The sequence below is a fragment of the Cupressus sempervirens genome, chromosome 1, assembly GCF_028749045.1.
Source record: "Cupressus sempervirens isolate cs-2001-9-10 chromosome 1, ASM2874904v1, whole genome shotgun sequence".
NCBI lineage: Eukaryota > Viridiplantae > Streptophyta > Pinopsida > Cupressales > Cupressaceae > Cupressus > Cupressus sempervirens.
The window spans coordinates 23,030,188-23,102,276 of NC_143118.1; the positions used below are offsets into that span (position 1 = coordinate 23,030,188).

At 35.0% G+C, this 72,089-nt stretch overlaps 1 long non-coding RNA gene across 1 annotated transcript; it reads left to right on the top strand.

Moving 5' to 3' along the window:
- Positions 1-17,307: 17,307 nt before the first annotated feature.
- LOC149575977 (uncharacterized) lies at positions 17,308-17,871 on the top strand. The gene is made up of 2 exons (XR_016360707.1): positions 17,308-17,391; positions 17,491-17,871. It is a non-coding gene; the product is annotated as an uncharacterized LOC149575977 (long non-coding RNA).
- Positions 17,872-72,089: the final 54,218 nt, after the last annotated feature.

Here is a 72,089-nt window from a genome sequence, read left to right on the forward strand (position 1 = left end):
ACCTATCATCACCATCATCCACCATCTTAGTAAGATCATGAAGTGTTGCATCCAAGTTTGCACACTGAGGGAGTACATCCCAAATTTTGGCTGCCCCATCCAAGTATTCATCATCCTTATGTGACAAAAGATGCAAGCTGGTATGAATGTAGACCAAGTCCTCAGCTTTCTTTGACCCCAATTGGTTGCATTTCACTGAATGGATATAAGAGTATGTAGCCCAATTCCTTTCAGCAGCATAAGAATTCACAACTCACATTGTGTTCACAAAATTAATTTTTTAACATACAAACGAAAAGCAAATGACAATATGATAGATGTTAAACACTAGATTGTAGAATACAAGTTGTATTCTAAAAACAAAAATCAAAACTTACTTGTGAGATGATTTTGATTGCAAGATGTTGTAGATGTTGGTATGGCTGATCATACATGTACCACCATGTGATTGCTCCCATTTCATTTTGGTCCTTAATTGGAAATGGAGTAAGTGTTGCTCCGAAAGCAAATAGTTAAACTCTAGCCTCACCTTTTCATGCATCTCATCATCTTCGAAGATTCTTGCAAAAGCTTTGGAGCACCCATTAGCAAACTCTTCATCACCATATGGTGCAATTCTATCTGGCATTGAAAGTATCGCCTCACTATAATACCTGAGAGATAAAGCATATGCAAGGGGGTGCAATGGGGTAGTCATCTTCTCCCAATGATGAAGAATTACTGCTTCTGCTTTAATGCATAAGGCTTAACATTCTGTAGGGTCACTCTCATGTGCTTGTATAGAATGTTTTACCATCTCAATCATGGTGTCCATGCCATTGTACACATCTGCCAAGCAAGGTGTATCTGTATCGGCAAAGCGAAGCATAGTCATGATGGGCTCGGTGATATCTAGTACGTATTGCACACGAGTCCACCAATAATCATCCAAGATCATACCCCTAATCTTTAGGGCTCTTTCTGTATTTGAAGCCTTCCACATACCCCATTGAGGACAAATGACTATTTGGCTCAAAGCGTCTTGCACCTTAAGAAGTCGTCTCATAACAATAGTATGAGATGCAAAACGGGTCTTAACAACCTAAGCAAGTGAACAATATGTCAATTGACAATAAAAGTGTAAATATTAACTAAATTGCAAATCCATGAAATTTAATAATTACAAAAAATTAATTTACCTTCAGCAACTCCAATTTTGAGTACGTTCTAAAAATGGATTGTGATTTTTTTCCAAACATTTGTGTGTCCTCTCCCTTTTTGTATATTTGCTTCACCTAATCTATTTGAGTGCCAATCTCTTGCATGATCAAGTTGAGGGAGTGTATAGTGCATGGTGTCCAAAAAATATGGTTATACCGACCCTCAACCAAAGCACCAACTCCCCTACAATTTTTGGCACTGTTTGTAACAACTTGGACCATATTCTCACTACCCACCATATCTATGGCCTTAATGAAAATATTAGAGATGAATTTTGAATCCTTCACCTCCATCTAACAATCAATTGCCTTTAGAAACATTTCCCGTTTGGGGGACACTGCAATCACATTAATTAATGACTTGTTTCTTGTATCTTCCCAACCATCAAACATAATTGTCACACCCAAAATTTTCCAAGCACTTCTAATGGGTTGAAGTTCTTTCTCTATAGAAACTCTCTCCTTTTGCAAGAGTATGGTACACACGTTTTCATACCCAGGACTTGTGTAATCATTTGGTGCTTCTTTGATGACTCTTTCCATTTCCTTCCAATGTGGTGATCTTACCAGGTTGAACGCAAGGCCATTAGCATAGAGGCAACGTGCAATGGCTTCATTAGCGTGGTCTCTTGCCTTCATTTTAAATGTAGAGTGCAATGGGCCTCTTTTTTGGGCTGATGCACTATTTTCTACTTCTTCCTCCTCTCCCAGTACAAGTACTTGCATGAATGAACGTTTGGAGGATACAATTGGTTCCGGTTCAATGGGTGATTGCATTTTGTTCATTTTTGAGGAAGGAGGTTGATAATAACTTTTTTTTGATCTTTTAACCAAACGATCGACAACTTCTTGTTCTTTTATGAACGAAGCTATCTGTGCATCAAACAACCCCTTCCCCTCTGCACCTTTGCATATTCCAAAAGCTCTACGAACTGGGCCCATAAAATGAAGTTTTACTCGGGAATAAGAGCTATTAAAAGGCTTTCTTTTGTTACTTTGATAATAACTACAACTCCAACTATAGGAGCCACCACTTGAAACCTGTGATATTCTTGTTGCATGTCTTCATAGAGGAGACCTTAAATTAATTTTGAAATTATCCCCTCCTTCCCCTGCCATTGAACTCTGACCTTGCCCTCCCTCCCACTGAACTTTGACTACTAGTGGCCCTAACTACTGGTGGCAACCATTCTTGCACAATACAATGTAGTTTCTTTCTATAATAAGAAATTAAATAAATTTAAATAAATAAAAAAACTATGAATATCAATTATCAAGCATACAAGTAAAAAACAATGATACAAAACCATTCGAATAGATACCTAAACTTGTTTCTAAATTTCTTTAGAAAAAATAAATTGAAACAAACATGGAAGATTTCTTCACAAACTTCCAAAGATTCATCAAAATCTCAAAAAATTTCATTGAGACACTCAAGAATAGGATAAAATGCTTACCTCTTTGTGTTTTAATGAACTTGTGGAAGTCAACTCTCGCCCTACGATGATTCCTCTTTGAAAATATAATTAAGTTGCCTTCAAAAGGCCAAAATGGAAGCCAAATGAGAAGAGCAAACCCAGCTGCAACAAAATGATAGTTGAATGGTTGAAAGGCCTCTATTAGGGCCGTTTTAGGGTTTGGCAAATAAAATGTTATTAAAGTGCTAAAACGTACATGTTTTAATTTTCTTGTAAAAGTGAAAAGTCATTGTTTTTTTGTTTTTCTGGGCTGACGCACGTGGATGTGACTGGAATTTCCCGGATGCCACCCACAGGCATCCAAATGTGGACGGAAGCCTACAATGCCTACATTGGTATCCTAGGTTACAACCACAAATAATTTTCAATCAAGGCTAGTGGAGTGGAAGCTCGATTTTTCGGATAATACAAGATTATTAGAGAGATTTGATAGCTTTGGAATTGGAATTGTCTGGAAATATTAGAATCCACAATATATTTCATGTTTCCATCGAAGGCAAATTTATTTTTGAAACTTGAAATCTTCCTTGCTATGCGGGAGAAAAGATTATAGAATAAGACTTCCGAGCTATGGGGAAGAAAAGATAAAATAATAAGACTCCCAAATTATTGGTTCAGTGGAGAAAGGCATGCCTATAGAAGATGCTACATGGGAAAGAGAAGATCATCAATTGTCTGAATTTGAGATTGCTCGAGGATAAGCAATATTGGGAAGGGCAGACTGTCATGGCCCCGCAATAACCTAAAGTAAAAACAAATATTTAAATTGATAATGAAGATATATTTATTCCACCCAAAAAACTGTTACTCTCCTCCAGTGAAGGTGGTGATGGTAGTTCATCGTCTACAGCAGACCATGGATATTGATGATACATTTTTGTCAAGCAGCAGTACGCAATCGATTATGTATTAAGAATATTACTAGTTGTGTTGTGAATAGATGTTAGAGATAGTCATAGTTAAGAGCAACCACCTAATTAAGACAAGCGATCAAGGCCAACAATTAGTTGGAAACAGTCACAGTACATTCGGGAGAAGGTATACCATATGTTGGTTGACAAATTTATCCTTCAAAATGAATGATACAGAAAGACTCAGAATGCCCTAACAGAAGAACAAACTCAACCAACAGTTGGAAAGACTATCATGGAATTGCTAGCTTTCCTCTGAATCGAGAGCTACAGCTCCCTCCTAAAAGATATTCAACGAATTAGTTACTGATTATTTCTTTAACTAGAAGACACGAAGGCAACTGACATTCATTCATCAATATGAAATGAATGTGATTACATGAAAGATTCAGAGAAAAATAAACAAATGATCAACAGATCACATATTCAATCTTCCCTATTACAGAGAAATCAAAAGGGAATTTAATATCTCTATCTGCAAAACATGTATACATAAACCAACAGATTCACATTGCAAACATCTACTTGACAAGATGATACAGGATAATATTAAAAAACATGAAAGAAACAACCAACTGATTTATTTCAATCAGAGAAGTAAATATCTGGACCAAAACATCTAGGATACAAACTTCTCTTTAATTTTCAATACACAACAAAAATGATCCTTGGATCACTTTTAACCCTGCCATTAAAATCTAGCTGCAGAAAACACAAATATAATTCCCCTTTCTCTCTGTTACAATCAGAACTTCGAAAACCATCTTCTCTTCCCTGTAGCCTACAGACTTTCGAGAAAGAAGCAACCTTTTCTGGCCCATCTTTTTCAATAAACAGATTCCCCTGGAAAACATTATTCAGTTTTGCAACTGAATCTTGAAAAGGTCCCTCTTCATTGGTTTCTCACTTTTCCCTATTTTAAAATATCTGACCCTTATGTTTACCTTTGCTGTAAGGAAATATCATTTTATTTTTACCAATTTCTTTACTATTGACAAAAAAGTCTGCACCCTTGCTTGAGGTATGACCCTCAAGCGACCTTGTGTAACATGGAAACAACCTTCAAATGTGCGACTTGCGCTCTGAGGCTGAATCTTCGGAGAAGGCTGGCTTCCTTACTATTATGCACCTAAACTAAAACTGGGAAGGAAAAGGGAGAAGGAGAACTGAAAGAGAATGTAGAAAGGGAAAGGGGGTGATGCTCCGAGATAGAAGTGTGGTCATAGCTCTGCCTATGACTGCACTACACAACAATGAAAATCCGGAATACTCTAGTCTTGACTCTATTCTATGTCAAAGGAACCACATGCAGGTTTGGAACTGATTGAAGTTCTGAAAGGAAAGATATTTCACTATGCAACAATTACTAATAGACTTAACACAACATATGAATCAAGAAAACAGAAAGGAACTATTCACTACAAGGCAAATACATGCACTAGAGAGCAGAATGGTAAGAATAGGTAAGAAAATGACAAGTTTTATTAATGGAAGGAAAAGTTGCAGTTACAATAATAGTGCACAAGGCTGCTGTCATGAACCAGAGAAGAACAGAGAAGAACTCAGAAAAAGTATTTACAACTTGTCTTTATAGAGCAGGCATAACTCGGATCTAAACTATGGAGTTCAAACCCCAACCTAAGTGGAGTTGAATTGCAGAGAGCAATAAATGAATATCAGAGTAAAATCTGATCTTAAAATCAGCTTGCTGTAGTGAAGTGACAAGAAGGGCAAAACAAATGCACCCAGCCGTAAGAAATCAAATCCCATGAGATTTGATCATTACATTCAATAAAGAGGCATGGAGATGCAAAGGTGTTGTGCAAACAAGGCCTAAGAATGTAGTTCAGCATTAAAGAACAATCCTTGTAATGTGTCATGGCCGCAACAAATGAATTCACACCACTGTTAGAAAACGCGTGATGGGATAACATGCACTGTTAACCTGCAGCAAAATTGTAGAGTTAACCCGCGTGGAATAAATCTGATTTGCCCCAAAAAAGATGAATCCTCGATGTAGATCTTCATTCTGAAATAGACGGCCCAAATGCTGCAAGAAATCTCCTCAACAAGTGAATAAAACCCAACTGTAGATCAAGATCTTCATAACAAATGGATGGCTGAGATGCATACATAAATTTTAAAAGATGCGTCCAGATCTAAGGCAGCTATGCAAAAATACAAAAACCATTGGATCAAAAGCAACCCAACATAAGAAGAATTTGCCATGTGGCATGAATCAGTTGGTCAACACATTCCCAATTGCACGGTGGAGGAGGCAGCATGCGATTTCATGAAAGCAAAAGGGTAAGCCTTCCGAAATAGAAAATTTCGTTATTTTGGAAAGAGGAGCAAAGTCATTCTCTAAAATGGCGAAAATGGTTAACCCTGACAGAAAACGTGTGTTAACCCGCAACTTGACAAATGAGACGACCTAGTTCACTAGGTCAAAGAACACACTGAACTAGCTCGATTGATGAAGGAACCAAGTCAATTTGGTTCATGAAGAGACCGAGTTAACACAAAATGTTAACCCCAACCTAATTATGTGTTAACCCACAAAAAGAAAATAGTCCATTGAAGATATCCCTGATCGGTTATTGATGGTGGGTTGAATGGGAGGCAAAAATGGCTAACACTTACGTTAACTCTCCCGTGAACATAATTTTCACCTTTAATGAAAAGATTTAATCTCTTAATAGATATTAAAAATTGCTAATTTGGGTGAATATAGTTTCACTTGAGATCGCAAATATATATCCAGGTTTCCTGTCCAGTGAATTTCACCTTTCAGAACTTTGTGTAAATATTTTCAATTGAGTAGCAATACTCACTTGGCATATTGTTGGGCCTAGAGAGAACTATAATTTTTTAATTCTCAATACCATACTTCATGCAAAATGTTGCCTTTAATCCCCTTTACTTCTGGAAATGGATATAATTTTTAATTTTTTGATGTACCTTTGCCAATCAAGGGTAAATTTAGGAAAGTTGAACCCACTTTGTGTAAAGTTTCTGCTAATTCTTTGTTCTTTCAATCAAACTATTAGTTCAGTCTTGAATTGCTGAGAATGGTCTTCTAAATATTATGAATATTCAAATTGTTGAGGAATTTAACACTTATCTTAAATGTAGATCCAATACTCTACAATCGATCTTGATTGAATTAGAATATCTCTGATTTAGAATTCGTTGGATGTAAAATGCTTAGAGGAGCAGACTGCTGTAATTGTGTGTCCTATAAATTGCATTTACAACCTACTATATATCCTTTCTAAAGGGTATGTCCCTTAGAGGGACATAACCCTTCCTAAATGAGCACTAATCAAACTCCTTCCTAGTCTGCGATTCATGAAGATATAATTAATAGCACTTAACAAACTAATTGTTAGTTTGGTTAAACATTATAATCTTGTTTCCTAAGAAGTCGCTGGCCCTTAGAGTCATATATAAAATGCTAATTTAGAGATATATTATACTGAGAAGAACATTTATGGTCTGTACTATCAAACCTGTAGGTGATCAGGTTAACATTATTAACACTCCCTCTTAAACTGATAATCCTATAGAGAGATATTATATCTAGCAATACCAATACAGAAGAATTAATACTCTCTATCTGTTTGATTCTTCTTAGTATATGGTATCATAGAACACATGATACAAAGTCATATTACTAAACCTGTGGTATGACAAATCACTACTACTAGTGATATTATACAGGATAAATCTGAAGAGTAATCTCTTCATTTATCCAAATTGTGATTTCATAGAAACTAGTATCACAACAATATCCAGAGTTTAAGATCTATCAAAAAACAGGATAACCTCAGAGAAGAATAAAATTCTCCCTTTATCCAATTTGTGACTCATAAACATAGCAATGTCTACATCACAATATGATCTTGAACTCATCTAGATCTTACAGTAGAACTCTTATGTTTAACACATTATCTAAGAGATAGTCATCTGTCATAATGTTTTGTACAAGTGTCCATTATTTTTCAGAGATCATCACCTCTTAAAATAATGAATACAAATGGTGGAGCCATAACAGTCGATAGCTTGACAAAAATAAAATTATTTTATTAATAATCAAAAGAGTACAAATGGATTACAACTCAACCATACCAAGTCTCCTCTCGAAATGTTCTATCTTTACTCTAGATAGAGGTTTGGTGAGTATGTTTGCTGTCTGATTTGCAGTACAAATGTATTCCAATTTTACAGAATTCCTGTCTATCATATCTCTTACATAATGGTAAGAAATTTCAATATGTTAAACCTGTCATGGAAAACTGGATTCACTAAGAGTTTGATGGAACTCTGATTATCACAATGAATAATCGTAGGATTCATGGCTTGCCCAAGTAAATTAATAATCCTACAAGTAACTTCCTCAGCCAGACTGCTTCATGAGAGGCCATTGCTGTTGCAATGTATTCTGCTTCTATGGAGCTCTGAGCAACTAAAGACTGCTTTTTGCATATCCAAGATATTAGAGTTGATCCTAAATTGAAACAGCATCTTGTAGTGCTTTTCCCTTCTTTAACACTTCCACCCCAATCTGAATCGGTGAATCCATGCAAATCTAAAGAAACTTTCTCATATTTGAGTCCAAAATTAAGGGTGCCTTGTAAGTATCTCATAGTGTGTTTAATCGCAACTAGGTGAATCTCCTTTGGTTCACACATAAACTGATTTAAGGCATTAACTGCATAGCAAATATCTGGTCTTGTATTTACGAAGTACATAAGTGATCCAATCATCTGTATGTAGAGAGTAGAATCTATGGAAGGTGATTCTGCTGCTGCTTCTTTAAGTTTATGTAAATTAGTCTCCATTGCAGAAGACATAGACTTGCAATTCCGCATTCTAAATCTGTTCAAAATGTCTGATGTGTACTTCCCTTGATTAAGTATGATACTGTCAGAATACTGTCATACTTCTAATCCTAGGAAGTAATGGAGAAGCCCCAAGTCTTTCATCTCGAATTCTCTAGTTAGATCTTTCTTGCATTGATCTATAAGATGATCATCACCTTGATTAATAAATCATCAACATACAATATCAGAATTACCATATCATTTTTATCTCTTTTATAATACAAGTTTGAATCGGCTTCATTCTTGGAGAATCCTAAGCCGGTGAGATATTTATCAATTATTTCATACCAGGCCCTGGGAGCTTGTTTAAGCCCATAAAGAGCTTTCTTGAGCTTGCAAACAAAAGCGTTAGGATCATGAGTTTCAAATCCTTCCGGTTGCTCTAGATAGACTTCTTCTTAAATCTTTCCATTTAGGAATGTTGTTTTTACATCCATCTGATGTACCTTCCATCCCTTTGATGCGGCAATTGCTAAGACTGCTCTTACGGAGGTATATTTGGCAATAGGAGCAAAGGTTTCTTCATAATCAATCCCTTCTTTCTGAGAAAATCCTCTGGCTACAAATATGACTTTATACTTCTCAATACTACTGTCAACAACATGCTTTATTCTAAATATCCACTTAGAAGAAACAACAAGTTTTCCTTTAGGTCTTGGAACAATTTCCCAAACATCATTTTTTATGATAGATTGGTATTCTTCTGTCATAGCTTCTTTCCAAGCTATCTGTTTAATAGCATCAGAGGGATTGGTTGGCTTTGTTTTGGATAAGTCACTCATGTTAGCTGTATAACCAGAGAATCTTCTAGGTCTTTTGCTTTCTCTGACTGTTTCGGAAGGTGCAACAAAGTCTTGGGCTGCTTCAATTGTTTTAATGGCCCAAAGTGGTCTTTTCTTTGAATTTTCTTTAAGGTTCATATTTTGAATTTCATCTTTGATTTCTTCTAAGTTCTCCCTCTGGGACCCAAAGTCACTATTTCTTTCAAAAATAGATAAAGAAGAAGGTTCATCAGAACTTATGACTCTTTTGAATGCAAGATCTTCGTCAAAGATTACATCTCTGCTAAGTTCAATAGTTTTTTGTCCAGGTATGAAAATCCTATATGCTTTAGAAGTTTCACTATACCCTACAAAAATACCTTTCCTCCCAGAGGGTTCTAACTTGGTTCTATTTTCTTTTGGAATATGGATATATACAGGACGTCCAAAAATTCTAAGAGGACTTATATTGGGTTTTACTTTAGTAAATACTTTTTCAGGGATTTTATCTTAAAGATAGGAGTGAGGGCTTCTATTTTGCAGTACAAGAGGCTTCTGCCCAAAGATAGTATTCTAGATTTTGGTCAAAAATCATAGCCCTAGCAGCTTCTATAATTGTCCTATTCTTTCTTTTTGCTACCCTGTTTTGCTCTGGGTTATAAGGAACAATGTACTCCCTCTTAATTCCTGATTCGTTACAAAACTTTTAAACAAGTCTGAGGTATATTCTCCTCCGTTATTAGTTCTAAGGGTTTTAATTTTATGTCCTGAAATTTTTTTAGTTAATGCTTTGAATTCTTTAAATCTTTGTAGGATTTTTTCTAATTCCTTGCATTTTAAAAAGTAAATCCATGTTTTCCTAGAGAATTCATATATGAACAAGATATAATACCAAAATTCTCCAAGAGAAGGAATAGACATAGGTCCATATAAATTGGAATGAATTAATTCTAGTACATTATTTGTTTTTCTAGTACTATCATGAAAGGGACTTCTGGTGCTTTTACCCAGAGCATGCCCTTTGCAAATACTAGGATGGTCTTTATTTAATTTGGGTAATCCAGTAACCATCTTCTCCATAGTTGATAAGGTTTTAAAATTTAGATGCCCTAATCTTCTGTGCCATATTTCATTTGTATCTATAGCTTCATGGACTAGGGCTTGAGTGGATTGACTAGATTCTGTATTTAATTCATACAAATATTCTTTTCTTTGACCAATTAACTTTGCTTTTTTGATAGAAGAGTTATTAGCCCAAGTTAATACTTTGCCATCTATGAATGCAACATTATGTCCATCATCTTCAAGTGCTGTAATTGAGATTAGGTTTCTTTTAATCCCTGGTACATAGAGTACACCTTTAAGAAGAAGAGTATTTCTTGATTTTAGTTTCAAAGTACAATTTCCAATTCCTTCAACGGGGTGTGCTGAGTTATCACCAATGTTAGCTTCACTATTAACCTTCTCTGATAAAAAATCTAGAGTTTCTTTGTATCTCGTTATATGTCTAGAAGATCCACTATCAATTACCCATGCTTTATTTGAAATTTCATTTGATAGAGAGGAATACAAAACACGGTTCTCAGGATCATTAGTATCTTCTTCTTTAGTGACATATGTACAATTTGCCTGCTGTTTGGAATTTTTAAGACAATTAGATCTATAGTGTCCAAATTTTTTGCATTTGAAACTCTTTATTTTAGATAGATCTTTCTTGGGCTTCACATTTTTTTGATTTCCCTTTTTCTTCTTGAAATGCTTCTTCTTGCCCTTATAAGAGTTTGTATTAAGAACGTAAAGTTCTTCATCTTCTACTTTTGGTTTCCCTCTTTTCTTTAGTTTTCTAGATTCCTCTTGAAGACAACTATTCTTGAGTTTGTTAAAGTCCAGAAGCTGATCTCTCGCACTTATTCTTTGTGCGAATGTCTCCCATGAATCTGGCAATCCATGTATAGCCATAAGTATTAATTTTGTGTCACTAATGATGGTTCCTATGCTTGATAGTTCATCTCTAATGCCGGCAACTCTTAGGAAATAAGAATTTATCGATTCTCCTTTCTTTATTTGAATGTGATTTAGTTGCCTTTTTAGTGCAAGAACCCTGGTTGCATTTTTTATTTCATATGCATTTTGTAATACGTTCATCATATCAAAGGCAGTTTGATGTTTGGTAAGCATAGGTACAATATCATTTTTAACTCCATCCAAGATTATTTGAATAGCTTTTCTATTTTCTTTTCGCCATATAGATTTGTGAGGTTCAACTGGGGGTTGTTTGGATGCTCCGTCAACGAATTGTTTAACATTGTTCTCTTCAAGAATCATCAAGATTCTGAATTTCCAGGCTTCAAAGTGTTCTTTTCCATCAAACTTGTCCTCAAGTCTGATTGTGTATGCCACTGAAGATAGGAGAAAGCTACTAAATATATATGAAGTTTGATAACTGAGTTTTGCAGAGCCCTAGAACCGATAACTTGGCTCTGATACCATGTAAAGTTTCTACTAATTCTTTGTTCTTTGGATCAAACTATTAGTTTAGTCTTGAATTGCTGAGAGTGGTCTTCTAAATATTATGAATATTTAGATTGTTGAGGAATTTAACACTTATCCTAAATGCAGATCCAGTACTCTACAATCGATCTTGATTGAATTAGAATATCTCTGATTTAGAATACGCTGGATGTAAAATGCTTGGAGGAGCAGACTGCTGTAACTGTGTGTCATATAAACTGCATTTACAACCTACTATATATCCTTTCTAAAGGATATGTCCCTTAGAGGGACATAACCTTTCCTAAATGAGCACTAATCAAACTCCTTCCTAGTCGGCGATTCATGAAGATATAATTAATAGCACTTAACAAACTAATTGTTAGTTTGGTTAAACATTATAATCTTGTTTCCTAAGAAGTCTCTGGCCCTTAGAGTCTTATATAAAATGCTAATTTAGAGATATATTATATTGAGAAGAACATTTATGGTATGTACTATCAGACCTGTAGGTGATCAGGTTAACATTATTAACACTTCGGTTTGGAGTGTGATCATCTGGTGTGTGTGCACAAGACACATAAAGCCCCATGACTCTGGAAGCAGCTTGCACACTGTACTGGTTGCATTTGTGCAAACTATGCTTCCCTGTGAAAAGATCGGAAATGTGAAAGAAAATGGAAAAAGTTGAGCTTCTCTGCAATGACAGTCATTATAGAACTCTATTGAAGATCAAGACCAGATTGAGTATTGAGATTTCCAGTATTTAGCATGTTTTCAATAACTTTGATAATACTCCCAGAAGGAGCCTTATCCATTGCCTTCTTTGCCTTATTTATATCTTGAAGAACAAACTCAAAACTTGTATCCTGCATCTCCCGCAGAAGTTGCACCCTAACCTTGAATAACCATTCATGGAGCTTCTCCTTTACCAATTGTGTCGATTCCTATAATGGCATTATGTTTGAGATAGTGTATCTTAACCTGCGCAATTCCTCAGCACAAATTTCAACTTGAAGTTGTAACTGGTCTGGAGTATGTAGAGAAGAGGCAAGGAATTCAGGACATGATAGATATCCAAAGATTTTTCTTGAAATTTAGTGATATTCTGCTGGCTGCAAAGTACCCTATAAAATTGACTCCCTTTTGTACTACATCTTTCTATAAGTTCCTGAGCCTTCTTCAAAGAAGAATATAGTTCTTCAAATACCCTGACAACTGATCCCGTCAAAGCTGTCTTTGAGTCCTTAACATCATCCAGCAGAGGCTTCAAAAGCTTCAATCGTTCAACCAGACATTGGCAATTTGTATGATCTGCCCCAGTCTTTCCATTCAGCGTCACAATTTCATGAATTGCTTGATAAATGTCAGCAAATAAAACATGTAGAGTATCCATAGGCCTTACACTGTCACCTTGTACATAATGACGATCTGCAATGTTTTGAGCAGAAGGAAATCATAGCATTGCCATGTCATAAAGACCACAGTCTCTGAAAAACAGCATCCCCCTGGGCTTCAAAATCAATAAGCATTCTTTTATGACATGTGACATTCTCTTCAAAGGTACTGAAGACACAGTGAATATCTGTCACTGTGTCACGAAGTCCAATCCATCGGTGCAGTATAGCCAACTGGGAAATGTTCCAATAGAGAAGTCACAACAGAATGGTTTGATGATGTGCTTCAGACATTCCAATTGCAGCAACCACCATTTCTTGAGCTCTCTCTAGAGTAACCATGATATAGTCACATGCATAGACAATTCAACCACTATTTTGCCTCATAATCCTCTGTTTTTGCAACTTCGGAGATTGACCGTAAGAGCTGGAGCTCGGCATTGGAGTTGCATGCATTTTTTTTGAACTTAAGAAAGAGCCCGATCCTCTGCTTATCTCAGCTATTCCAAAGCCTTTATAAACTGCCAGGAGAAAATATAACTTTGGGCGTTCTTGTCGGGCTTTTCTTTGAAACTCACTAGCCACCCAATAATATCTACATCATAAATTAACCAAGGATTATAAGAAAGAAGTGTTTCTCCTACTTCCCAATGTTCTTTGCATAGTCGATCATAGGGCTATTCATAATGGACTCCAACATTTGTCAATTAAATGCCATAAAATTTGTCCATTGCATCATATTTATGGATCTCATTTTTAGTTGTGATTCTAGAATAATTTTGCTAAAACAGTGACCTTGAAACAAATAAGGCATGGGGTAAATATAATGCCCATCACGCTGCCCATTTTGTGAATCGGTAACTTGATCACGAATTCTGCCAACAATGGATCAAAGATGTATTATGAATCCAATATTCAAAACAATGCAAATAGCCCAATCACGCCTGTATGACAGTTATAACCATACAAGAGGTCACGATTTCTGATCATCTATGGGAATGTACGAGTATCCACTCAAAGTAAGCAAGAATGGTTTACAATATCAATTGGCTAATTTTTGTTATTGGACGTTCATTTGATGGGAAGTGGGAATGTGTGCCGATATTCTATTGCTTCTAATGTATAATTAATAATGAAGATTCCAATAAGCTTAATCTACCATTCCATCATGGAGGGGAGTGTACATATAGGGATTGTAAGTAGTATAAGATCCATTTGAGAGTGGTAACCCTGAGTGGGGCAGGGAGGTTGAATGGTGGCTGTCACTTTCTCGCTCTTGGGCTTGATGGATAGGTTCCATGTGCCCTGTACGATCTCCCATGGTGCTTCATAATGAGGATGGGTTCTTTGAAAAAGCCTTAAGGAAATCTCATGTACATTAGGATTATATAATAATTATTAGAATTTTCTTTGGAACATTGTTGAACTATGTGTTTGTTTAGCTATTGATAACTAACTTGGTGCGGGCTTTAAACCAAGGTATTAATCCAGACCTCGTTTAGGGGTCCTAGTGAAAATTAAGTGAAGTTCTAATAGGGAACATTATGCTCTCCCTCTCCCTCTCTATCTCCCTTTTCCCCTTCTCTCTTTCTATCTCTCTCTCTACATCTATCTATTTGTCTCTCTTTTCCTCTCTCGCTTTATCTGCATCTACTTCTAGACATGTCTTAGTCTCTTTGCCCATTCATCTCTCCTCTCATCTCTTTCTCTCCCTCTCTAGCTTCCTCTTCCTCAACCTCTGTATCTCTCTCTCTCTCTCTCTCTCTCTCATGGACATCAAAAACGTATGTCAAAAATAGACCAAAATTTTCCCCATTTCACCTTCCACTCCTCTTTGGCGTACCCATCACACACCAATAGCAATTACTGGTTAGTACCAATGCCAGAAAAAAAAAGGGGCAAAGATCACTGGGATCGAACAACCTTAAGACATTTTCACTGCCTAACTCTGATGTGAGATGGCAATACATACCAAATTGTCTCAAAAAACAGGATAATTTTTTTCCATGTTGTGCATTGTGGTGCTAGAAATCAACTCATGCATCTCAGACAAGACATAGAACTGCTTGTACCAAATTAAGTAGTCTATCATTAATTTGCAAACATTTCACCGTCAAACCATTTTTTTTTGTAGAATCTTTTGGAAGTTTTATGCTACACTGACAATTTTACCATAAAATTTGTAATTCTAAAAACACTGCAGTTGAGTTCAATATTTCCTGAGCTCTTTAATACGTGTCTACTAATTACACAGATGCTGAAATCAATACACATTAAGGTTGAGTTTATCCTGTTAAACATTTGTAAGTATTACTGTATAGAAGCTTCATTTTAACCAATGATAGAAATGCTTGCAATTGCCTTGTGCATCTGCACAAAGGTTCAATTAATGTTCTGCATTCAGCTACCGTGTTTGATTTTGAAGATAAGTTTCTATCAGATTAAAGGCTGGAAAGAATTGTTGCTGGCTTTTAACCAAGGTTGCTGACTGATTTGTGGGTCAATTCAATAGAAATAAAAATAAAATTTAATAACTAAATAAAGAAATACTAACATAGATCAATAAAATATTAAAAGTAACACTACAAGAAATTTGAAACGGCAAAGAGGTCAAAGGATTTCAGATCTAGAAATAAGGCCTAAAAACCACCCTTCCATTGACGGACATATACTCCTCTGTTACGCATTACTATTTTGTGTTTCAGTTTTACTGCACGAAACTTCTTCTTATGCTTAAATTGCTTTAATGTGTGCCATTCTTCCTGGCTGGTTACTGTTCACTAATTCATTGTCCTTAAGTTGTTGCACTGTTTCGAAAGGAGAGTTTAATCATGTCTTACAGACTCAAATAATAAGCTTAAAAAGGCGAACCTTGAGACATGCATTCATTCATGTTGTGACTTATGGCAAAGAGGATACATAATTCTCTGCGAAGTTCTACATACAATATATAAGTGTTTTTATTAGGGTTCTAGGTTACTTCCAATAGTTTCATGCTTCCCAATCGCTTTATATGATTCTACCTTTATATGCTAATTTAACCGCATTTCTATTGGGACATCTTTCATTGCAACTTGTTTTTTGTAATTAGTGCAAGGGAGTAGTACTCATGGCTGTGCAAAGATTTGGGATGGAAGATTGTCACAAAGTGTTAAGTGAATGCTGCCTTTGTCAAGGCTCTTTAAGCAATGATGTTGGGGTGATATTAGAGTGGATGCAAAACTCCATTAATGGGTCTTAAATATATCTTTATATATGTATTACTGATACTTTAAGATGTATGTGGGCATGTTTTGGAAGAGGGTAGCCAGCTCATCTCACATGTTAATTTTGTAGTAGAATTTATAGGTAGTCTAAGGCCATCACTCTATTATCAAATTTATATTCTGTTCTCCTTTTTTTCTTAATGTTGAGTATATTTTGTTGTTACAATACTTGGAGGATTCCACTCCAGTATTGCGTTTGGTCTATCATTTTGTACATTTTTTAGATATATCATATCTGTTTATCATTGAATATTTTGCTTAAATAGAAACTGTAAGATCGTAATTCCAATGCAACATTCACCTGAGTTTTTGGTTCTGCAGCTTTTTGTCTCCATTCCTCTAAAATTGCCTACACCAGACCCTGCATGGAATTATCCGAACTCTGTACATTTCAAGCTTTGGCATTATCGGTGGTCACAAGCATAATTATGACTGATTTTTTTGATTTATCTATGCTCATCGTACCTACTTAAATGCTTACCTTGTTATAAAAGACTGCATTGCACTATTGTTAATTAGTTCATGGCTTGATTTTTTTGGTGATACTACATCCAATACATTTAACAAGTTATTACATATCCAAACTAAATGTACTGGATATGGTGTTACATGTCTTTGGGAAAGGGAGGGCTCTGGTTTCAATAAATCCTATTTGCTCCTATACTTTTGCTTCCTTGCTTGTTGATTTATAGCTACAAACCAATGCTAAATGTACAATTTTTCACATTCATCTGCATATCTTTTCATTTTGAATTCTGTACGGATTCCTTCATATATTACAATTCAAGTTGTTTTATCAATCATTAAAATCAACAGTTAGAGCAAGCACTAATTATCTAATTGGAAATTTCTTAAACAGGAGCCTCGGTTAGGTAGATGGGGTTGCATTCAAGCTGCTCGCAACGGTTTTGCTTTGTACCCTATAGATATTTCATGATGAGCATGAGGAGAAAATTGGAATTATCGTATCATATCTTTGTTGCTTCTCTCAGTGATATGCCTGGTATGTACATTAGTGTATAGGAGAACTTGGTGCATGTTTTGGGAAATCCTTTATAGCAACACATTCTCCTGATTTGTCAATGTTTGCTTTATGTCTAAGGTCGTCTGCTGCATTTCAAGTTTCAAGCACCAAGATCGTTCTGACCCCTAACTGTGGCCGACCAGAATATTTTATTCGGGAATATATCAAATGTATTTTTAGGAAGTTGGCTTGGCATGAGACGTAGTGCAGAGAGAATTTTCTAATTTTGTCCTCTCAATCTATGCATTCTTTTATTTGTTGTAAAGCCAATGTAATTTTGTAGTAGATATGAAAAAAATTGCTTAATGATTTAATCTTTTTAATACACCTCTAGAAGTTGCCTTCTTGAGGTCAATTTTGAGAAACCTGAATCTACATCAGGTGCCATGCAAATTCGCCAGATTTTATCAAATTTTAGGCTATATCTAAATGGGCCTCGCAAAATAATTTTACATAGAAGGTGAATTGTATGGCCTATCAGTGCATGTCTCATTATTTAGTGGAGTTGGATTCTACTGAACATTATGTATTTTGGCATTTCTCATATTTAACTTTTCTGTAATATAGAAAATGTGCTCGATCTTTACTTGTATCATAAAGAATTATGTCATCAAATTGTCAAACAAGGTGACTGACACATGAGGTTGGTAGTACAAAATTACATTAAAGTCGCAAAAAATTAAAGAATGGATTTCACAACATAAAAATGCAATGTGCTGTAACATATAACTCATGAAACCATAATCAGGAGCTGGTGATAAATTGAATGGCTGTATGTTACTGCATGTTTGGCACCTTTTATGCTGAAATCAATCGTTGTATTATTTTTGGCATTTTAACGTTATGGTGTTATATAATGTGTAATGTAGATCAAAGTTAAATATGTAGTTCTTTGTCAGCTGAAGACCACATTGGACTGCACGGATGGCATCCTTTTCAAGTTTAAATCAATTGGTGTCAATTTTCATTCTAACTATATGTTTTATACTTTTTGCAATTTAGATTAATGTTAAATTTGGAGTTCAAGTGCAATAAAATAAGCAATGGGCACTGTATGGCACACATGCAAGGAGTTACAATTCACCGTGGCTATTAGAGAATACAATGAGTGCCAGTCACGACAATAACCAATAGTATTCCACATTACACAAAGAAGCAAAGTTCCACTCAGTGGTAGAGAACTGCACATATCAGAATATTGCATGTGGGGTGAACTTTATGATTTTACATTTTGAGCTTATTTGCATGCTATTTCCATAGCTATACATTTGAAGATTGACAACATTAGTTGGCTTTTGATTTGCATGCGTTTATGCAAAGTCTTGTTGAGTCTATTGGTGCAAAAACAGTGACAATCACTTAAAATCATTGTTGTTGATGTGTAAGGGCATGACATAATTTGCTTCATCAAATTGTAAATGATGACACGCACACACAAAAACTAGGCAAGGTTAGTTTCTCCATTCATCAAACCTTGAGATGAATAGATTTAAAGGCCTGGAGCAAAGATGAAGGATGACAATAATCCAAAATTTTTGCCCTAGGATGATGAAATAATGTTAATATCATATTCTTTGAATGATACAGAAAGTGAAAAATGAATTGATACTTTGCCAATTGTGGATGGTAGAGAACTCGTGCTCTTGTAAGAGGTCAAAAGTTCAAATCTGTAGTGGGGAGGGGTTGTACACCTTATATTAAAAGCATTAATATAAGCACAATAAGAATAGCAATCGACCAAAGAGTACTATCCAAGGGTGATGAAATAATGTTTTTGATTAGCTAAAACAGGGTTTGAAGGGTGCTTGAAACCTTGTACAAGCCTAAAGTTTTCAATGAGTGCATAAACAAAAGGTACAATAAATAAATGTAGAACTAGTCACCCCCCAATCAAAGGGTAACCATGGTGACAAAAAGTCAGTCACCAGCCAAAAGAAAAGATCCAGCTAGGAGGTAGGGCCAGATACATCACGATTTGCCCTTTGATTTAGAGCCTCCCTTGCATGATCGAAGATTCATTTTTAAGGAGCAGATGGCCTAGTTTTCTTTCTTTTTACTGCATTCCAACTATCCTCCACCTTAGTTGCTTCAGCAATCCGATCTCCAGAAGAAACAGAACAATGGAACCCAAGAGAATTCGAGAAAACAACAATCTCCCTAGAAGAACCCAAAGCCAATTGGCCCCCCACTGAAACAGGAGGAAAGTCCAGAACAAGGGTGGGGCCAAGAGAGGGAACAGGGTCCTGGCCCCCAATAGGACCACGAGGAACAACAAACTCCTCCACCGAAGAATCATCTGCAAGGGAGACATCCGTAGACAAGGGTAGAACAGAGGAGGTCTCCAAAGAAGGGGCCACAAGAGAGCCATTTGAGACAACAGTCGTGGCAGCCACCAAAGAGTCCTAAGGAGAGTCACCATCCCCAACAGAGGGGGCTTTTTGGATAGTGTAATGATCATTCGACACATTCTTCCACCAAGGAGACTTCTTCTGTCTAGGTTTTTCAGAGGAGCAGCAAGGTGACCGGTCTTGTGGCACTTCCTGCATCGAAAAGGGATACCTTCGTAATCAAGACACTGGATCCAAGATCCAATTAGAGAGGCCAAACAAATCTTCGCTAAGAGACCTTTGGAGATGTTGACCTCAACTAGGATCCGAGCATAAGTGGTGCTATACACATTGGAAGAAGCATAAGTGATGAAATAATGTTAATATCATATTCTTTGAATGTTAAAAAAAGCTAAAACAATGATTCAATGCTCAACTTTAGATGGTGGGAAACTTGTGTTCTTGTAAGAGAGGTCACGAGTTAAAATGTATAGGAGATAGGGTTTGCACACCTTATATTAGAGGTGCAATAACATGTCTCCTAGATATTTAAGTATGAGGTAGTCTTGTATAATGGATTATAAATGACCTATGTGTTATGCCATTTCAATGTTCAAAATAAAATAAAGTTCATCCTTCATGAACATAGCATACAATTTAAATACTCCAACTCTAGATGGTGAGAAACTTGTGTTCTTGTAAGAGAAGTCACGAATTCAAATGTATGAGAGATAGGGTTTGTACAACTAATATTGGAAGTGCAATCAGATGTCTCCTACATATTGAAGTATGAGGTAGGCTTGTGCAATGGATTATAAATGACCTATGCTCTCTCATTTCAATGTTTAAAATAAAATAAATTTTTTCCTCCATAAATATAGCACACAATTTAAATATTCTCACAAGCCAATCAATTCGTGACTACCAAATAAGTTAATTAATATATATATATATATATATATATATATATATATTTTAACATAATTGATATTTTACATATAAATTTTTAAAAAGTACAAATAGAATCAAACCTAAATTAAATAATTTATTATTATCATTTAATAATAAAACACCAGACGCACATAAATCAATAAAGTAAAATAAGGATTGTAACATAACCATCAATATTTTTAAATATATTGATGTACATATATACCTGCTTTATGTTTTGTGCCTTACTCTTTTATTTAAGATTTGTACTCTTAGTAATTTCTCTAAAATCACGTTGAATATGGGCAAACTAATATTTCTCTTTTATACACCTTTCAATTAATAAAGTCATCCACCTAAATAATTTGTATTCATTGGATTATTATTTTCCTCATCTCTATCTACGTCATAATGTCTTCCATTATTTGAACTTATCTATCCTTCTCGAGATATTTAGTTTTGAATAATTCTTCCATTCGAAGGAAGATTGGATTGCCTAATCTTAGAAAGGTACATATTAAGACCGATGTTGACATCCCACCGCCTTTAGTCCTTTAGTGGATCTCTTTACTATGGTTGGAGAATGGAAAGTTATCTTGCATTTATAGATATAAATTATTATTTGTTTTATCAAGTATAATTAGTATCAAATTTGAATAATTTCTATAATGTAAGTATTAAAAACAATTTGTAAAAAGATTGTTTTCTTAGGATGTTTTTATTTTAAAGTTTTTATAGAGCACATCAATATAATTATTCAAGTAATCTAACAATATCTTAAATTTACTATATGATCTGGATTTGTGTTGATATAGTATCTAAAGTCTTATGTGATCATTTCTTTTGAAAAGCTTGGGGAATACTTGATATTTAAAGATAACGCAAGGGACTCAACAATGGTGATGCTAATCGACCAAGGCTTGTATGAGTTTCTTGTTCACTTAATTTTTTGACATTCTCTTTTTGCTATATATCAATGGATCACTAATATCCAGAAGCTTATTTTGAAGGAAATCTTAGAAATTTATCCTTGTGTTAGTGGCTTCTCAATTGTGTATTGTGATCATATTGAGGACTGTAATGCAATTCTCCACAATCTAAAGGCATGGGAACAATATCTTTTGGTCAAACTGTGACCATTTTTTTGATCTTTCTGTAGAATCATTCTATATTCAATTTGGTTTGGGTTCAACATCTCCCACTACATTATTGTAGTGATTCTTGTTTTGAGGTGATTGGTGATGCATTAGGTTACATTTGGATATTGACAATTACTCCATATTTCATCCACAACATTTACACATATTTTGGTAGATTTAAACATATAAAAGGATCTACCACAAAATTAAAGCCCAGCGTGGATGACCAAATTAGGTTTCTCATGTACTAGCAAAGAACTACACATTTGTTGTTGGTGATGTTACACCATTAGTCATGTGGTCATTGATTGCCCTAATCCCAAATCCAATGAAAAGTTTGTTGCAACTTGGTGTTAAGAGGTTGCCCCAAACCACTACACAGTTGACTATCCAATTGAGGTTACACACATTGCATCTAAGTTTGAGCAAGGACAACATTTCTCAGTTGAAAGTGAGTAATGATCTTAAGAGATCTAACATGGATGCTTGCACTTATCTTCATTGTGATTTTGTCATTTGTTGGTTGGTGATTCTTATTGTATGCTCAGACTTATAGGACTTAGAGATGACATACAATTTCTCAGGCAATGTGTTATGCTCATGTGTTGTGTTATTCTTCCAATAAATCTTGTTTATATGTAAGATTAATTATGATTGTTGATAGTAGTTATAATGTTGGATAATGTGTTCCTGACTTTATTTATGCGAACTAGGAAATAGAGCTATATCCTTTGATTACACCAAGGAAAGTGGACCCACTTGGTTCAAGCTCATATTTGATTGAAAAGGTTTTAGCAGAAGGTGAATTAGATACTACTTCATTGAGTTGAAAATGACAATTTAAAATGACTAAAATGGATCTCAAATTGTCTAATACATTAGGCACATTACTTTATGGTCTAGAATCAATATTTATAGGGTCAATTAAAGATTGGCCTTTATTAATTTCTACATCTTTGAGCTCATTCATCTCAAAATTGATATCCTCATGTGAATGAATTGTAACAAGGATTCTAGCTATAAACAAATTTGATTCTCTAACTGTGAAAGAATTGATCATCAACAAATTTCTTGTCTTTGTTCCTCTTAGTTCTTGGCTCTTTCTTCCTTGGAACATCTGGTCTAACTTCCCCAATCATTCTATGTATAACATCATCAATTTTGCGGTAACTTCCTTTGCTTCTCGATTGTGAAAATACTTATTCTTCTTTTAGCTTGCTCCAACATGTTACATATCTCATCGATAGTGATTAAATGGAGTATTATAGGTAGTGATGCTTCACTAATCTTCCAATTTTTGTCTAAAGCAATCGATCTCTCCTCCAATATACCATATCAATGCTCGAGTAATTGATCTTCAATTTCAACCAAGGTTCTACTAAAATTTATCAATTGATCAATAACTCATTTCTCTAACTTTCTTTTATCCTCTTTATTAGACAATTGATTACACTTTAATAGGAACTAAGATACCATACTTAACTACTTTATTAAGTATTTTAAAAATTGTATTTTTATTCTTGCCCACATCAGTTTATCAATTGATAATACAATTGGCCCAAACACAAATTAGTATACTGAGAGGGGGAGGGGGGTGAATTAATATACTATACTAGTTTCAACTTTTTTGCTTATATCACACTTCACACCAGTCTACAGGTTTGTGCTTGCTACAACTTAACTAGTTAGAATTAAGTAAAAACAATGAACATGAACGTAGCAACACATAACACAATATTTATCTCATGGAAATCCGGCTAGGGTAAAAACTACAGTGTGTAAGTCGATCCTCACAAAGCTTGCACTCTCCTAAAGTGCGCCTGGTCAATCTTATCTGTGTTAAAAGATTACAAAGACATTGTTAAGGGATTTTGATGAGGCCTATAAAAATCTTGCCCTATTAGGAGCAACCCTGTCAAAGGACTTTGGAACACAAGTTAATGTGTCACCCTGTTAGGGAATTTGATGCAAGAACCCTGTTAGGGTCCACTCTCAATGAGATTTTCTGTTATAGAGATTAGTAAACAATAGGGATTGATCTAATAAAATAGCTACTACACTTAGCTTGGAAATAGATCCCTCTTCAGCCATTCTGACACATTTGGAACTATGCTCCATCTTCTCTTGGCTAAACAACTTCATACACGATCACTTGTGGACTTGGCTCTGCTCACTCTCGCACATGATCACACTTGTGTTGTTTTGGCTCACTAGATTATCCTCAACACATTCTTAGGTGTAAGATCTTCCCTCACTTTGTCACTTTCTTCACACTTTTAGATTACACTTATCTTGACTCTTTGGCTAATCAATCAACAATCTCGTTGCAGTAGTGCGTCACTCTTGTTAGATGTAGTATGTTTGTATAGGAGTCATGGGTGTCTTGTGTCTTCGATGACTTTCTTTTGTTGGAAAGAATTCAAATTTGAATTCTTTCGACCGTTCCTTGATATGTCAACCCCATCACCATTAAGTGCAATGATGAGTGCAGTTCTACCCACTTGGTGACATCGCAGTCATTAGTATCTTGCTTCATGTTTTTCTTGCTAACTTGGCCAAGCCATCTTTCATAGTCACTAGTTGATTTGACATTCTTTCTGCTTGACATCCTTCAACAGATTCTCTCTTCACTTAGCATAATTCCATCTAAGTGGATCTCCTTTGTCATTGCCTCTACTAGGCTTGTACTTCATCTTTCTCTGATCACCCCTGTGAACTAGAGTCACACCTATGAGATTAATGTGCCTTTTTGGCCATTACTTCCTACTAGTCTTGGTTCCTTCTTGTGCCTTGACATCAATGAAAACATCTTCATAACATCATCATTACTTCCTACCAATCTTGGTTCCTTCTTATGCCTTGACATCAATGAAAACATCTTCATAACATCATCATTACTTCCTACCAGTCTTGGTTCCTTCTTGTTCTTGATCCTTTGTGGGTTTACTTAGACTTAAGGGTAAAAGCACAAACATGTGTCACCCTTTTATAAAGGAAAATGATATGAAAATTTAAACTGTTCAAATTTAATGACAGAAAAGGGACATTTGTGTTTAAAATTTGAAGATGATGTAAACTAATGAAATGTGTAAAATTGGATGAAGTTTATTCCTATAATTTTTTATTTTTTAATTGAGTGAAATTTTTATCATTTAAAAAAAATTTTAAGTCTATTTTTAAATTATTTTAAAATGTTGAAAATATACAGTTTCGTTCGCACCAAACAAATATATGCAAATGATCATATGTTGGTCTAATTTAAACTATGTTATAGTGGACTTGTATACCTAGAGGACAAAAAAAGATTTTAAACTTATATGTTTCAAGTTATAAGTGTTCAAAGTCGAACTTGTCAGAAATTGATAGTTTTTTTTCCCGCCAAACTTTTTCTATCAAATATACACATTTTAAAAAAAAAAATTACATATTCTTGAAGATGACTCTCTCCTGGAGAGGTACACATAAAGTTTTTATTTTTTGAACATGATTTACTATTTTTTTTCTTTTTTTGAACAAACATTTTGTTGAATTTTAAAAGACCTACTCGTAATATTTTATAAATATAACATACTTAAAATAATCAAAATACCACAAAATTTATATGAACATAATCTTGACCCCAAGCTCGTCAAAAGGGTATTTTTAGTTTTTAGAAAAACTTCATTTTGTATGGAGAAATTAGTATTGAAAGTGAAAAGTTTCAAGAAATTGCATCTTTTGTTTGTGTGGCTGCCACTTAGGATGACAAATAGACAGTTATGACCAAACCCCTTTCGACCGCAACTCTTTTGGCTGTAACGGTTTCGGCCGTAACCCTTATCGGCCCCAAAAAATCGCTACTGGTTACATTGGTGGTTTCATATAAAATAATTTTCTTTTAATTTCAATTTATAATAACTGCACAATAAATTGCAAAATTTAAAGGAGCATTTTCAAAAATAAATATTTTTTTGAAGCCGTGTTTATCAATTGTTTCGTGGAGTTTAATGACAATTATAAAGGATCGTCAATAAGGTATTTTTTTTCACCTAGTTATTTTTATGTACTCTATATTGAAGTATTGAAATATATTTCTAGTGGAATCTAAATTAAAGGATCGTCAAAGTATTGAATAGGTAATAAAAAGGCTAGATCAAGGAAATACGACAGAATAAGAGATGACAAAATGAAGGGTCATACAAAACGTAATCAAAACCAACCTATCGAAGTTAATGAAGAAGATGAGATTCATGAAGAGGACAAGATTCATGAAGATGAACAAATTGATAGTTTTAATGATAGAAACATATTATTAGGTGTAGGAAATTTGATGGATATGGATGAGGACCTATTTTATAGTTGAATTCCATCTACAAAAATGGCAAAAGAGAACACTATTAAAAAGCATTGTCAAAACATGTGGGATGAATATTTCAAAAACAAAAGTATATTTGGAAAGACACAATTATTTGTCAAGTTATTTAGGAGAAAACATATGAGGCCTGTTTTGGAGTTGTTGGGTGTTGATAACAGGAAAAACCATGCACATAATGTTAATAAAACAATAGTTAAAAATTTGCAAACTGCTTATAACAAAATTGACAACACAACTCAAGGAGGTGATTTGAGTGCTACATATAGAGCGTTGATGACTATTATATCTAGTAGAAAGTTAACACATAGAAAACAAGTACGTGCAATTTTTGATTTACTACATATATCTAGAACTATTCAAAGATACATTAGGAGGAGAAATATGTTAGATGAAAACATTGAGAATATTTGGGTGAATATTTGCAGAGCTCCTCGAAAAGACAGAATTTTTGAAGATATAAAAAAATATAGATTATTAAATTTGGGACCACATCGTCTCGTGTTTCTTCCAATAGATATGATACTCTACAAATTAAAGATCAAGAGACAGGGGTAAAAATTGAACATCCAAAACATTTTATAGATATAACACAAAGTGAATTATTTCAAATATTCAAGCAAAAATTTTCAAATGTGAAAATATGTTAGAGAATGTTTGAGAGCCTACATCCTTCCTTTGTATGCATAAATAAGAAACGTAAAACTTGGTGTTGTCAAAACCATATTGAATTTGGTCTACACTTGTAATCATAAAAAAAGGTTATGGCAGTACTTGATCCAAATTTGGTCATCCTTAGCAGTACATCACAATTTGTGAAGTCTATGTTTCGTGATATACTAGAAGATTTAGATGAGTTCAAAGTACAGTGCATCATAAATCAATGTCCAGATTATGGAGATTTATCTAAATTTCCATCGCAAATTGAGAATATTGATGAATCAACAACAGTTTCATGCATGAGATATGAATATGAGACATACCAAAATAAGACAGGAGTTGAATCCAAAAAAAATGTATTGAAGGAGAGTGAAATGCGGTATGATGAGTTTGCGAACAACTTTCGTCCATTGATATATCTACATATCCAACATTGTCATGGTGCACGATGGCAAGCTAGAAAATTTTGTGATTCAAAAAATTGTTTTCCACTTGGTTGTATTCTAGTTGTAGATTTCTCTGAGAACTATACATTTTCACCTCAAACAGAGCTTCAAGGAAAATATTTTCATTTTGAACAAGTTGCAATATTTGTGCAAGTGGTTTATAGACATGCAAAATTTGAGGTGGATGAGATAGAAAGTTTGGAGAAAAATGAACACATTATCATCAAGGAGGTTCATTTCTATATTAGTGATGATAGAGTTCATGATAGGAGCTATGTTGCTCATTTTTTGCAATGATCTCTCAAGATCTTAAAAATTGTCGAATAAATTTTTCAGAGCAATGGATCTGGTCTGGTGGTTGTGTAGGTTAGTGTATGTATGTGTACATTTTTATTTAACTTTAAATTCGAAACTTAAATTGATTTGTACACATATTTCAATTTGATTTCTATATATTTTTATTTTTAATAATCTCATTTCATGAACTCACAAGACAACTTAAATCTGCAAAAGGATTTAATTGGTTAGCCATGCAACTTGCTAGAAGAAATGTTAGTTTTTTGTGGAACTGCTTTGAAAGTGGACATGGAAAAGGGGAGCACGATGGAGCAAGAGCATGTATAAAGTGCGCACTTAAACAACATGAATTTGTAGGTACATATGTACATACATTTAATGTGTTCTTGATCTACTTATAGAATATATACATGTATAAATTATGTCTAGAGAGACACACGTGCGCGCGCACACACACACACCCACACACACAGATTTAATTTTTTTAAAATTATATATACATGCATGTTACACATGTAGAAGTTATGAAAACCAACTTCATAGATCACGAAAAACACCTCCATGCAAATAACCTGTACTGAAGAGAAGCCAGAAAAGGAAAAAATAGAGTTTGGAAAATCTCAATGGTGTGAGAGCAAAATTGTATTCCAAGTTATGAAAACAAAAAGTACAAAAGTTCAACCTTAATGGTGAACGAAACCCTAAAGGGAAAGAAAACTAGGTTTGCACATTATAATTAATATAAAATATTAATTATATGCACCTAAGAGAAAGCTTAAGTGACTAGAGTAATAAAGAACTTGATTAATTAAATCAACATGATCTATAAATTAATAAGAGAAACAAATAATTACTCTAACACCCTACCTTAAGTAAAGCTCAGGAGGAAGCTAACCTAGCATGCCGTCTTTTATAACAAGGTAAGCATTTAAGTAGGTATGATGAGCATAGATAAATCATAAAAATCAGTCATAGTTATGCTTGTGACCACCGATAATGCCAAAGCTTCAATTGTACAGAGTTTGGATAATTCCATGCAGGGTTTGGTGCAGGCAATTTGAGAGGAATGGAGACAAAAAGCTGCAGAACCAAAAACTTAGGTGAATGCTGCATTGGAATTACGATCTTACAGTTTATATTTAGGCAAAATATTCAATGATAAACAGATATGATATATCTAAAAAATGTACAAAATGATAGACCAAACACAATACTGGAGTGGAATCCTCCAAGTATTGTAACAACAAAATATACCCAACATTAAGAAAAAAAGCAGAACATAATATAAATTTGATAATAGAGTGATGGCCTTAGACTACCTATAAATTCTACTACAAAATTAACATGTGAGATGAGTTGGCTGCCCTCTTCCAAAACATGCCCACATACATCTTAGAGTATCAGTAATACATATATAAAGATATATTTAAGACCCATTAATGGAGTTTTGCATCCACTCTAATATCACCCCAACATCATTGCTTAAAGAGCCTTGACAAAGGCGGCATTCACTTAACACTTTGTGACAATCTTCCATCCCAAATCTTTGCACAACCATGAGTATTACTTAAATTAATTGTATTTTAAGTATTTTAGTAATTAAATTAATTGTTTTTTAAGTGTTTTAGTAATCAAATTAATTATTTTAAAGTGTTTTAGTAATCAAATTAATATTATTTTAAGTGTTTTAGTAGTTGATTATTTAGATTAGTTAATTTTTTTAATATAGTTAGATCATATGTTAGATAAAGAGCTATATAGTATTTTTTAATTAAGTATTTACTTAATTTCATAAATGTAGATTTTACATCAAACATAGAAAACTCAAGTTGAGACCTAGATAACTAAATTAATTACATTTGAGAAAAAATTAACATAGTAGAAACCTATATAGATAAAGTTAACATGCAGTGAAACATTAGGTAGAACTAAACTATAATAACTTAGATAGTTGTTCAAACTTGAAAAATTAAAATTTAACCAATTTCAAATTTAGAAAACTTGGAAACTATAATTCAACATACATGTACATGAAACTTAAAAAACTTGTTCAGACCTCAAGATAGCTAAAAATTAGTTACATTTTAGAAAGCATTAACATAGTAAACCTATGTACTTTAACATGTAGTCAAAAATTAGGTAGAAGAAAGTTGACTTAATTTCAAATTAGTTTTTTATCACACATGCACATGTGCATATTTTTTGTTCACATATATGAGCTAGACACATCAAGTTGATATATATTTATAAAAGTGTGTTAAATAAAACGATGATCTATATTTTTTAGTTACATTCAACTTTATACACGTTTTAAATTAAATTAAATTTTCAATTTTATATTTACTTACATATATCTTAACTCTGCATTTATCGGCATAGATCTTCTTTGCATATCATTATGACATCTGGTACTAGTGGTGCACCTACATCCTCAGAGGAGGCTAGTGTTCAGGGAGGGGGTCATAGTGTTGAGTCAGGTACAACATGTAGACCTACATCATCCTCTAAGGAGAGACAACATTTATTTAGAGACACAGTTGCTAGATTATCTCATGCTGTAGAGTTTCTTGATTCTACACTTTTGGCTTCTACCACTCTCCCTAACAGGGAGAAAATTGTTTCTATGAGAGATGAGTTATGCCATATGATTTAGACGATAGAGGCATACAACCCATATGATGAAATCAGTATTGAGACTTTTTACTCTTCTCTTTCTCATAGTGTCACTGGCACTGTGAAGTATACACAGATTGTTAGAGAGGTCTCCATCGCTATGGTGAAGAGTATGTTTCCCTTTTATACAAATAGGTCTAGGCTTGGAGGTTATTTGGCTTTGAAGTGTATGGATTAGCTTGTTGCACCATTTATATATCCTTGTTGGTTAGTTACTCATCACAGGTGGCTATAGATGGATGAGTTTCCTCTTTATTTATGCAAACAATTGTTTGCAAAATTTTATTTACATCATGATGTAGATTATACAAATTTTTCAAGTCATGTTGGACAGGGCCTCGATAGATTATCAGAGAGATTTAGACTTGCAGACACCCCTACACCCGTTAGTAAACGAGCAATGATGGGTCCAAACCTTTTGGTCATGCTAAGAGTTCCACAGATGGTTGTTGTAGGTATGACTATTCTAGATGATACAATCCAAATCAAATCTATTCTAGCATTGCCACAGTTACTACACAGTTACAGGAGATGTCTTCAGATCGATGTGGTAGATATATGTTATGATCTCGTGGTACCATTCTGACAGCTACACCCTCTAGCACAGGAGTTGATGATGTGTATGTGATAGCAGATATAACATCTCCACTGAAGGTTTCTGCTATATTAGATGTGGATGAATTGTGTTGTATGGCATCCTATTTAGCATTTGATCTTCTTGGTTTATATCACTCTTAGTGACATTGGTGGACACATCAGCCATATTCTCTCACGCATAGCAAGATCACTGGGTTCACAGAGACAGGAGGATATCCTTGCACCTTCTACAACACCTACTCCTATACAAGGCCCTACAACACCCACCCCCCACCTACTGCTCAGGATCTTGTACCACCTCCTAAAGCACCCCCCCATAATCAGGCCCCCACAGTACAACGAAGTTTATTTACCACTATGCTTTCAGATGAGGTAGTCAACCTGGACCAAGCTACTTTATCACTTTATGATTCAGATATCAATCAGATTGGCAAAGCATTACATGATGCTATGGTAAATATAAATTTATATATGTTTAAATTTACTTGTTACTATAATTTACACTTATAAGTTTAACGTGTACTTGAGCTTTTATACATGTACTTAAAGACATACATATATTCAAGTGATTCAATCTGACTTGTGTACATACATTTGTTCTATAGGGTCTTAGTGATAGTGCGTTGGATTTTTGAGATCTTCAGACCCCAATAGATCCTGCACAACATGAGTCACAGGTATGTTGCATTTTTTAATATATATTTGATTCATATATATATATATATATATATATATATGCACGTACATAATTTTATATAATATAACAAATTTCATTCATTTGACACAGGGTTCAGACCCAAATCATAGTGCCTCTTGGGATCATGGATCAGAGGGGAATGTGGTTAATCTCATTCTAGATGTCTATTTCATTGATTTGTTGGGACATTATATATATACATGTTATTTCAGATACTTTGATTTGGAGACCTTGATGTTGTTTATATGTTATTTGGATACATTTGATGTGCCATTTTAGAGACAATTGATGTGGTATTTTGGATACATTTTACATGGGTCCATTATTTCATAGATGTGCTATTTTGTAGATGTACATGTTATGTTCATGTTGAATGTATTTATGTTTTCAATATTGATATTTTTATTTCATAGATCATGTGTTATTTTGTACATGTGTTACAACATTTAATCAATAAATTGTATACATATTTAAGAACATAAAGCTCAATAGTAAAGAATACATGTGTTACAAGATTTAACCAATAAATTTAATACATATTTAAGAACATAAAGAGTATTAGTAAAGAATACATGTGTTACAACATTTAATCAATAAATTGTACACATATTTAAGAACATAAAGAGTACTAGTAAAGATTACATGTGTTACAACATTTAATCAATAAATTATATACATATTTAAGAACATAAAGCTCACTAGTAAAGAATACATGTGTTACAACATTTAATCAATAAATTTAATATATATTTAAGAACATAAAGAGTACTAGTAAAGAAAACATGTGTTACAACATTTAATCACTAAATTGTATACATATAAGAACACAAATAATACATACAAACGTAAAGAATGTAATACATGAGCTATAGAATCTAATAAGAGTGTGTTTAATTAGTAAAGGGGTTTTCCTAATTGGATGTCTTAAGGGGAAGTCTTAAGGGGAGGTCCTAAGGGGAAAGTTCTTAGAATGGGATGTCTTAAGTCGTTGTCTTAAGGGGAAGTCTTATGGGAGGGTCTTAAGGGGAAGTCTTATGGGGAGGTCATAAAGGGAAGTCCTAATGGGATGTCTTAAGGGGTTGTCTTAAGGGGAAGTCTTAAGGGGAGATCCTAAGGGGAAGTCGTAATGGAATGTCTTAAGGAGAGGTCCTAAGGGGAAGTCCTAATGGAATATCTTAAGGGGTTGTCTTAAGGGGAAGTCTTAAGAGGAGGTCCTAAGGGGAAGTCCTAATGAGATGTCTTAAGGGGTTGTCTTAAGGGGAAGTCTTAAGGGGAGGTCCAAAGAGGAAGTCCTAATGGGATGTATACATATATATACATCAAACCATACACAAGATATAAATAACAATACATGTAACTTATAATTTGTACCATATATCCAAGATCCATGATCAAATGTATATAAATTTATAAAACATATATCCAAAATGATGTGTATGTAGTAAATATGTAAGTATGAGAGTTGTATATAGAAAATAAGTACAAATAGCTGAACTAGAGCTCCACAAACATTTTATTGTTAGGATCCTCTCTATTTTTAATTATCTCTAGAATATTATCATGTTCTTCAATAGACAGTTTCCACTTTTGATTTCCATGATGTCCTCTTCTTGGTATTGTGTCAAATTGCAACTTTGTTGCTATAACTTGGTTACTGTATTGTAAAAAAAATTGTCCAAGCATGTATTCAATAAATTCAATACCACTATTGGTTATCCTATTTTGTTGATAATATGTTCCTTCAAAAACAATTGATCCAATTGGATATGACTGTCCATCAACATCTATAGTTCCTTCTAGTAACTTGTGTTTTGCTTTTGTGCATCTTAGAAGATAATAGTCTACATTTTCTACATTATCTGCTAAGGCTTGGACAGCAAAAATATCTCCTACATTTACATAAAAATAGACATGTTTATAAAGTGAAAACTTTAATATATATATATATAAAAGTTTTCTTTAATGAGCATACATGTGTGTGTGTGTGTGTGTGTGTGTGTGTGTGTGTGTGTGTGTGTGTGTGTGTGTGTGTGTGTGTGTGTGTGTGCGTGCGTGCGTGTGTGTAATACATGCCACAAACCTGCCATAACTGAATTAGAAACACACTCATAATCAACTAAATATACAGGATCATGAATGTCAATGTCAATGTCAGCATCTTCAAAAGGAGGCTTTCTAACTATGTGCTTCAAATCCCAATGTGAAATATATCCATTCGTAATATTTTCAAATAAACTCATTGGATTGTCCTTCATGTAGTCATCACAAAAACATGATTTCTCTCATACTTTAATCACTGGAGGCTTGTGGTGTCCTATAGTCACCACTTGATGTAAACTTCTAATACTAGAAATCATTTGGCAATTGTAATGATTAGATTGATCTATATCTAAACATACAAATACAGATAATTTAATTTAAAACTTGAATTATAAAAATATACATATGTAAATATTATATCAAATAAATAATGTATATATAATATTTTCCTTTCACTTCCCAAAAATAGCACTTATTGTGTTCAATATCTCGAGTAGCAAAATGATCTTTGCACCATTCAACAATTTCATTCACACTCTTTATCCTATTACTTAAATGTGTTGTTAGAGTAATTATTTATTTTGCTTATTAATTAGATCGTATTGATTTAATTAATCAAGTTCTTTATTACTCTAGTTACTTAAGCTTTCTCTTAGATGCATATAATTAATATTTTATATTAATTATAATGCACAAATCTAATTTTCTTTGCCTTTAGGGTTTTGTTCACCTTTAAGGTTGAACTTTTGTACCTTTTATTTTCATAACATGGAATACAATTTTTCTCTCACACCATTGAGATTTTCCAAGCTCTGCTTTTTCCTTTTTTTATTTCTCTTCAGTACAGGTTATTTGCATGCATGTGTTCTTGGCAATTTATGAAGTTGGTTTTGACAACTTTTACATGGTATCAGAGCATCCTTACTGCTTCCTGGTTTACAGAGTTTGAAGCCATGATTAGGAGTCAAAAATCCTATCTTTTTCGAGGTTTTTTCCTTCAATCAAGAGGACATTTTTTTGGCTCACTTTGGGACCAAATAGATGTTGCCATTACAGTCAGAATCCATATAAAATTTTTGTTTTTCGACTACTATAGCATTAGGCAAATTTTTTTTGCCTCCTGGAACAAAATGGATGAGGCCATGGGATTGATTGCAGTGAACATCTCTGATAGTCTATTGTTTCACCTGGATGGTTTAACCACTCCTCAGGCTATTTAGACCAAGTTTCACAACTTTCTTGGCATAGTGAATGAGTTTCGGGTACTACAACTTGATGCAGAGTTGACTTCTTTGACACCTACTAGCTTGCCCACCATTGAGGACTTCTTGATGAAGTTTAAAACTCTACATACAGTTTTGCAAGGATGTGGGAAAAACAAAATAGATGATGAGTGTATTTTTTTTATACTCTCAAAGTTGCGAGGACAGTGTCAGTTCTTTTCTTCCACTTTCTACTCCACTATGGATGCCTTGGGTAACAGACATCAGATGCCTTCTTTTGAGACATTTTGTCATCGATTGACATGGGAACAGGCAAAGATCCAATAGATGGATGCCTCTGGCTCTTCCATCCAAGCATTGGTTGCTTAGACTTCTCAGGGGAAACCAAAAAAGAAAGCCAAACCGAAGAAAGATACACCAAAAATTGATGCCAAGCCTCTAGCTAACCCTTCCAAGGGTAAATCTCTTTTGAAGTCTACTGAGTCTACCTCCAAGACTAAGAAGAAATCAGCTAAGACCTATAGTTTTTGTGGAAAGGATGGACATCTCATTTGTAGGTGTTGGAAATGTTTAGAGGCTTTAGAGAAAGCCATGCAGGAGCATCACATTTTAGCTCCTAAGTTTTCATTCCCCCCCTGTAGGGAAAGATCACGCTCTTACTGCACGAGCTATGACTTCTGGGCCTACTTGGATTCTTGATTTTGGTGCCTCTCACCATATTACAAACATTCAACAGTTGGTTACCTCATGTGCTCCTTGTGCTACTTCATAGATTGTTGTTGGAAACTCATCACATCTTTCAGTCGTAGGTTCTAGTTATGTTGCATTAGCTAGGGGTTCTCTTTAGGATGTTCTTTTTGTCCTTGACATATTGACAAATGTATTGTCTATTTATTAGATTTTCCACTCTGGCTTTGGTAAGACAGTTGAGTTCTCACCACATGATGTGGTTATTCGGGACTTACTTAATTCTGAGTTGATTGTGGCCACTGGGAGTGTTGACTATGCATCTCACCTCTACAGATTTGATGGATTTGAGTCTTCTCATGACACAAGTTCTTTTCTTATAGCACATGCAGATCCAGTAAGTAGACTTTGGCATGAGCATTTTGGCCATGTCAATTACAGATATCTTCAGCAGATGAGCACACAGGCACTTGTTCTTGGGCTTCCCTAGATTTCCTACACAAATGGTGTTTGTTAGGGTTGTGCTCTTGGAAAACAACATAGGGATCCTTTTCCTCATGGACAAGCCACTCGTGCTTTGGCACCATTGGAGTTGATTTATAATGACCTCATGTCATTTCCAACTCCTTTTCAGGTGCTAGATATGTGCTTATTTTCATTGATGACTTCTCCAGATGTACATGGGTGTACTTTTTGAAGTACAACTCTGATGTCTTTGATTCATTTCAAGTATTTAAGACATTTATTAAGAAGTAGTCTAGTCTTTCTATTTGGCAGATATGCACAAATAATGGGGGGAGTATGTGAACCAAGCTTTCAAGGATGTTTGCTCTGAACATGGTCTTCAACATTAGTTTTCAATGCCCTACACCCCTCAACAGAATGGTGTGGCCGAGAGAAAGAATAGAACCCTACGGGAGATGGCTAATTGTATGATTCAGTCTAGGTCCATAGGTTCATGTTTTTAGGTAGAGGTAGTCAATTGTGCCAACAATATTCAGAATTGGATGCCTCACAAGGCAGTTCAACTAATGACTCCTGAGGAGGCTTGGTCTCATGTCGAGAATGATGTATCTTCATTTTGAGTTTTTGGGAGTGAAGCATGGGCATTTATACCAGATGCTCAGAGGAGAGCAATGGAGCAGAAGAGCTGACACCTCATTTTTGTTGGCTACTATGAGGATGTTAAGGTCTACAGGTTGTTTGATCCTGATTCTAGAGAGGTCCCATTTCAATAGTGTTAGTTTGTGGTGACTAATCAAGAACGTATTGTACATACTTCATAAATTATTTGGTACTATTCGTAGATTCACCACTAAAGTAATGGCTAATATTTGCCAATTTATGGTTGACATGTAGTAACCCTAAAGTGATTTAATACTTGTATGAAAGGGCTTAGGGTTAGGGTTTTTTTATATTTGTGATGTGAAATTGGTTCTTGCGGTGGTATTGAGCTGTAAGGGATTACGGATTGTAATCAGGTAGTAATCACTGGATCATAAAAATATCATACTTGTTGTTTGGTGGACATAGCCCATGGATTGGGTGAACCACATTAAATCTTGGTGTCTTGTGTTCTTTTTTCTGTGTAATCTATTATTTTTCTGTTATTAGTTATATTTGCATGAAATTTTTATTTATGTTCATGGTTTAATGCTAACAGACGAGATGTCCAGTTTAATGATTTCATGAACTCCATTGCTCAACGTTCTTGTCAAGAAAAAGTTTTCTCGCACGTGATACCTTCAAATTCATCCTCCCAATTATTACCTTAGCCAAAAAGATAATTTTATCAATCCAATAAATAAATTTAAATGAAGAAGGGAAATACCTCGAAGCAAGAAGACGCTCCACACGGCCGCTCTCTTCGAGCTACTCCTGCTGAAGAATCTCGGCAACAAGCGAATCCCGTTTACCCCTCCGCCCTTCTTCATCTTCATCTTCTTCGTTTTCCTCATCCTAATCTTTTGTTATTTCCCTAATTTTGTCCATATAAGCTTTGTCCAACTTAAGTCGCTTATCATCAGCAGCCTCTGTATCTTCCAAGGCGACGTCTTCATCTTCTTCCTCCCCATTTCTGTCAACAAAATCGTCGTCGTCTTCTTCGTTGCTGTGAATCTCCTCCCCCTTCCCTCTCTGTCGTTTAAAGGTTTTATCGTTGATAAATGGGTCATTGCCAATTGCAGGAGTTTTTCTTTTACTGTTACTTCCTCCTCCTCGTCCTCCTCTTCCTCCTCCTCTGGATACATTGCTCTTATGGCGCTGCTGGTTTTTCTTCATATTAAACATTGTCAAAAATCTTGATCCTTTCAGCTTTAACAATGGCGGCGCCTTCCTTCAGAAACTCTCTGGCTGCCACTACATTTTTTCATCGGCTTAAACCTCTGAAAATAAATTTTAGGTTTTGGGGGACTGAATCTTGCCTATGCGACCGAAAAGAATTAAATTGGATGAAAGGAATTTTTTTTTTTTTAAAATTATTTAACATATACTTTTACAAATCTACATAACTATATAAATTTTACAAATTTACATAACTATATAAATATTGGTAGACATATTACAATAGTTTTCTTATTAATTTGAAGTTGTTTTCATTTAATTTTTGATAACTAGTTTTAAAAATAGTTTCACATATAAATAAGAAATCTATTGATTGTACTACAAGTTGAGTATGATCTTCAAGTAGGCCTTCCTTGTGTGTAGAAGGTCATTTTCTATTAATAGCATTTATTTCCTTATCCAACCTTTTTTTCTATAGGGTCTTTATTTCCCAATGGCCAACCATAATCAAAGTGTTCAATGTCTCCAAAAATCATTGGTGGTCGAACATTTGGTTTGAAGCCCTATGATCCTCATCCTAAACACGGGACTAAGAATGCTCAAAAAATTTCTATTGAAAAAATCACAAGGGTCCTTCATCCTATGTTTATTAGTAACAGATCCTCCAAAGGTGAAGGTTCCTCACCCCAATAGCCTACCTCCATGGATTAGGCATCTTTGGAAAAACATGTCATTTCACCCTTAGTCCTAGATAAGAATGGTAGCAAGGTTGGAAGTGTCCACAAGGTGACTAAGAACGAATCTAGGAATTTGGGTAAGGTTAAGAATTTAAACAGTGATACTAATATTGTAGTTTCTTGTGATGGCTTGGAAGCCCTTCAAAATATGTATGCTAAAGAGAAGAAGCTCTCTAATTTCTCCCTTGTGATCATCTTGAATCTTCCTCCCCCACCTCCCCTTTGCAAGCATTTCATTTTTGCATTTCCCCTTTATGTCTCTTCCAACCCTGGTACCATTAAGATTCAAGAGGTAGAGCCAAGTGATGCTCCTTAAGAGATGTTTCATGCACTAAAATTAGGTAAAGAAGATATTAATGAGATCATTATTGTTCTCGTCAATGCCACTCAAGATGAACCTAGCATTTTTATTTTTAATGCTCTAAAAAAGAAGGGGAGGGAAAGGATCAAAAGGTTAAGAAACACTTTGGAAACCCCTACTCAATACTTGGACCCCTAAGAGGTTGTGATTAAGAAGAAGAGAGGGGGATTGAAGGACTCCTTTAATAACAATAAAGGGAATAAATACCAAGGAAACAACTCCCAAGCTTCTATAAGAGCTTTTATAACACTCATGGATATTGATTTTTAAGGTTGCCTGTGGACTTGAAATGCACTTCATGGAATGTCATCGGCCTTGATTCCCCTAATAGGAAATATATTATTAAAATATTTCTTATGATGAATAGAGGAAAAGATGTTATCCTTCTCCAAGAAATTCAAGTTGTTGATTTTTATCAAGATGTATCCCTAAAATGATCTCAAAAGATCTCAAATACTTCATCACATCTCGCCATAAAGGAAAAGTGGGGTTGTCATTTTAGTTGGCCCTAAGTGGAGCAAACATATTACCAATTGGGAATGTCCTCCTTGTCACAGATTAATCTAAATAATTTGGATCATTTTTAGATATAGTCATGAAAAGATTGGCACCTATAATGTATATGCAGAAAATGACCACATAGAAAGAACTGAGTTGTGGAAATGGATGTTCCAACTAAGAAACAATTCATGGATTTTTGGAAATGACATTAATATGATTGAACCCCCTTAAAATGAGGTTAAAGGGTGTCATTTTGACTAGAATGGTGCAGACAGATACTTTTGGTATAAAAAGATCAATAAACACAAGATCTTTGGCAATTTGGATAGCAATAAGACTAACAAAAAAGCTATATTGTATACTGAGTCCAATCTTTAACTAGGGGATAAAACAACCTTTTGAAAATTGGATAGATTCTATGTTGATAAAGATAAATTCAAAAGGTTAGAAGTGAATGGCACTAGATCCTATTATTTTAAACTTCTTGGGTCCATTACACAAGGTTGTGACAGAGGACCATCGTGGGTGTAAGACCAATCTTGCATCACCCAAAAATATTTTCTTTCTGTTTATTGAATAAGGGTTGTCTTACTATAGAGTTGTTGTTTCTAGAGATTTTCTACTTAGTAAGTTAGTCATACAAGCTCGAAATGTCCTAATTTCAGAGGTGGATGTTCATCTTGGATATATCAGCCTATCAATTAAGGCTTAGTACCATATGATAAGTATTTGTGGATTTATTAGGTATTTTTGGTGTGTAATTTTGGTATAAAAACTTCAAGCTCACCGTTGAAGCCCTTGGAGACTCTAGATGAGCTTCGAAATGGGGTCAATTGGACCTTCTATGTGTAAAGCCTTGCAAATCTTAAGCCAAGGATTATGAAAAGTGGTTATAATAGCCAAGTAGAGAAACGGTTTGAAATTATGGCCTTCTGAAGTAGGGTTGATCAAAATTTCCAAAATAAGTTTCAAAAGTGTATCGGGCCTACTCTATATGGAATTTTAAAGTTAGTTAGTCTCAAGGGTTAGGGTTTGATGTCTAGAAACTTATAATGTTTGCTTATGGATTTGATTGTGTTTGTTTTGTTTAGCACCAACGTTTCGGATCACACTCTGTGACCCATCATCAGGATGAGAGAATGTAAGAATGGAATAGTAAAATGTTTCGGATCACACTCTATGACCCATCATCAGGATGAGAGAATGCAAGAATGGAATAGTATGATTACTATTCCATTCTTGCATTCTCTCATCCTGATGATGGGTCACAGAGTGTGATCCAAAATGTTGATGCTAAACAAAACAAACACAATCAAATCCAGAACTATTCCATTCTTGCATCCTCTCATACTGATGATGGATCACAGAGTGTGATATGAAATGTTGATGCTAAAAAAAGCAAACACAACCAAATCCGGAAGCAAAAATTATATGTTTAATGGATTGTGGAAATCTAATAAGATTGGTCTAGAAACTTCTCGGTTGGTGTAAATATGTCTATTTAAAGAATGTTCGTACATTGTCTAGGACAACTCCGGGTGATAGTTCATAGCTCTATGTTGCAAATTACTGAAAGGAAAGTGCCCATGTGGGTTTGCATATTGTATTTCAAAATTTTGTAATTATGCATTTGCGGTGACAATAAGAAGCATGTTGGTCATTTTTGCCTTCCCGCCAGAATCACCACATTTGAATTCAACGTAGTAACGTTCACAAGTTTTAAATATTCAAATATTCAAAAGGGCGCAATATACTTTAGGCTAACCTTATGATATTTCTTCCTTGCGCATTTTAATATTTTTGCGGGCCCGTAAGTCCCCATCGTTAGATCCAAGGAAGATCAACGGTTGGCGCTATCTCGCTATGGGAAGTTGCACGTTGTTTTGCCATAGTAACATAGCGCCTTTTGGTTGTGTGTCGGGTGGGTCCTCCCTTTCCTTGTTGTTTCTCCAGCTCTGAGTTTTGATAGATCCACGGTGGGCGCTATGGCACTATCAAAAAATTTGTGTTCCTCGCCGTTAGCGACATAGCGCCCGAACAAAAAATGATACTACAGCGATATCAGAAGAAAGGTGGGTCCCAAGCATGCCCTGTTGGATATTAGTGATGAAATTTAGTGCACACGGTGGGACCTCAGGCAACGTGGAAGGATGACTGTGCTTGGAACAAGGCTTTGATTCATCGCCAACTGGGCAGTTCGTTGATTTCAGCAGTTACCTGGACCCACGCCCCTTTTGAGTGCAAACCTCAATGACAACAAAGCCCATGTTTTGTTCTCACGAATTTTTGTTTTTTTTTGTTTCTATTATATGTTTATGGTATTAAGAGGAGCACCCTTCATCAAGTGGTATCAGAGCAGGAGTTCCTAAGTGTGTAAATAGATCACCGACTGTGAGGCGATTGCACCAAGACCATGGTTTGAGCTGAGCATGTAGATAGATCGCCAATTGTGAGGCAATTTGCACTAGGATTTCTGTGAAAGTGCAAAAATGCCTCCATGAAGAGAGCGTGGTGGAAGAGTCACATGTGTTACACCTAAGGGTTTTAGAATCCTTTAGATACAAATGCAAGCATTGACAAAACATATGCATAGAGGCATAAATCTTATTGTAAGAGATAAAATCAATGATGAAGGCGAAGAAGAAGAAAATGTTGAAGAAGAACCAGTTATGAACCCTTAGGAAGAAAGATTTTCTAAAGCCATCTCCAATATTAGTAAAAGACCCAAGTTTGAGGTTCTCGCATTTTTGAGAAACCTTAACCCAGATGAGTTGATCAATTAGATCAATGAATTGGAGGAATAATTTGAGTATGAAGATATTGAGGATCCTAATAGGGTCAAGTTTTTGAAGGTGAAATTGAAGGGACATGCAAAGATCTGGTGGCAGGATATTTAGTTGGAGAGAAATAGAAAAGGAGAGGAAAAAATCACCAAATGGTAGTTAAATTGAAGTGACAATTCACTCCCATGGCTTATAAGCTTGATCTGCTAAAGAAAATGCAAGGGTTGAAGCAAGCGAAAAGATTTGTTCAAGACTATACTAAAGAGTTCTATTGAGTTCTCATTAGAACCAACCATCCAAAAATTGACAAGGAGAATTTTTTTGTTATCTTAATGGGTTAAGGCCAAGCATTCAGGAGGAGTTGAGTCTAGTTTGAATAAATAATATTCAAGAGGCATACTACTTTTCCCTAAGAGTTGAGGAAAAGATAAACAAAAATTTTGATAACAAGAATAGTAGAAGAGGTTGCAATGGAAGATTTGGTAGATGGTCTTATGGAGGCCGAAATGATGATCAAAAGAACAAGGACGAGGCAAGTAGTAGTAGTCAGAACTAGAGGGGAAATAATTACAATCACTTCCATGACTAGAACAACAAAGATCAGAGAGGAAGAAAGAGGGCAAGGAGCTGGAAGAGGAGGTTTTCGCGGCAAATGTTTTCACATGGAGAAGAAGGGCATAGAACATTTGAATGTTCCCAGTGCCAAGGAAGAATAGATAGAACAACTAAAGGCTAGGCCAAAGTTGTGCATGTTGATGAAGATGCCAAATCATTGCATTATGAAGATGTTGAAAGAGGAGAAGTCCTAGTTAATCAACGAGTCTTATTGAGTCGTGAGAATTAACCTAAATCAAAGGAGAAATTTGTTTCGCACAAGGTGCAAATGTGAAGATAAGTGTTGTGATGTGACCATTGATGGTAAAATTATTGAAAATCTAGTATTAGACAAGATGATGATCATGAAGTTAAATCTCAAGAGGCATAAAAATTTGTGTTCATATCATATTGCCTAGGTGCAGGATGACCACAAGGTCATCGTCAATGAGCAGTGCTTAGTGAAGTTCAAGATTGGAAGCTACCAGGATAAGTTGTTGTGTGATATCATACATATGGACATATATCATATGTTGTTGGACATGTCATGGTAGTTTGACAGACATGTTGTACATGATGGGCAAGCAAATACCTACACTCTAACAAAGGATGGAGTGAACCATAGGTCAAAGTTGTTGAAGGAGAAAGAAGAAAAGGTAGGTAGTGCTACTAGAACATGTTTTGTTGATAGAATGGATTTTCTCAAAGGCATAACGCATAAGTAGATGTATTTTTTTGTAATCTCGAAAGATGGTAAAGAAGAAGTAGAGGAGATACCTGCAGAAGTTGAAAATTTATTGGGAGAGTTTCCTAATATGCTAATAACTCTACAGAAGTGTAGTTTTGTCAAGGAGGAGTTGGTGTACTTGGGATTTGTCATATCAACAAAAGGTTTGAAAATGGACCATGAGAAAGTCAAAGCAATCCTTGAATGACCTACTTCGAGGAGTGCAAGTGAGGTAGGATCTTTTCATGGACTGGCTAGTTTTTACAAAAAAAATTATTAGAGGTTTTAGCAATATTTGTGGGCCTTTTTCTGAAATAATGAGACAAAATAGGAAAGACTTTAAGTGGATTGTAGGAGCATATAAAATTTGTAATATGTTGAAATAGAAAGTTATAAAGCATCCTATTTTAGCACTTCCAAATTTTAACAAGGTGTTTCAAGTAGATTGTGATGCTAATGGTACTGCAATATGAGTTGTTTTGAGCTAATAAGGTAGACATGTTTCTTATTTCAATGAGAAGTTGAATAGTGTCAAAAGAAAATATTATGTTTATGATCAGGAATTTAATGTTATAGTTCAGGCATTGAAGAACTGGAGACACCATCTTCTTCCTAAGGAGTTTGTTTTGTATCCTAATTATCAATCTTTGCAATATTTGAATAGTCGAGGAAAATTGAACCAAAGGCAGTTGAAGTGGGTTGAGTTTTTGTAGAGTTATACATTTGTTTTGAATTACTATAGTGGGAAGTCTAACAAATTTAAAGATGCTCAAAGTAGAAGACAATGTTTGCTGATAGAGAAGCAGATTGAGGTGGTTGGGTTCAAGGAACTCAAGACTTTATATCCAACATATCTTGATTTTTGCGAAGCTTGGGAGGCTTGTACAAAACTTTCTTACACTTGAAAGGACCAAGTAGTTGGATTTCATTATCCAAGATGGTATGTTGTTCAAAGGATGTCAATCGTTAATTTCTAGAAGTTCTATAAGAGAGAATCTCACCAAGGAGAAGCATAGTGGAGGATTAAATGGACATTTTGGGAGAGATAAGACCATTGCTTTGGTTGCAAAGAATTATTACTAGCCATACTTACAGCAAGATGTGATGAAGTTTGTAAAGAATTGCAGATTATGTTAGATGGCAAAAGGCATGAAGAAAATACTGAGTTGTATCAGCCGTTACCTGTACCAAAGAAGTCCCGAGAGGATGTCAGCATGGATTTTTTTCTTAGTTTACCAAGGACCCAGCGAGGGCATGATTCAATATTTGTGGTGGTTGAAAGATTTTCAAAGATGACACATTTCATTCCCTACAAGAAGACTAGTGATGTTGTTCGTGTAGCAGAGTTATTTTTCAAAGAAGTGGTAATACTACATGGTTTTCCAAAGAGTAAAGTTTTAGATTGAGATACCAAGTTTGTTAGGTATTTCTAGCAAAAATTGTGAAAGAAATTGAAGATAGATTTGAAGTTCAATTCATCACATCATCCACAGGATGATGCACAAACAGAAGTTGTGAACTGGAGTTTGGGTAGTTTGTTGAGATGCTTCGTTGGAGATAAACCAAAGGCTTGGGATCTAATTTTATCAGAGGTAGAATTTGCATGCATTAATTTTATCAACATGAGTACTTGTAAATCAACATTCCAAATTGTATATGGGAATAGTCCTAGAAATGCTTATGAATTGCAACAATTGAATAAAGGCTAAATAAGTAGTGCTAAAGCAAAAGAATTTGTTGAACATTTGAAGAATATCCATGAGCAGGTGAGGAAGCACATTATCAAGATGAGTACACAGTGTAAAGCTAAGGTAGATATGAAAAGGAGGTATAAGGAATTTCATATTGGAGATGAAGTCATTGTTCATTTGAGACAGAAGCATTTTTAGTAGGTAGATATAATAAACTGAAAATGAAGAAGTTTGGACTATGCAAGATAGTAAAGTGACATGATTCTAGAAATGCCTATGAAGTAGAGTTTCCTGTTGAATTGAATATTCCACCAGTATTTAACATTTCAGATTTGATAGAGTATTGTGAAGGAGGTGATGGAGATGAAGTTGCAGAAGCGCAGTGGAGTATTCCAGCAACTAGTTCAACTAGAAAGGAGATCAAAGAGATATTAGACAATTGTATTGGCAAGAGTACAAGGAACAAAACTTATGAAGAGTACATGGCCAAGTGGAAAGGTATGCTAGTAGAAGATTCATCATGACTAGCAAGGGAGGAGGTTAATCGTCTTGGTTTTTCTCTGAACACCTGAGACGTGAAGGGGTCACTTCTCAAATTACCGCAGGTGTCTAATGCATGAGCATCCTAGGTGTAAGAGTAATCTTGCATCACCCAAAAATTGTCCTTTTTGTTTCTTGAATAATGGTTGTCTTAGTGTAGAGTTATTGTTTCTTGAGGCTTGCTACTTAGTAAGTAAGTCATACGAGCTCAAAATGTCCTAATTTTAGAGGTGGATGTTTATCTTGGATATATTAGCCTACCAGTTGAGGCCGAGTGCCATATCACAAGTATTCATGGATTTATAGCATAAACTTTGGTGTACAATTTAGTATAAAAACTTCAGGCTCACCGTTAAAGACCTTAGAGGCCCCGAATATGCTTTGAAATGGGGTCACCTTCGCTAATCAACACATGTAGATTAAAGCAGAGGGTTCTAAAAAGTGGTTATAATAGCTAACCAAAGAAATAGTTTGAAAGTTGTGCCCTTCCAAAGATGGGCCAACCAAACTTTGCAAAATAAGTGTCAAAGGTGTATCAGGCCGACTCTATATGGAAACTTTGAGTTAGTTGGTCTCAAGGGTTAGCATTTGATGCCTAGAAACTTCGCAGGTGGTGTAGAAATGTCTATTTAATGAATGCTCATACATTATCTAGGATAGCTCTGGGTGATATTTTGCATCTCTACGTTGCAAATTATTGTAAGGCACTCATGTGGGTTTGCATATTATATTTCTATTTTTTGTAATTTTTCTTTTGTGGAGATAATTAGAACCCCATATTTTGTTCTCATAAATTGTTGTTATTTCTTTGTCTTAGTTATGTCTTTGTGGTATTAAAAGGAGCACCCTTGATCAAGTGGTATCAGAGTTCCTAAGTGGGTAAACAGATTGTTGACTATGAGGCAATTGCACTAGGACCATCGTTTAGGCTAAGTGTGTAGACATATCGCCAATTGTGAGGTAGTTTACACTAGGGTTTCCACAGGAGTATAAAAATACCTCAATGAAAAGAGTGTGGTGGAAGAGTCACATGTGTTACACTTAAGGGTTTTAAAGCCCTTTAGAGACAAATTCTATCATGTCCCCTTTTCAAATAATTAAAAATAATAATCTCTGCTAAGGCAGGCAGACCCAAAAAGGTGAAGTTTCAAAAAAAGGGGCTAATCTTTAGAAACCAATGGACTAATAAATGAAAATTATTATTAAAATATGTTTTATTAACCCCTCTTGGACGTGGGTTAGGGTTATGCCCTCTTTTAAGGGATTTGGAGACATTTTGGGCTCATTCCAGAACTTTATTTTTGCTCATTGCTTTGTTGTTCTTCAGAGGCTGCCAAACCTGTGGAGAATTTTCCCTAATTCTAGCTACAAAAATTTGCCCAAATCCCAATTTTTCCTAGCTACAAGAATTTTCCCAAATCCCAATTTTTCCAATTTTATTTACTTCTCAAAAAGATACATTTATAGGCCCCTTTAGAATTGGCCAGTTACATCTCATGATTACTTAAGAAATCATCATTGAATGATCCTAATAATAGGATTGAATCATTATTCATCCATTAAAAAACTTTATCCATGAGGAGAATGCCAAATATGGCTACAACATTAGAAAGTGATAAAGAGAGAAGAGGTGACACTTGTCATATTTTTGTAGGAAGAATGTAATATTTTCTCAGAGCATTAATTTTTCTTTGGGGTTACAACCTTGGCTATGTATGTTTTCATTACATCAATTACACTCTTTAGCTCATGGACACTTAAGATGAGAATGTTGTCAACTCTAATCATTTAGTAATCATGCATTTCAGTCAATTCTTCAACTCTGGAGATATTTGATTTGAGCTTCTCCACTACACGCTTCAAAATGGAAACTATTGTTGATAGTTGTCAAATCTTTGCCAACTAGAAGTTTCATGGACCAGTAGTCTCATCAACAAATACTAGAAATTTAGTCTTCATCCATTCGATGTCTACCAGTTGACCATTACTAGTGACATATGATTCAGTGTGCAAAATCATTAATTTTTCAAATGTCTTCTCCATTACCTTCTTCACTGAATCATATACATCCTTTAGCTCATTCTCAAAATTTCCTAAGCTCTCAACTTTGAACTCCAATGTTTGCTTCCAATAAAGCAATGGTTCTTGGCCTGTTTTAAGTATCCCATGGGTGATAACAACATTAGTTTTCATATCAATCACCTCTTGCAATAAGGCCAGTTGCTTGGTTAGGCTCTTTGATGCTTTGTGCATCAAAGTTTGATTTCTTGTCACTACTACTCTCAATTTTTCAGTGTCTAGCAACATATTTCCAAGGTTCTCAATGAAGGGGGACCTTGGGCTTTCAAGTCATCAATCTAGACATGGTTAATTTGACCAAACTGCCTCTCCTTTTGTAGCTTAAGTAGAAAATTCTTATTCTCCTATGTACTTGGGTCGAATGTGCTTGTAGAAGTGCTTCCAAGTGCAACTCTAACATAGTTCATCAATTCCTTATTTAAGGTTTTGAGTACCTCTTTTTCTAATCTCAATTCTTTGAGTTTGTCCTCAATCTTCTCATTAGTTGATTTCCAAATGTTGACCATAGAATCAGGCACTGGAATGCCTATTTTAACCATTTTGATATGAAAACTATTAGTAGTTAGCTCATCAAACTTCCCCTCCTTCTGAGGTTCTACAATTTCCACTAGCATGAGACCAATAGAGGAATATGTGGCCAATGTTGCTATAGTCTTTTGCTTCTTTTCCTTCTTTGATATTGGTTGAGTTGAAGTTGCTTGCACGATGAGGTCCTTAGATGGAGAAGCCTCCTTACATCTTCTCTTTTTGCAATCAATAGTCACTTCTAACCAAGACTCTGTTGAAAGGATATTGAGTGTCGATTATAGAGTTATAGGATCAAATAGAATCCTCACAACTGGAGGGTTTATCTTGCTTTGGTTGGCAACAGGGAAAGAAGTAGCCTTAGTAACAAAGACGGCTAGAGTATCACCTTATTGAGATGCCTCCTACTATTGACCATCTAGAGGATTATTGTCACCATCGAGATTGATCACTAGCACAGTGGAAGAGGGCTTAGCTATTAATTTTTCCTTCTCCTTTCATTTTTCTGTGTCTTTCTCTTTGTCCCCTACCTTTCCTGTGTTTGACAAAGATCCACCTCCACAGGTTGGTCTCCTCCTCCACTAACAGATTGTGTTGGTCTAGTTGATATTGATGTACGAGTAGTTGTGGACGTAGCAAGAGTTGATTGGGCTACCCTAGAAGCTAATCCACTAGTAGAACTTGTAGTTCCAGTTCTTTTCTTTCTTGCTCTTTTCCATTCCACCCGCTTGTCCATCCTTTTAATGATTCCACGCATCAAGACTTCCATTATGTCGACAATAGGACTTTTAGACAGAGTTGATTCATAGGTTGAGGGATGTATGTAGGAGCCATAATCTACAAGATTAGTAACATCAATTGTCACTATAAAATTTAATTTTATCTATTATTAACCTAGACTAGCACCTCTCTCTGGTTTTGAATTCATCATAACACCCAACCCAATAGTCTTTAATGTCAAGAACATGCCTATGAGCGTTCAATGTCTAGAACATGCCTATGAGTGTACCCTAGCTTTAGGTGATCTTTTACAAAGTTCAATGGGTCATATTTGGGTCTTATTACCTCGTAATCAATAAATTTAATTATGCTCTCAAAGGCCTTGACTAGATTTCAAGCATCAAATTTAGAGGCACAAGAGTAAGGTCCTACTACTATTGGAAAAGAAAACCCATCTATCTTCTTCACATTGGAACACAAGGTGTTCACCTCTAGTATTTTCCTACATAACTCAACAAGAAAAACCCTGTCTTCACGATACCTGGGGAGCCTCTTTGGGAAACCATCGAATGCACCAATCCTCAAGTAGGACAAAGATGGGAATTAGATGAAGCAACATTTGAACTGGCCTACTGCTAATATAGCCTTTGGTGAAAATCTTCACTTAGGGCACTCCTGCAATTCTCGACATAGCCTCATTGTAAAGGCACCATTAACCTTTACATATTCCTCAAAGCTCCTCTATAGTTGTAGGTGAAGGTAGAATTCATACACCTTAGTGTTCTCATCATAGTCTTGAATACTGGGAATACCAGTCCAGAGATGATGTGTAGCTAAGGCATATATCAAATATGACAACATATAGAACTGCCTGAATGCCTTAGCCAAATTTAGCCAAGAGGCAAGCTCTTCACATATAATATACACCCAGTGAATTTGTAGTCCCTCAACATAAATGACATGTACTATGTAGAAGTGATGCTCTATAAAATCTAAGATCTCCTCCCTTCCTTTTAATCTTAGCAATAATGTGAAGATGTCGATGATTTCTCTCTTTAAATTGGTTCCAAAAAAAGTCCTTGGCATCTTACTACTTTTGGAGCAAGGTGTTTGAAACCAAGTTCTTTGCATGTCCTCTCTCCTCGGTGTCTTTTTCTCATTGAACATCAATACAGAGGAAGAAAAGATGATGTTGCAATACTCTTATTTTATTGGGATGCCAAATGTAGATTGCATCACTTCTTTGTTTATAGAAAGCAAAATGGACTGATCGGGTAGCAATATTTGCTTTGTCTTCAAGTTGTATCTTTTAATACATTCCTTTACCAATTATGGTACTTGCACGACCATGGGGAACCTAATAGCCTCAACCAATCCGCTCTCTTTCAATTTATGGGTAATTGGATGGAGAGGCTGGGTATTGATCTTCTATGTAGGTTACCAAGGTCATAAAATTTGACGGAAGTGTTAGAATAGTTTTTTAACTCACTCTCCAATATGATCAGACAATCATGCCTGGCTTCTCTAATTGCCATTAGCTTATACTTTCATAGAGGAGACAAATCACTTTGATAAAATAACCTTTACAATATGAAGAACTCCGTTTGGGGAAAATCTAATCATATGGACTTAGAAATTTGAATGTTGGTACCACATGAATGAAATAACTTACAACTACTGACCACAACAATTGGATTTGTAATAAATTAGATAGGTTAGTGGCTCTTTAAACATTTTGTTTCCACCTACCTTATGATTCATAAATTTGATGAAAATATCATTCACTTAAATCTCCTATAGTAGTGAGATTAGTCACTTGTTGAATCAATTGATTTTGGCTTAATGGAAACTACCCTCTTTACTTCAGAATCCAGAACAAGGTTTATGCTATAATTCTTTATGTGCAAGGAAGGAAGCATAAACCTAACTTTCTGTAAGCTTTCCTTTTCTTTTGATTCAGGATCACAACATGAGCAATACTCCTTCGGATATCCTATCACTCTTTTTTTTTTGCACAAAGCTTTTCTTTGTATTTTAGCTCATTCCTTGGAGAAGCCACGAAATGAAATTTATGCCTTGAGGGCTTGGACTCTTGTCTAGCACTTCACAAACCACTCCATCGAAAACAACATTATGGCATTCCCAAGGAATGCCTTCGCATTTGGATTTAATATTTCCTTATTTTATATCTTTGAGAATAGAAGCTGTATGTTGGTCTGACTTTTTGTGTAACAGAAGTTTTTTGTTCAATTGTAGAAAAGTTGGATTTTCTATTCCTAAGTGAAACATAGGGTTTCTGGATAATCCATCCGTTAAAAAACTCATGAAAACCCTATGTTCTATCTATTCATAAATTGTCGGGCGCGAAATTTTAAATTTTCAAATGAGACGAATATTCTGTCACTTTTTATCTTCTGTTCCCCCGAGACACCTTTTTCTCATTTTTCCCAGCCGTCAGATCCAAGTAGATCTACCGCTGTCGTTACCTCGCTATGAAAAATTGCATGCTTTTTAAGTATGGCGAGGTAGCGAATGCTGAGTATTTTATGAGTCAGGACCGCAAAGTGAAGATACGGCGGTCAGAGCTTTGTTTTCTGAATGGTTTATTGTGTAGGTACACGTTGCAACTACCATCAAAATAGGAAAGAGGACACAGTAGAATATCTGAAATTAGAGCCAGAATGAGGATTTTTCTGATGCTTTGCCACTTCGCTATCGAAAAAATCAGACACTTTGCCGTTAGTGAAGTAGCGAGGCCTGTAAAATTTGAAGGGGTGGTGACATTGCATTTTGCCGGTACCGTGACTACACCAAGTGGCGTGACAAGCCATAAATGTCGTTGTCAGAAGCAGTTTAAATAACAGAAATAATTATCTGCTGCCCCTTGCATTTTTTGGTACGAAATTCATTAAAGTGTCGGAGCTCATTACTTCGCTATCAAAATAATTAGATACTTCGCCGTTAGCGAAGTAGCGAGGCCCCGTGAAATCTGAATGTCGGCAGGACCTTTGGTGACGTGGAATGATAACTAGGACTACAATAAAATCTTGACAGGCGCCAACTATGCAGAAATCTATATTTCATTATTGCCTTTCTAATCGAATGTACAAAGCGATCCTGAATGTCAAATTGGAACGGAATCAACAGTCCTCGCTACCTTGCTTTGAAAAATTGCATTCCTTTTAAGCCATGTGACATAGCGAATATGAATCAGAAGACCCCATGCAGTTTCCTCACCCTTGATTGAGTATATGATCAACGACTATCGTCAAATGCAACTCCTAGTTGTTCTCTTCGTATCACATGATCGTAGGATCTTTGAAAATCAACGGTGCAGTTTTAAACGCAAAATTTAGTGCCACTCTCTGTATTAATTAGACATGAAAGCATCGTCCGTGAGAAAAAATAGAGTATAATACAGAGAGATTTCATCAGTTTCATCTTATGCGAGCAAAGATTTGGAGCCATTCTTGTGCAGAAGCAATTACTGAAGGAAATTGTGTCGAAGCCTGGTAGAAATTGTAAAGTTATCTGTTTGCAGAAATTTTGCGGAAATACAGAGGAAAACTAAGACAGAATTCAAGTAAGTAGTACTACCATAATCCTCGTAAGGTTTTTCAGTTCTATAAAAAATAAGTTCAAGATGCCTCCGAAGAAGGGATTTTCAGGTGCAGTAAATTATTTGGATAGGAATGTGCATGATGATTTGCTTGAGTTGCTTCCTGAGTCTACTGTAGAGACAATACAAGTTAAAAGGTTAACCTCATTGAACCCTAGGCTAAGGATAGCTGATGGATTGTATGATAAGGGTAATTGGGTTCAGGATGCTCAGAGTTCTAAAACTGGTTTGAGTTTGTTCAAAAAATGGTTCGCAGAAAGGAAATTATATGCCCCTCATGCCAATATATGGAATTTTGATCTTGGAAAGCTTGTTGTTCCCAGTGTGTTTATGGATTATGACCTGCTTGAAATTATAGCGAAAAGCTATGATCCAACCACTAAGGTAGTGAGAAGAATGGATGGTGAGGTTTTAATTACCATTAGTCCAGAAGAAATTAGGAAGGTTTTCAGTCTAGGACCTCTCACTATGTATCATGTGCCCATTAATTTGATAGAGTTAGAAAAAGAATATATGTCCAAAAGGGATGTAGTTAGACAAGTTGCACTTAAAGCCCACATAGGTAGAATTGGAAACCTACCAGCAATAACATCATCTTCTAAAGAACCTTTCAAGAAATCATGCTTTAATGCCAGGGGTGTAGAGATATACAGGACCCTGTGTAGAGTCTTCGGAGAGGGTGAAGAAGACTTTATTCCGGTGAGCTTCATGTATATGATCACCCAAATCTCTTCTTTTGGTGTAGAAATAATTTTTGATTTTGCATCTTACCTAGCTAATGAGATTCACAATGGATTGGTGGGGATTGCAAAGGGCAAGGTGGAAAAGGTTTGGGGTCAATACTCCCTATTGATGCATATGTTTCTTTTTAAAGGGGTTACATATTTTGGTAAAGAAATGGTTTTAAATAGGGAACAAGAGGGGGAGGCACTACCAGTTCAATTATGGAGTGCAGACATGACTAGGGAAGCAGAAAATGCTAGTTTTGTTAGATTTGATAGGCATTTTGCTTCTAAACTAAGATGCCTCATGTTGAGTGACAATCCCAGAATTCCTAAGGCACTAATGCATCTTGTTAGGCCTATGGACAGACCCCATAGTTTAAAAGTTTCACATAATTGGGGAGATATCATCCCCTATCCAGTCTCAACTATCATTAGGGTCTATGGGTTCAAAGGGACACCCCATGTACTACCCTATCAGGTACCTTTAAAGGTAGGGGTAGCTGAATTTTTATGGCAGTTGGGAGGAGTGGAGGACACCTTTTTGCACAAAAGGGGAACAGGATCAATTTTTCCTACTTGCATTGTAGCTCACCAGTTTGTAATAACTAAAGAAGGGTGGATCTTCCTCTACAAATTTTTGGATCGGTATAAGATGGCAGTGTCTCATGCTCGTTTTTGTGACACAGAAGATTTCTTTAATCCAGCTCTTAGACATAGGATCAAGCTTCGTCCTAATTAGCATGAATTCTATTTCCCTGAAGATATAATAAGGAATGAATATTCTCTCTAGGAACAAGAAACAAAGAAAGAAAAATGGAGAGTCTATTCAAAAGTTTTGGAGTTTATTAATTGTTTTGACAAAGATTACAGTCCTCTTAGTAATGTTGCAACTAATGCAAATAGGATAAATAAACTCATGAGTACATTCTCAAGAATAATGGAGGTAATGAATGAAAAGAAACAACATTTTATTGATTCTTTTCTAGATAAAGCCAGAGAAGTTATGAGGAAATTGGGTTTCACCCCTAACATAGGAGTAGGTCCACTAGTTGTGCGAAAGAGGACAAGATATATTGTTATTCGAGATTAGATGCCCATTGTAAACAAAGAAAAACAGGTAATTGAATCTACTAATATTGTCCTTGAAGAAAGACCCCCTGAATCTTCTCCCAAAAGAAGAAAAATAATAAGGGAAGAGGAATCCCATGATGAAGGTTACTCACCTTCCCAAACTCCAATGAGAATTGAGGAAGAGCAGCTCACCAATGAGCAAATTGAACAAATGGGGTCGCAAGGAGGAGTTTTTGTTACTCAAGCAGAAATTGATGAAGGGAACCCCCAGGAGCCTCCTGTGCCAAGTTTTGAATTAACTGTAGCAGATTTCAAAGGAAGGGAATTAGACCCTATTTTGGAACAAGCCAGTTAGCAATTTTTGTCTGATAACAGTTTTGTAAAATCTAGGGCTTTCCATCAGTATTTTTGAACAAAGGTGTAGGAATATGAAAGCAGAGCATCCAAAAATGGATGAAGCCTCCATTCAGAATCAAATAAAGGAACAAATGATACAATAATTCCAGAATATAACCCCTGACGAGGGTAGACAGATGGTGAAAAATGCAAATATTTTATTATTGCCCAATTGGGATATTGCTGATGCCTTAATTTTTAATTGTGTCAAATAATTTAGGATTACAGGATCTAGATAAAAAAGAATTCTTGGGAACAACATTTAGTAATGATCAAGCTGCCCTTGTTATGTGGTCACTAAGAAGAGGATCCAGGACTACTCCATTACAGCCTGATGATTCAGGACTAATAGGGAGTATCATTGTGAGGAGGGTCGCTGATACTTCAAATGTATAGGCAGCCTACATGAATGTGGATTATTCTAAATTTTCCTTGGCCACTATGGAAAGAGAAGAAAAGGAAATGACTGATTTGCAGGGTAAGTATGAAATAGTGGTGGATGCACCTACAATCAAGAAGTTAAAAAGAGAATGGAGCTGGAAAACAGGGTATCTCAATTGGAGAAGATACTTGGGAAAAGAAAGGTGGGAGAATCTAGTACACTTAGAATTATGTACCCTTCACAGTCATTTGTTGGATCAACCCCTATCATTGAAATACTTGACACCCTTGAAAGGCCACAATTCTATACTGCAGAGGAATTTGAAGAAGAAAAAATAAAATTGCATGAGTTGCAGATAAAATTGAGAAATCAATATGAAGAAAAGTTAAAGCAGGGTGTAATATATTTGAGGTATAAAATACAATGGTCAACTTTTTATGATCAGTTGACAAGAATTATAACCCTTATGGATGAGTTGAATAAAGAAAAGGATAGACTGACTTCTCTTGCACAGAAATGGAGGGAGAGAAATAATGATATTACAATCATATGTATATCTACAGTCCAAATGCCTTATCATCAAGTTGAGAAGATTTTTGATTTGTTAAATAAGCTAGAGAATTTTGGTGATGAAAGATATTCTTTACAGAGAAGATTAACACTCTGTTCTTCCAAATATGTTGCTGAAAAATTCACCCTATTTTCTTGTGCTTTAGAATCTGTTGATACAATAAAGGAAAAGGAAAAATGGAAAAGGGAGATGGATGAGTTATTCAATGAAAGAATAATAGACATCATGAGTGAGGCTGGCCATTGGTTCTGGGCAAAGACAAATGAAGAGCTAGTAAAAATACAGTTGTTTTATACTGCTATGAAGAAAGAATTTGATTATTTAGAAGAAAGTGAAAATTCTTTAATAAAGATACAAAGAGAAGCTCTAAGTTTTGATTGGACAGATGATGATGTTTTTAATAAATGGAAAAATCAGTTTATGGAACAGATGCCAGGAGACAATGAGGAGGAAGATGCGAAAGTAACAGTTACCCTTGTAATTAATAATGAAGACATGGAAGATCCCCAGATTAAAGTGAGTTTGCAGGTAACTGAAGATGATACATCACTTTCAGACCTCATGGCTATGTACTCCGAAGATGAAGAATGATTGTAAGATCAGATCATATTTTCTTGTCTCAACAAATGAGAAGCATAACAGAAAGGGACCCACCAAGAAATATTTGTTGTAATTAGCCTTTCTGTTATTTTGTTCTTATCTTTAGAGGGACACCTGTCATTTGTTTAGCCTGAAGCTTGTTGCATCTCACACTATTTAAGTGAGATCCCAAGGCTAAAGAGAAGGTCCGAATTCTTTTTCTTCTAAGTATTGTGCTTAGTCTAGTTTTTGGTCCAAATTTTGAAGGCAAGCTTGTAATGTATTTTTCTGTCAAATTTTCTGAAAATACATGAAGATAGAATGAACTGTGTTTCTTTCTAAAGGCTTTTCTGAGTTTATTGTAAAAGATATACCATTTTCAAAGGAAATGAATACAAACTATGAACTGTCCCCATATCAGTTCTTTCTGAATTTTGTCTCCTTCTCAATACCTAGCTACCTTGATGTTGTATGAGTAAAAGCTTGTACAATTGAATGCAATCTAGTTAGGTTGTATATCCATCTATCATTGCTGTTAATTCAATGGATTAAATAAAAGCTTTGATGAATCTGATAAGATTCCTTAAGTATTGAAAAGGATTTTGAATGATAAATTCTGATAAGAATTGCTGATAAAAAATTTTGTAAGGCAACAAATTAGATCTTAGATTTTGCTATAGACTCTGAACCCCAATGGATTAGGCACTGATCAAGTTATTTCAGCTGAAGGAGAAATATCTTACAAATGGTTTTTCAAATGCATCATCAAATCAAATTTTACTTTTATTCCTTGTAGATCTTCAAAGTTGGCCAACACTTGTCTGCATGGAATGTTTTAGCTTCAGTTAGCCATTGTTGTTAAAAACATCTGCAGATCTATAGAAGAATTCTTGGCCATATCTGTTTATGGGATGTATTTAGCAAGTTAGTAAGAATTATGTATATATTTGAGGATCTTGAAATGAGAATCAGAATGAAACTGAGAATAATCCTCATACAGTTGTTTCAGTTTTGAACCATCCCTAGGTATACCCACCCTGGTTTTGCAGAGCCAAAAGAGTAGAAAACCATCTCTAGTTTTGTTAAAGTTGGGTCCTAGTAATTTGCATATACAATTTTTAATGAGAATTGGCTAATCTTTAGGTTGTGTATGTACTGTTATCCAGGTATTAAGCCTTTTGTCACTTAGTAGTTTTAGTACCATTTAAAACACCAACACTGTATACTTTCTTTTCAAGTGGAAAGTACCAATGAGGTGTATATTTTCTGAAGATAAAAGAATTTGTTGATTTGGTTGGCCATTCTTTTCTTATTGCCATCATTGCTTCAAAAATGATTTTGAAGAAGTTTTCTTCCAAAGGGGGAGTACTTAGATTGATGAAACTTTGTTTCTTTATAAGAAAATAGATTCAAACTTCATATTGGTACTGCTAGAGTTCCATTAGGAGGATGCTTAGATAGAAACCCACCCCAAACCCAGATCACCCAAGACCTTGATGCAAGGAAAAAGACAAAATCTCCCATAGAGAGGTTGGGGGAAGCGAAGCATGGAAAACCTGAAAAGATCTAAAAAGTAAGTCACAGGGATGTTTGATGAGAAGGAAGCCACCTAGGGGATACCTAGACAAGAACTCAAACATAAATGCAATGAAAAAATGACCAAATTAGAATATTTAAAAGGGGAGAACTGAAATTTGGCAACAATCATCACTATTTGCACTATTTGAATAGTCAAAGAAAATTAAACCAAAGGCATTTGAAGTTGGTTGAGTTTTTTCAAAGTTATACAATTTTTTTGAATTATAGGAGTGGGAAGTCAAATACAGTTGCATATGCTCTTAGTAGAAGACAACTTTTCCTAACAAAGATGAAGATTGAGGTGGTTGGGTTTAAGGAACTCAAGAATTTGTATCCAACAGATCCTGATTTTGGCAAATCTTGGGAGTCTTGTACATAACCTGTTACACTTGATATGATATAGTGGTTGGATTTCATCATCAAAGATGGTATGTAGTTCAAAGGATGTCAATAGTGCATTCCCACAAGCTCTATGTGAGAGAATCTCATCAAGGATAAGCATAGTGGAGGATTGACTAGACATTTTGGGAGAGATAAGACTGTTGCTTTAGTTGTTGAGAATTATTACTAGCCATAGTTGTAACAAGATGTGACGAAGTTTGTGCAGAGTTGCCGAGTATGTTAGATGGCGAAAGGCATCAAGAAAAATATTGGTTTGTGTCATCCATTACAAGTAATTGATAGATTTTCAAAGATGACACATTTCATTCTCTGCAAGAAGACTAGTGATGTTGTTTATGCAACAAAGTTATTTTTGAGAGAAGTGGTGAGACTACATGATTTTCCAAGAGTATAGTTTCAAATTGAGATACTGGGTTTGTTGGGTATTTTTAGTGAGCATTGTGGAAGAAATTGAAAACAAATTTTAAGTTTAGTTCATCAAATCATCCATAGGTTGATGGAAAAACATAAGTTGTGAATCAAAGTTTGGGTAATTTGATGAGATGTTTGGTTAGAGATAAACCAAATGACTGGGATATGATTTTACCATAGGCAGAATTTGTATATAATAATTCTATTAATAGGAGTACTGGAAAATCACCATTCCAGGTTGTATGTGGGAACAGTTGCTAAAATGCTTCTGAATTGAGGCAATTGGATAAAGGAGAAATAAGTAGTACTGAAGTAGAAGAATTTGTTAAACATTTGAATAATATCCACAAGGTGAGGAAGCACATTATTAAGATGAATATACAATATAAAGCTAGGATAGATGTGAAAAGGAGGTCTAAGGAAGTTTAGGTTGGAGATGAAATCATGGTTCATTTGAGAAAGGAGTGTTTTCTAGTGGGTACATATAATAAGCTGAAAATGAAGAAGTTTGGACCATGCAAGATAGTAAAGTGACATGCTTCTAGAAATGCCTATGAAGTGGAGTTTCCTACTAAATTGAATATTTCACCAGTATTTAACATTTCTTGGTAGAGTATTATGAAGGAGGTGATGGAGATGAAGTTGTAGAAGTGCATTAGAGTATTCCAACAACTAGTTCAGCTCGAAAGTAGATTAAAGAGATATTGAACAATTGTGTCGGCAAGAGTACAAGGAACACAACTTATGAAGAGTACATGGTCAAGTGGAAAGGTAGGCTAGTAGAAGATTCATCATGGTTAGCAAGGGAGGAGGTTAATCATCTTGTTTTTCCTCTGAACACCTGAGACGTGATGGGGTCACTTCTCAAATTACCCCAAGTGTCTAATCTTGAGCATCCTAGGTGTAAAAGAAATCTTGCATCACCCAAAATATTTCCTTTTTGTTTCTTGAATAAGGGTTATCTTAGTGCAGAGTTTTTGTTTCTAGATGCAGTCACACGACCTCAGAATGTCCTACTTTTAGAGGTGGATGTTCATCTTGGATATATTAGCCTACCAATTGAGGCTAAGTGTCATATTATGAGTATTCATGGATTTATTGTAGATTTTTGGTGTGCAATTTTGTTATAAAAACTTTAGGCTCATTGTTGAAGACCTTAGAGGCCTCGGATGGGCTCTGAAATGGGGTCAAATGGAGTTTGCATAGGATGGGTCCTATAGATCAGTAGCTGAGGATTTCAAAAAGTGGTTATAATAGCCAATTGGATCAAAAATTCGCAATTTATGTCCTTCCAAAGTTGGGCAAAATTTCCAAAATAAGTGTCAAAGGTGTATCGGTCCAATTCTATATGTAATTTAGAGTAAGTCGATCTCAAGGGTTAGGGTTTGATGTCTAGAAACTTCCTGGGTGGTGTAAAAATGTCTATTCAAGGAATGCCCATACATTGTTTAGGATAGCTCTAGGTGATAGTTTGCACCTCTATGTTGCAAATTACAGTAAGGAAGGCATCCATGTGGGTTTACATATTGTATTTTGACATTATTTAATTTTGCATTTGCAGCGATAATAAGAAGCCCATATTTTTTTCTTGCAAATTGTTTTTATTTCTTTGTTTTTGTTATGTGTTTGTAGTATTAAGGGGAGCACTCTATATTAGGTTGCTCATTGGCTCCTATCCTATTTGTCACTACATCAAAGCCTTGCTCTATATTATGAGAGACAATTCTCTATCCCCAAAAGTCAAAGGCACTGAACACCCAAATGGGGATGATCTATCTAATGTCCAATTAGCAGATGGTGCTTCAATTATAATTAAGCGATGTGAGGAGAATATAAGTAATATCATGGATAAATTAGATCTATTTTGTGCAACATTAGGTAGAAATATATCTTTACCTAAATTAGTTATGTCAGGTTGGGATAATCAACCTCCTAATTGGCACAATAGATTCACACTCACCTGGGTTGGTATTAATGTCTACTCTTGAAATTATAAGCCATGTATTCTTTGATTATCATTTTTCCAGAGAGGTATGAAAGATTCTTGGATTATATTTGCATCATTACTTTGATTTTTTGCATAATACTATTGGAACTACAATTGAAACAATTTTTATGACCATTTATGTCAAACCTTACTGGTAAGACACTTTCTAACAATGCAGAGTGTCATATAATTTGGTTGATGAAGAGTATTTGAGGAGAGAGATAACAAGATGAGCTAGTAAGGTGGTTAAGTATGAAGATGACAAAGTATGATGGAACTACAAAGGGCACTTAATCAGTCAGTATTTGACAAGATAATGTGTTGTTTGATGATTGCATTAAGTTAAGAAAATAATTGAGTTGAAGTGTAGAAGAGATGTTTGATGAAAGTCAAGAAGTTGAGTAAAACATAAGTTTGACCAAGCAGTAGGTTACTAGGTCAATGAAGAAGTTAAGCATTAATGAGAAAAGATTAAGGAACTTATGTATTGGTTGAACAAAATAATATTAGTCGAGTGATGGAAGAAATCGAGCAAGATGAAGGAAAAATGAAGTAGTGATCGAGCATATAGTGATGGTTGAGAAAGCTGGTGTAAGCCAAATGAGATAGATTAGTAGTAACTGAGCTAAAGAACATAGTGATGACCGAGTATCACCATATGAATAGTTTGAGAAAGAATCAAGATTTGAGGCCAACATGTTGTGATTTGGAGCCTAATCAGATTAGAGGTTTATTCAACACAATCTCCCCCCAAATTATTTCCATAGGGGTTTGGGGGCAACACCCTAGGTGTACTCCCTATCATAGTATAGGGTGGGGTCGAGACCAAAAATGACTCTTCTATTGTAAAAGGCATCGACTGCTATTTCCCTATTAGACAACTTATTCTAGCCCTAATTTTGTAAGCAAAAAAAAAAGCTTGTATAAATGGCTTAGGGTTAGGGATTTCATAATATATGATGATATTGTAGCTTCTTGCAATGGTATTGAGTTGTATGAGATTACATATTGTAATAACGGGATAATAATAATAGTGGACTTCTTGTTGGTGGATGTAGTCAAGGGATTGGGTGAACCATTGTAAATTTTTATGTCTCGTGCTCTCTTCTATGTGTTTTATTATTTTTTGATATTGTTATATTTTCATGTAATTATTATTTTAGTTTGTGGTTAATCCTAACATTACACAATTGGATTTATGGAATAGTCAAAGCATGTTGAAGATGAGGATTGATGAGCTGACATATTTAATACATGATTAAGCTTGATGAATAATCTAAGATGAGGATTCAATGAGATATTTCAAGGAAAGAAGAAGAAAGAGAAATGATGAACAGATTTAGTGAATCTAATCAAACCCCAAGTTCTACGATAATGGTTAAGTGGCAAAGATTAAACCTATCTATTTAAAGAGACATAAGAGATGACAGGTTGGTTGGCGAACTTGAGAGAATTTGCGAAAGAACAAGATTTGAAGATAAAAATGAGAAGTTGGTTAGAGTGAGATTGCTTGAGGTGTTTTCGAGCAGATCAGAGATGGAGAATATGATGAAGACTAATCAATGAACTAGGAATGGGCTTAATGGAGATCTAAAAATGTAAAGTGAGTTGTAATTTTTTAGATCAACCTAGCTTTTTTTTTTTGATAGGTAATATTATGATTTTGTATTAATATTAAAAAGAGGAATTATAATATTTCCATATGCAAAGTTTGGCCGAAGACCTTAATAACATTTATCTACCCATCCCTAGGGCCATACATATTTGTTTGTACAAAAAAATAGAGCATTAACACCTTGCCAAGAGTACTAACCACCCAAACCCACTTAGCCACCCAAAAAGAAAACATGCAGGTGCCCAAAGGGCTGACACCTACCACCTCCACTAGCTTCCTATGTCTAGTCCTTGAACCAATGAGCCACCTCCTCCCATTTGAAGGTTGGAGTTGATTGATTGTCTAGTAGAGATATCGACCTTGGCTTCCCATGTGGAATTTGGTGACGCTTCCTATTGCTTTCTCCTGCCTCTTCTATCAATGAAACATTCACCCACATGCCCTTTACCCTAGATTATCCCCCTTCTTTTTTATTCTTCCTCACAAGTTGATGTCATAGGGGATACCCTAGAGCTAACACACTCTTATGCAATGTTGCCTTCTTGAATCCATGCTTATCCTCAACCAACACCCAAATCCTCCCCTATAGGAAGTCCACTATCTTCCTCCATCCTCGCTCTACCTTGGGGATGTGTGAACCTTTTGGACTTGTTGAAGACCAAACTACTGGGGGTTGTATAGAAGATTCCCCACCTCCAATAAATCTCCATGACTCTTCTCCTATCTCTAAACTTACACCCAAAACAACGTGTTCCAATATCTCTTCCAACCCCAATAGCTAGTACAGGTTGACACAAGCTGCCACGACCCAATATACTTCCTCATTCAATTCACCCACCATCAATGTCAGTGCCACAAAAGTGAGGCCAAGTCCAATTTGATTGCTACTTCCAATAATCATCTAGGTACTCCACATCAAACATCTATTGTATGCCCTCCAAGAAATCTAGATCATCAAACATGAAAATTTTCTTCAAACATCGGACTGTAATCTTTCCTTCATAAGTTTGCATTTGGTTCTCTGATCTCATTGCAAAATTTGCCTCCATTTTTGTCTCCCTTGTTTAAAACTCTACGTATTACCCTGCATTTCCTCCTTATATTAATTTGCTTCAAATACTCTGGAAGCAAGCATATGTCTAGGTGCCAAAAAATGATATCACAAGTTGACATGCACTAGTGATTATGATCTCTATATACCATAAATTGATAAACGCCATCAAGGGATGGAGTCATGATGAAAGTTACATTCCCTAAATAATCAACAAGGATGCTTTATTTTTTTATTTTGGCCTATTAATAATTCCTCTCTTCAATCTAAAATGAGAAGCTAAAGGTCTTCAAATATTTCATCCTAAATCCCCAAAGATGCATTTGCGCCCATATTGGCCAACTTGTCCGCCACCCTATTTTCTTCTCGGTAAGTGTGAGAAACCTTAAAATCTTCAAAATCCATTAACAGTACTCTAATTTGCTGAATGTATTTATTGAGTTGCAATGCTTCCAACTTACCTTTCTTTATTCCATTAATGATTATCTTCGAGTCCCCTTCAAGATGGACTCTTTGAATGCCCAAGTTTGCTCCTAAAACTAGAGCCTCTTTTGTCACACAATATTTTGCCACATTATTTGTGCCATAGCTCAATCGTTTGGCCATGAAGGCAAGAGTGTTGTCCTTATGATCTCTTGCTACACAACCATACCCCAAGACCCCCGACTTTCCCCTGGCAGCCCTGTCAAAGTTTATTTTAACCCATCCATCCTTTGGTGGTGTCTAACATACCTTTTCCCTATTCAAAATAGGATTAGCCCTACCAATTCCATTAATGGGCTAGATCAACCTAGCTATAACTTTCTAACCATTTTGGTAGTAAAATCATTCAATCAAGGTTGACCTAATAGTCATATTGTAAAACCTTTAATCAAGGTGAAATTTTGATGGGATATTTTTTAAGACCTCTAACAAGGCCACTCCTAACAAGGTGATTAAATCCTTTAACAAGGTCACACCTAATAGTGTGTTTTGTAACCTATAACAAGATTAACTCTTAATCGAGCTCACTTTAGAAGAGTGAAAAACTGGTAACATATTACTTGGTCGTTTTCCAAAAATTGGGTTTCCACATTAAATCCTAGTGTCATACTTGTGTGAATGTTGTTTTCATGTGTTATGTTGTTTACTGCTATATGTTTCTGCAATTTAGCTAACACTAAAATAGAGAGTTGGGTGTTGATATGAATAAGTTGAATTATTGATAATTTGCTAAATTGAATCAGTGGATGTATGAGCTTGATTAAGTTGTTAAAAGTTGTATTGGCACATCTGGACCTGAGGATAACTGATTCACCCCTCCCCCCTCTTAGTTATTCTAATCTCTTTAATAATCCTTTCAACTAGTATTCTAGGCTTCAAACAATGTAGAAATTTCTTTTAGTCTATACTTATTATTGAAATATTTTTGGTCACTTGGAAGTTATGCAATGAAAACATTTTTAGTGGTAAATGTGGATTGCTTACCAAGCCTGAAAAAATACTCATCTGTCACAATATTGCTTTATAGGTCACCCTTATCATGAAGGTGGATTAGAAGAAATTTGTAGATTTTCTCATTGATGGTATTGTTCAAGTTTTAACAAAAGAGGTTGCTCATGGGTAGACATATATTCAGAAACAAGAAGAACATGCATAAACCTTTCAACAATACCTTTATCATCTTATGAGATAGTTAAATGATGTGTTAGATATAGAAAGAGACAAATTCATACCAGTTTGTGCTAATCCACTAGTTTTCATTCTGCCTCACTCCAAAACAACAACAAAAATAAATGTCAACACACCCATATGGTATTCATATATAGAATGATAGGATCCTAATATGTATGGAATTCCCCAGGATGTGGACAACATGGGTAGACATGAGGAATAATGAGTTACGATCAAATATATACATTTTTTTTGTACTTTGATATGTGATACTATTATTTTCATGGTAGATTGGTAAGGAATTGTGATTATGGTCTCCATCTCATGAGCATAAATTTATTTATGTTAAACCATATGTAGGATACTCTATATTTGAAGTGTGATTGCCATTGTATCCAAAGATCAACTTATCAATGCCCAATACAACCACTAGACCTATTAAATCCACAACAAGCAGTTAGTCCCTTGTTACAAATCTTGAGGAGACCATTGACCATTTTTCTAACAATCTCCCCCTCAACATTACCTGAGGGGATTCAAACCTATGACCAAGCTCTGATGCCATTTGTTACAAGTGTGGTTTCCATTGCACCAAATGATCAACCTATTAATACTTGATACAACCACTAAACATATAGAATCCATAAGAGGTAGTTAACCCACTGTCATGAATCCTAAAGAGAGCCTTGACCATTTTGCCAAAAAGTATATATTGTTGACTTCATTATAATAAATAGGAAAAAAATCAAATGATTGAAAAAATATATGATAAATTAAATTAAATATTTTAAAAAAATAATTAAGTCGTGATTGAATTCTACTATTAATGTTAAAAAAATGAATCATATTCTTCTAAATATAATAATGGCAATAGATGTCAAGCATCCATGAAATAAAGTTTATTATTGATGAGAGAAGAGTATATGATTTATTTAATTCAATCTTGGAATGGAAAATTCCACCACCTTATATACCTCTAAACACCCATGTCAAAGTGTGTCACAAAGAATTGTAAGGTGTAGGTGATAAAGGACACTGCCCTTGACAACTCAAACACACAACAAAATAAAATAAATAAATAAGAAAATGCAACAAAGGAATAGTTGTTTCTATTATCCCAAAGAAATAATTACATTGTTATGAAAATGACATGGTACAACTACATGGGCATTCCTATTATAATAATTTGCAAGTTGGAGTCGAAACTTGTATTGGTAGAACTCTCTTTTGTGATCCTTGTTCAACTTAATTTCAATGCATAATTGTCTTAGATTGTTCTAGAAGGTGAAATCCCCCATTTTTGGGCATCAAAACCCCAATTGACAATTTATTTACTTAGAAAAATATTTTACTAGATTTCCAGTAAATTAACTTTAGGATAGACAACTTTGAAACCAATTGTTGAATCATTAATCATCATATATTGGTCAACTTTTGATATGAACTCAAGCTTCTAAGGTCCTCAAAAATTCATTTAAGATTTTATTAGAGACATTTCATAGAAAATTCCAATATCTCTTAAATGCCCCATAATATTAGGGGAATTCTTTCAATATTTTAGAAAAATATGTGTAAGATGTTCAAAATTAACCATGCACTAAACAAATAGTAACCATGCCAACATAGCCTTTGTTTAAATATTAACTAATATTTTTGGGTGATGCAAGATTGAACTTACAACCTAGATACTCCTACATCATGAATGATAACTATTTTCCAAAAAGTGGTTATAAGATCAAACTAGCTCTGAAAGTTATGCTACTTAAGATAAAAAGTAAAATTCGTTCAAATACATTAGTGAGAGTCTTGAAACCCATTTGAGGGCATATTCTTTGAATATTCCACGATAGGAAAAAATAATATAAAGGTGGTCAACCATAAAAGCGGGTTTACAATTTTTAGAACCTTCTAAGATTGCTAAACTTCTGAATATAAAGAAGACAAACAGGGGTTACCGAGGGTAGTTTTGATGACACATGTAAGCATGCTTTCAACATCTAAGTTTTTAAACTTTGTAAATTAGTCATGCGGGGAAATTGTTTTAGTTTCTTGTCGATTTTTGTATGTCTTTTTAAGGTTTGATATTGTGTTGAACCCAAACTTGAACCATGGGTTTCAAGTTCAAGTTCAAGTTCTAAGGTTCAAAGTTTGAAGGCTCAACATCTACAATTCAAGGATGCAGATTTAGAAGTTCAATATCTGAGAAAGATGAAACAAGTTGAGGTTCAAAATCTGGATTCATTAGAGGTACACCATTAAAAGTTCAAGGTTCAAAGTATAAAGCCAAGTTCGGAGGTTTAGATGCATGGTTCAGAATTGCAAGTATTTCAACAACTCGAAGTTGCACAGGGCTGAAGTTTAACATACAAAGCTCCAAATCCAAGTTCAGTCCTAGAACTCAAAAGTTTATAAATCCATGACCTAGTCAAGATCAAAGATGTAGTTCATATTCAAGGGATCAAATGGTTTTTACTCACAAAATTAGTAGGTGGCATACTCATTATCGGGTAAGAAGGTATTATCATTGTTGTTTATGGGGAAGTGTCACATTCCTATCATATCCATAAACAAGAAGCTACGAAACATGATTAAATGGAGATATTCACGTTCATGGATTAATCTATATCAATTGATATTCACCTACATAATACACATAATCGATTGAGTAGAACTTGTGGGGAGTTGTAATGGAGATATTCACCTTCATGAATTAATCTATCTCAATTGATATTCTCCTACATAATACACACATGATCAATTGAGTAGAACTCATGGGAGTTCTATGGAAATGGTCGAACGACTTAAATATCACACACTAAATGGTCAAACGGCTTAGACATCACACGCTAAGCTTCATTCCTACAATAAAAGTGTTAAATAATCAAAGTTGACTTATTTTTCCCAAGCTTTTTTTTTTTAGTTTGTGATGTTTAAGAGTGGCCGGAAATGGTATCACACCTTCACCCAATAGTATACAATGTAGCAAAGAAGCCATGGACAGAAACAAAGGATATAAACCATTCGAGATTCATCTACACAAGGTAGAAATTGGAGATAATTGCTTCTCTTAAAAGCTTGGGGTGGCCTTATAAAAGATGGTGCAGACCAATACATATGGCTCGGGTCAGATTGATGATCATCATCTACAAATATATATAAGTAAAACTATCTGTACCCTGTCTTGTCAGCTGACAAGTCTATAGGAGAATCAACATTCAGTCTTAATTCTACAAACACATGAACGCCCATGCATTGAGGGTGCCAAAGTTGTTGATGCCCAAGTGTGCGATGTTGTAATTGCATATCTTCAATCTCAAACTGTACCCAATAACCTTCTTCATATTTATCAGGAAACGAGTTCAAACTGCAATCAAATTGCAACTGCGAAGATGCTTGGCAACTTTGATGATGGTGTTACATTGGCCATTTAACATATCAATATGAAGATGTGGGCTTTATAGCCGTGAATATATAAGCAATAGACTACCATCGTGGATGGGAATTTGGCAAAACATTGACAATACATGTGAATTGTTTGAAAGAATGTGAGCAACATTGTACATCAAGTGTTCTTGTTTAACAAATGTCCAACCCAATATGTGGAAGCATAGATAATGGTGGATTTGTTCAACCTTATATATTTTTTTGTTAAAGATTGCCAGTCCAAGCTTCGTGTTCCCATTTACAACTCAAAGATATGATCAACTGTGAAGATGGTACATATTGTTTCCTATCCAGTTCATTGATTAAAGGAGGCAAGCATGGCTATAACATATATGAGTTCGCTCTCATGTAAAAAATCATCGAGCGCCATAAGAGATAATTCATGATTTCGATAGCAATTAGATAATATGCCCAATTGCCAAGCTAGTGAGTGATTGAAAGAGTGGACAATAAACATAATTAGGTTACATGTTTGAAACTCCACTTTCCAAGCCTCATGGTGATCGTTAATCAAATTATACACCTAGATATACAAGGAAAACATGTAATCTATTTTTCAGAGTGTCTCCAGAAGAGAGCCCGAGTATAATTGATAAAGGTTGATGTATGTAATCGATGTGCTTGATGTTTGTTAGCACATCATGTTAGTGATGCTAGGTGTTGGTAAATAGATTTTCCCAGCATAGATGGAATGATATATGTGTTTTTCAGAGGAAATAATAAGTTAACTCACCAATTGTTAGAGTTCGTACAAAACAATATGGAACTCTTTGCTTATATGTAAGTATTTTAATATTATTAAGCGCAACTACCTTTTTGAAAGATATTCAATAGTTTCTCATTACAAGAGAATGCCTTTCATAAGTATTTTTACCATCAAATAATAAAAAGGTTATAACACTCAATTCATCAATATAAAAAGAATGTACAGTTTGAAAAATCGTTCAAATTTAATAACAATAATCATCCACATGATTATCTATTATTATGAAATCAAACTATAACTTTCACTTTCTTCCCTCGGTTTCTTCTTACTTCAAAATAAGCCTCTATTCATAATAAGCCAAGAGCGACTCTACATGTAATCTATTTCCACATGAAAATGAATCACACATTGAATGGACAATAATTTCTATTTGAAAAGCTCCAATCATAAAACTAACAAAATTTTATATAATCCTTATGTCAAAGTTCTTACTTTGAATTCAAAAGTATAGATACTAATTAAAATGAGTTCCGCTTTGTATCTACTAAGAGAACATTTTCAAGTAGCCAGTTATTACATATATAATCTTCTCAGGGCTCAATAAACCATAATCCAAAATTAGCCCACCAGGAGTTAATAGTTATTAGTTACTTAACTACGCAAACTACTAAATCATAATAAAGTAAAGAAACTAAAACATGGCATTCATTGCCAACTAGATAGCTCCAAGTGTCATCATGTCCTAGGATTTCTCTACGGAAGTAGCAACAAGTCTGGCTAATTTCTAGTTTAATAGTTTTTAGTTAACTACGAAAGCTACTAAATCATAATAAAGTAAAGAAACAAAAAACATGGCAATCATTACCAACTAGATAGCTCTAGGTGTCATCATGTCCTAGGATTTCTCCACAGAAGCAACATCAAGTTTGGCTGATTTCTAGTTCTTATATGTAGAAGTGAAGGTAGAGATAATTGACTGATGAGGTAGACCAAGATATGCGATCCTTTGCTTCCACACCTCATTTTCTTTACAAAGTTTGCCAACCTTTGCTTTATGCATTTGTAGGTATTTATGATTAATTATTAGCATAGCTTCTATGTGGGCTATTTTGGAGAAATCCTACTTTGTTGGCATTTTCTTTTCTTTCACCTCCATGAACTTCTTTTGCAAGTCTCTGATAATCTCTTCACTGGGAGAGATTGCATCTTTGCCTTCCTTAGCCTATTTCTTGTGAAACCATTTAAGGTCACCTTGGATAATGTCATCTATGTCTTCGAGCCTATTGAGAAACTCTTTGATTTTAGAAATCCCTTGTGTGATAGCTTCATTCCTCCATTCAATGCAATCTTTGATCACATAAAAGGTTTTGTCATCCAATCCTGTCACCAGCTGCTTTGCAAGGAATTTCTACAAATCGTACTCTTGCACCTCATTCATCCATGAAACCTCTTTAACCCAGGTAGCCTTTTCTTTCTCATGAGCATCAACATTTGATTCTATTTTCCTGGTCATATTGGTGGTTTCCTTTCATGCTTCATTCTAAAGGTTTATCTGCTTAATTGTCCCGTCTTAGACAAACTAGATCCACTCTTTAAATGTTTTGGCAACTACCTTGCTCCTTTGTAAATTATCCAAAAAATGTTGATTAACCAAAGACTTAACATCAATGATAGCATACATCTCATTAAGTGGCTTTTGTTCCGGGTGTAAGATAACATTGATATATTAGGCCATACTTTTCATTGTTTCTTTCATATCTTGATTATCTTTAGCATCTTTCCAGACCCAGTCAGGAATTTTCTTATTAGAGACTTCAAAGATTTTCATATCCACTACCTTGCTTCCTTTTCTAAGGTCCACCTTCGATACTTGGTAATCATGAGCTGTCATTTCACCCTCATCCTTATTTTGAGATGGCTTAGCAATTCTTGCCAACCAACACTCTGTGTCTTTATCAAAATCAAGCTTGGATTCAGTTTTCACTTTCTTGGTTTTGAATGACTTGCCCAAACATTTACTTGGCAGGTCATCAATGGGTAGAGACAATAGTACTATACTTCATTTCTTGACTACTGAAGTCTCTAGCCATTTAGGTGCTATGGGGTTCTTTTATGGTGTTGTGAAGGTGTTGGTTAGGGCAAGAGCATCCATGGGGATGCTACCATCTTTAGTTGAGATTTGATGACTTTCTACCATGAATGGGATGTTGTTACTAAGGATTTTCTTTGTTTTAGGCTTTGCTTCAGGGAAATCCAAATCTATTAGCACTTCTCAACCTCCTTTAGGGTTGTGTCCTCTTTGCTTCTTCCTTATGCTCGAACAAGTTACTCTTTTAATAGCTTTTGCTTTAGGTTAAACTTGAACCTTGGGTATGGTTGGTTCAACTTCAAGTTCCTACTTACCTGCAATAGAATCATTTACACCATGGTGAGAGGAGACAATTAATCTTTAGGAGACTTCTTTTCTTTAGATTTTGAATGTTTCTTTGATGACTTAATGATAATTTATCTTTCTTTTTCTTAAGCCAATACTTTGTCCTTTTAAACACATCTATAGTTTGAGAATGTAGATCATCCTCCTCTCTCTTGCTTCAGTCTAATTTAGGGACCAGGAAACATTCAATTTGTTCAATGTACCAAGGATCTATCACTTCTTTTTCATCTTCTTCTACCCCACCAATGTCTAGGCTGAACTTGAAGGTTTTCACTTGATCTAAGGTCATCCTTGACCACAATCTTTTTTTGACTTCAAATTCATTAGAGCAGTTGGCCCAATAATCTTCCAGATGAGGGATATGTCAGAAGGCGGATGTAACCTAAAGATTCTCTTTAGAAAACCCTTCATAGTCAAAACCTTTCCTGTAGGCATAAAGTTCAAG